Consider the following 60,948-nt stretch of genomic DNA (forward strand, 5'->3'; position numbering starts at 1 on the left):
AGCCCAGCGGGATGGAAAGGGGATGAAATTCAATAGCACAAAAGGCACAGGCAGGCACATGGGGAGCGACGGCAAGGCTTTGGAAAGAGAGCTGGGAGCTCACGTGCTGGGACGGTGGGAGCTGGGTGTCACAGCCCATCGTAGGGGTGCAGGGACACCTGTTTGGGCGAGCCAGGCTGCGGGGCACATGGGCCAAGCCATGCCACAGCCTGGGGACCCCGAAGTTTGTTGAAGTGCCATTGGAGCGCTTGCCCAGCCGTAGGGGCAGCCAGGGCACCCAGGTGGCTGGAGCTGTACGAGGCCAGCTCACCCCTGGCAGGCAGGAAAGTTCAGCCCTGCCCAAGCCACAGATGCTCCTGTTCCAGCTTTCCTGGCAAGCCGGCTGGAAGGACTGTCCCCCCCTTTTTGCAGGTTGTGCCTCTGGGGCTGCTCCACACGTGGCATGGCCGTAGGTGTGGGTCAGTGCCCCCAGACTGTGGATGCTCAGCCGGAGGAGGTAACTCGCCCCCACCTCCCAACCCTGCCCAGAGCCCCATGGGACTATCAAAAGCCTAAAAACCGGGAGTGGGCATGGGGCACTGCAGGCTGGGCTCCTTCCCCCTTCCCACAGCCCCCACCGTCCATCCCCAGAGAGCTACCAACCACCTGGACCACGTGCCGGGGCAGGAGCTGGGCAGCGAGGGCTTCACCCACCGGCACGGCCACCACGGGCTGCTGGTCCACCAGCCCTTCTCCCGGCCCACCGACAGCACCACCACGAGGGACACCTACCGCCCACCGCACAGGGCCCTGCTGCTGGGGCGAGGTGAGGCTGAGCCCCCACTGAGCCCTGTGCCCCCCGAAAAGGCAGCGAGAGGATCATAGCTGTCGGGCTGACGGCACCTTCCCCCCCACAGGGCAGCGGGAGGCCATGCTGGAGTCCATGCTCTACCAGAAATACAGGCAAGCCTGTGCCCCTGAGTGCCACCCACCCCTGGACCCACACCTCAGAGGAGGGGACCCTGCTGCGGGTGCCTGCCCGGGGTGGGGGGGACCCCAGAGCTGAGGGGTGCGGCGTCTGCTCTGCCAGCAGGAAGGAGATGCTGGAGGAGATCCGTCCCCCCCGAATGCCCATGGAGTCGGTCTCCACCACGCACCGGGACTACCGCGCCGAGGGCTGCCTGTTCACGCCTCTGCCCACCACCCAGGTACGGGCAGGGCACAGCCCCCCCCCCCCCCCGCAGCTTGCAGCAGCCCCCAGGGAGCCTGCAAGGCTCCCGTGTCCCCCCATGGCATGCCGTCCCCCCTGCCCACTGTCACACTGCTTCCACCCGCAGCCCCACAACTACTGCACGGAGCAGCCCTGCAGCTTCTGGCTGGAGCAAGCCCGCAGCCTGCCTGTAAGCCCCCCGGCACCCTGCCCTGCCAGCACCCAGGGGGCTCAGCTGCTGACGGGGACATCTCCACTTCCCTCCCCTCCAGGGTGTCACCAGCATCCGCAGCGGGGACAGTCCCTTTCGGAGGAACGCAGCCTTCTCTACTCCCATCACCGAGTACCTAGAGCAGCCCTGGCCCTATGCCCCCCTGAGCGGCCGGCTCCGGCCCCACAAGCAATAAAGAGCAGTGGCCACAGGTGGTCCCAGCATCCTTGCCACCCCAGGGTTGTCCTCAGGCTGGGTACTTGGAGTGGGAGCACCATGTCCCTGGCATCCCCATCCCCATGGGCCCATGCAGCGCAAGCGGGGGGACAACCTCCAGCCCCTCTGCAAGTCACTGCTGCCCCGAAATGTGCTACAGCCCCAAGCCTCCCTCCTTGGGCACAGAGGGAGAGCCCGTGGCACAGCCCCATCCCCTGGGACGTGCCTTCTCCTGGCGCCCGCGGCGGGTGACACGTGGCCCCGTCCCCAGGCACAGGTGGGTTCCAGTAAGAGGTGGTGGCAGCGCAGCCAGAGCATGAGGTCAGAGGAACACACTGCAGCCCTCACGCCAAAGCAAACCCCGCCGCGGCCGCCCTGCCTTCCCAGCACCGCCCTGAGCCCTCGCCAGCCACCGCTGCAGCCACCCCGCACCGGATCCCCGTGCCCACACCCCCACCCACGCAGCAGCCGGACCCCCGGGGTACGATGCTCTCTGGCAGCCGTCCCCAGCCCAGGCTGAGCTCAACATTGGGGTCCCCCCTGGTCCCCCACCCCGCTTGGCACTCCAGGGCAGAGCGAAGCAGAGGTTGGGAGACAGCGGGATTTGGGGAAGTTTGTATTTCAACAAAATAGTTTGCAGCGACTCCTATATTTACACCTGGGGAGGGGGGGGAGGTATTTACATGACCCAGTGGGGCTATATACAGGGGAGGGGGAGACTGGGGAGGGGGGGAGCCGCGGCATTGAAGCCTGCCCTGGCCAAGGGGTCAGTCCCGGCAGGAGCCCCCATTTCCCGGCCCCTGGGGAGGGGGTGACATGGGCACAACTTCTGCCAGGGGGCCAGGTACTGAAAAGAGACGGCGAAGTGCCCTGCGGGGCAGCCAGGCCCCGGGAGCGGCTCAGAGCCAGCTGAGCCACGGGGGAGAGGGCAGGGGTGGCACGACCCCCGAGGGTGGGGGGATACGGGGTTCCCCCCCGGGCTGGATTGGGGCTGGTTCCCCCCCCTCCAGCAGAGGCTGCGGGGGGAGGCGGGCTTTGCTGGTGCCGATGGAAGGGGGCATGCGGTGCTGTGGCCGCTGCCCCCACCCCATGCCTGAGCCCTGCTGAAGCAGGGGGGGCTGCGGTGATGGGGGGGTCCCAGTGCACCCCAGGGGGGCCAGGCGCTGGGAAGCATGATGGCCCCATTGGGGTTGGGGGCTCCGCCACTGCCGCCGGGCTCAGATGACTTTGGGGTCTTTCCTCTCGCCCAGCAGCCAGTAGGTCCGCATCTTCCCCTTGCCCTGGGGGGCGGAGGGGGGCGGTGAGACCCTCCCCGCCCCTGGCGCTGCTGCCTGGGTGCTGTCCCCAGCACCAAGGGGGACAAGGGGTCCCAGCCCCAACCCACCCACCCATCACATGCCCCTGCAGCCGGAAGGGCTGGCCCCCCACCAGGGTCCCCGCACCCTCACCTTCATCTCCACGTCCCCGCGCAGCTCCAGCTCGAAGCAGCCAAACTCATCCAGGACTTCCTTGGTGGTGGACGAGACGTGGATCTTCAGGGCTGGGTGGCACAGAGGGGCAAAAGGGACACGGCTGGGTGTGGGAGCTGGGCACGACCCATGGCACTGGACCCCAGCTGCCAGCCCCATGGCTTACCCTGGCCGTTGGACTCCATGCGGGATGCGGTGTTCACCGTGTCCCCAAAGAGGCAGTACCGTGGCATCTTCAGACCCACGACTCCAGCACACACGGGACCTGGGGGCACAGAGATGCCCGTGGCTGCTGCAGGGCGGGTGGGCGAGCATCCCCCAGCCACGGTGCCGGCCGGCGCAGGGGCTCACCAGTGTGTACGCCGATGCGCAGGCGGAGCTGGTCATTGGGCCGGTGCCGGATCTTGAAGGTTTTGACGGCCTCGAGCAGGGCCAGGGCCATGCGGACAATCTCGCGGGCGTGCAGCTTCCCATTGCGCACCGGCAGCCCCGACACCACCATGTAGGCATCCCCAATGGTCTCCACCTGCGGGGTCAGGGGGAGCAGGTACACCCCGGGCTCCTCGCTGCCCGCCTCACCTCGGGGGGCTGTGCTTGCTCACCCCGCCCTCACCTTGTAGACGTCAAAGTTGTCGATGATGGCATCGAAGCAAGTGTAGAGATCGTTCAGCAGCGTCACAACCTGGATGGAGCAAGGGTGCGTGTGGGGCTGGGAGCGGCCATCTCCCCCCAGCCCCAGGGATGGCACTGCCAGGGTATGAGCCCCCCCGCCAGCCCCGCAAGGGGACTGCCCCCCAAGCCCTGCTCTCACCTGCATGGGCGTGCTCTCCGCTGAGAGGGCGGTGAAGCCCACGATGTCGCTGAAGTAGATGGTGACGCTGTCGAAAGCCTCAGCCCGCACTGTCTCCCCACGCTTCAGCTGCTCCGCCACGGAGCTGGCAAGGACAGGAGGGATGGTGGTGGGCCCCCACCCCAAACCCCCTGTTCCCCTTGCCCTACATCAGCTAGGACAGCTGGCAAGGGACCCCGTGCTTGTATGGCAGCAGGTGCACGCTGACCCCATGCCAACCCCCAGACCCACACGCTCCCTTCTCTCCCTCTCTCACTGGGGCAGGATCTGGTAGAGGAGGTTCTCCGCCTTGCGCTTCTCCTCCAGGTAGGCCTGTGTCCGCTCCTCCACCAGCTTCTCCAGGTTGTTGGCGTACTGCTCCATGCGCGACAGCAGGTTGTCCAGGATGCTGGTGCTGCCCTCCCTGCCAGGGTGCAGGCAGCTGGCACCGCGGGACGAGGTACCCCCCAACCACCGCCCCCATGGCTGTCCCCGCTCCCGCCCAGGGCCACCTTCCCTGCTTGCCAGCCACCCACTTGTTGAATCTACGGATGAACATCTTGATCTGGCTGAAGTCAGGGCGCTCGGCCGGCTCCTGTGCCCAGCAGCGCTCCATCAGCACTGCCAGCTCCTCGCTGTGCACCCCGATGTCGATGGAGGGGCGGAAGAAGGGCTTCTGGCTGTTGCGCACCTTCTGCACGATCTCTGCCAGGGAGTGGCCGACGGTGACCACCGGACCTCCCTGGCGGGGACAGGACCACCCCACGCCTGCCCCCCACCCTCACCTTTGGGGCTCAGGTCCATGCCCTCGATGTAGAAGGGGCCGTTGCGCAGGGCGACCTCCTGCACGATGATGCCGAAGCTGTAGACATCGGCTTTTTGCATGCCCGGGGTGGGCAGGTGTCCCTTCTGCAGCAGCTCCGGGGCTGTCCACAGCTTCTCTGGTGGGACACGGCCATGGGGTGGTGAGACAGGGCCACCCTGTCCCCCTGGTCCCCAGCAGTGGGCACTCACTGGCATAGAGGGCGTGCGTGTCCTCGCTGTCGCAGGAGGAGCGGAAGCTGGCCAGCCCATAGTCGGTGATCTTCAGCACGAAGCGGCTGTCCACCACGCAGTTGGATGACTTGAGACTGCCGTGGTGGCCGATGATGCTGTTGTGCAGGAAAGCCATTCCCTGGGACAGACGGACAGAGTGAAGCTGGCATCCCTCAGGCACCTCCCCCAGCCCCTTTGTGTCCCTCGCTTGGGTACCTTGACGATGTCGTTGATGAGGGAGTAGCGAAACATCCAGTCCAGGTTGATGCTCTCATTCTCCAGGACGTCCTGGGGCAGCACATTTGAGCAGACCCCGCCAAGCAGCCGGGGGACGATGGCACCAGCACCAGCCTCAAGGAGCACCCAGCTGCGGGGGGCTCCATGGCATCCCACCCCCTTCCCTCCACTGGCCTCTGACACCCGCTTGGGCAGCTCTGCTGCAAATCTTGTGGAGCTTGGGTCAACCAACATCTACAGCCCCATCCTCAACACCCAGCCCAGCTGGGTCAGCTGGAGTGTCTAAGTGCCTCCCCCGGTGCCCCCAAGCCCCCCTACCTGCAGGCTGCCCCGCGGGCAGTACTCGGTGATGATGCAGATGTTGGGGGGGTCGATGCACGCCCCGATGAAGCGGGTCAGGTGGTTGAACTGGATGTCCCGCATCTGGAGGTGGAAGCGGAGCACAGATGGTGCTGAGGTCGGTGGCGGGGACACGCTGCTGCTCCCACCAGCCCCCTCCGCTGCCATGACTGGCCCCTGCATCCCCAGACAGGGTGCCCACCCCGGCTCAGACCCCAAACCTACGTGTTTCAGCTCGAAAAGCACCTGCCGCGTCAGCTCGATGCGCTTCTTGTTGATGTGCTTGATGGCCACCACGTTGCCCTGGGGTGCCAGGGAGGAGGAAGAGGTCAGTGCCCACTGGGCAGATTTGGGGAGGGGAGGAAGGTGCCAGCACCCCGTAGGGTGGGGGGGCAGCCAAGGGGGAGCAAACCAACAGGGTTGGGGGGTTTCAGGGTGAGGGCTCAGCTCCCCACCTGCCGCACTGACCTTGAAGTGGCCGGTGTTGGCGAAGATCTGGTACTTGCCATGGGTGGTCATCAGGGAGCCATAGCTGGAGCCACGCTGCAGGGAAGGAGGGGGTTAGGGATGGGGATCCCAGGGTGGGGGGTGACAGGCACCAAGGGACCAGGGCAGGGACACCCAGGGGTGTGCAGGGGACGGTGCAGGATGAGCTCTGAAGGGTCAGGACAAGCTCTGCATGCTCTGTAGGGAGGGTGAAGCCTATAGGGTGAGGTATGGTGTGCTGCAGGGGACGTATGGGGATGGATAAGGTGTGGTTGTGTAGGGGATGCAGGGCCACGTAGGGGCTGGACAAGGTATGGTGCTCTATAGGGGATTCAGGGCTGTGTAGGGGATGGATCAAGCATGCCTCTGCAGGGACACTCTGCACTTCAGGACATGGTTTAGTCTAGTCTACCCTTGATTGGCTTAGAGTAGACTTGGTAGTGTAGGTTAATGGTTGGACTGGATGATCTTAAAGGTCTTTTCCAACCTAAACGATTCTATGATTCTATGATTCTATGAATGGAGGGTCATGCAGGGGATGGATGAAGTGTGGCTCTGCAGGGGATGGAGAGCTCTGTAGGGAGGGAGGGCTGTGTAGGGATAGATGCAGTGGGGCTGTGGCTCTGTGGGGGATGAATGCAGTGGGGCTGTGACTCTGCAGGGGATGGATGCAGTGGGGTTGTGGCTCTGTAGGGGACAGAGGGCCGTGCAGGGGGTCAGCAAGGGAGGAGTGTGTGCAGGGAGGGAGGGCAGTGCAGGGGCAGGGGCAGGGGCAGGGGCAGGGGCAGGAGGAGGGTGGTGCCCAGGCACTGGCAGCTCTCACCAGGGACAGGGTGAGCCGGCTGCCCGCTGCCTTGTGGTACCGCTCGGGGCTCCCAAATTGCAGCTCGTCCCAGCGGATCCTCCAGAGCATGCTGGCAAGCTCCTTCTCCAGCATCAGCTTCCTGGGGGGCACACTGGGGTCAGCCACCCATAGCCCCCCAAGCCCTGCCCACCCCCCTGACAGGCTGAGGGGTGCCTGGTGCCCAGGCAGAGGTTCCTCAGCCCTGACTGACCTGAAAATGAGGAAGCTGGAAATGCCAAACATGACAAAGGTGAGGCCAGTGCCCAAAGCTACGATGGCCAGCATGGAGAGGGGGGCTGCAGGCAGGAGCGGGTGTCAGCGTGGCCTGGCTGGCCATGGGTACCAGGTTTCCATGCACCCACAAGGAAGGGTGCTGGGGGCCAAGGGATGTGGGGACCCAGAACACCCACTTTTATCGCAGGAGGGGTCATCCACATCGAAGATGCAGGGTGGGTTGTCCAAGGGGGGGGCCCCTTTCACCCAGGGGATGGGTCGTCCCAGCCAGTGGATCTGCTTCTCCACACCCGAGTAGTGTCCCACCACCTACGGCAGAGAGAGCTGAGGCCCCCCCCCAGCCCCCAGCATCCCGTCCCCCAGCCCCAGCTGCCGGCAGGATCCCGGTGCCGGCCCCCACCTCATACTGCCCGCTCTCGGGGTCAGCCATGGCCCACAGGTTGAAGTCGGTGTCCCGGTCGTTGTTGTTGTCCATGCTCACCAGCCCCGTCACCCCTGCGGGACAAAAGACCCAGGTGGGACGGGGACCAGGTCCCACTGCGCCCATGGCACCCCGGCTGCCCCCACCTTATCCTTACCCTGGAACTTGCGGTCCCGCATCTTCTCGATGATGTGGGTGGCGTTTTTCTTGGAGCCGCCCTCCCGCAGGGTCTCATTCAGCACCATGGCGTACAGCAGCATCCCGTCATAGAAACACCCCGCCACCAGGTTCATCTGCCGGGGGGGACCTCAGCACACCTGTAGCCACGCACACGGGGGTACCCCAGCCACAAGACCCCCACACCGGGGCCACGCACCCACCCACAGCCCCGTAACCCCACGCCGGAGCCATGCACCCACCCTGTGGGGATGGCACTGCCCGTGGCTGTGGCCACCAGGGATGGCCCCTCCGGCACTGCCCATGGCCGTGTCCCACCCTCTGCACCCTGGTGAGGTGCCACAGCCCCATGGGGAGGGTCTCCACCGCCCCATCACGCAGGGTGACTCGCTCACCAGGGAGTAGTTGAGCTGCACCCCAAATTTCTGCTTGGCTCGCAGGATGAGCTGGGTTTGGAAGTGCTGGTACTCGGGGTTTTGGGGCTCGTAGTAGGTGATCACCAGCACCATCTGCAACCAAGCACAGCACCCCGCTTCATGCACCAGGGTCGGGCTGGGGAGGTCCCCGTCCCCGTCCCCAGGCAGGCGGGCGCAGCTCACCTGGAAAGCCTCGCGCAGCCCCGAGTCCTGGCCTGGGCTCTGCTGCCAAGGTTTGAAGGGGTCGCGGGCAGAGTCACCCCGCAGGCTCTCCCCGAAGACGTCCAGGTAGAAGAAGACGTAGTCGCCGTTGGTGAGGTTCTCCCGGTGCGCCAGCTGCATGATCTGCCGCAGCATCTCCGGCGGCCCGCAGAGATACACCACTGCCGGCAAGACGCAGGGCGTCAGGGGGATGGTGCCAACCCCAGGGCACCCTGCTCGGGCACAGGGTGGGATGCTTTCCCTTGGGGTGACGGGGCAAAGCAAGCCTGGGGGCAGGCTCAGTGGCTGCGGGGAGGAGGGAGCGGACAGATCGGGCTCTGCTCAGCTCACCACCTTCCCGTGCCACGTGCCCCATGGCCACAGAGCCCACTCAGCCCCATCGCCCTCACTGGCCCTGACCCACTCTTGCCCCATCAGCCACCTTAGGCTGAAGGGAGGAAGGAGAATAGGGGAACCCTTGCTCCAAAATATGAGACAGACACCCCACGCACCCCATTCCAGCACCCATGCACACCCTGCTCCAGCAAAAGCCACCCAGGGAATGTTGCCCCCGGCATCAGCTCCCCGGCAGCTCCCCGCCAGCCCCAGCCAGAGGACCAGGGCGGGACGGGAGAGGCATCGGGAGCGATGCGCCGGAGGCCCCTGGGGAACAGACAAACCCATGTTTGGGTTCACAGCCGGCCGGCCGTGCGGCAGGAATGTGCAGGTTCCCGGATTCCAGCACCTTCGGCGGCCGCCGACGCTAATTGGAAACAGAGCATCTCGCTGGTGCGTCCCACGCGGCAAGGGGGTGCCCGGGCCCCGGCCGGCCGCCCCGCGTGCCCCCTCCCACTTCTGGGGGCTCAGCCAGCCCCGATGGGATGCCCACCCGGGTGCTGCGTGGGGGTGGCGTGGGGCTGGCAAAGGGCACCGCGGGCCGTGGCGGCACGCGCCCGAGAGCGTCCGAAACCCCCCCGAGCAGGGGCCCTCCCTGCCCTTGCTGAGGATCCTGCCACTGTCTCCTCCCTCCCCCCGGAAAACCAGGGCCCCCGCTCCAGCCATCCTGGCTGGGAACTCGGGATTGAGCAACGGAGGAGGCGGTGGCGGCGGGTGCTGGAGGAATGTCACGCTCGGGCGCTGGCCCCGGCGCGCAGCCCTTCTGCGTGGGGCCCGGCGCCCCGGCGGGATCCAGAGCACGGGGAGGGCTGGGGACAGCAAGGAAGCCCTGCGCCCTGGGATGGGGTCCCTGCTGCTGGAGGGCACCCGGCCACGCAGGCGGCAGGGCTGACAGGGTCACCCGTGGGGGCAGCGAGGCCACCCATGGGTGGGAGAAGAAACCCAGCACAGACACCTTGGGCACGGCGACGTGGGGAGCTGCTCCTGGGCACAGGGGAGAGGGAAATCGCAGCAGCTTGGGCTGTGCATGAGCAAAAGCACGTTCCAGGGTCTGAAATGGTTTCCCTCCGAGTGCTGCAATACCTCAAATAAACACCCTTGGCTTCCCCACTTCGCTAGTCCACGGGAAGAAATGTACCGTCCCCAGATTTCTCAGCCAGGATGGGCAGCTCAGCATCTCCCTGGCATGCAGAGGCTGAGGGTCCCCCCATGGGGACACAGCATGGGCTCCTCTCCATCCCATCGCAGGCACCAGGAAAAGGCAGCCTGCAGCACCACACGGGCTGGGGAGCCACAGCAGCTGGTGGCAGATGGTGGGACACCCCGGGCAGCTGGCCCCCGCGGCGGCGGCAGCCAAAGCCTGCCTCGTCAAAGGCCACCGAGCGAGGGGATCGATGGCGCCTGCACGGCTCCCCGGGGACAGGTTGCAGGGGCTGCGCAGAAGTGAAGGGTCAACGCTCGGGGCTCTCCGTGACGCTGGCAGCTGCCTCCAGCTGGCAGCCTCCTGCCTGGCCAGCAGCACCCCTGGCCTCCTCACGCACTCCCCCGGGGGTCGGCAAATGGCCAAAGGCAGCCTCAGCGTCACCGAGGACAAGGGGAATGGTGTCCTGCGAGGGTGGGGTGCATGCAGCCCCCAGGCATTTATTTAGGGCATGTCCATGATGCAGAAGGCAGAGCGCGCAGTCCCAGGGGACGGGGAGGATCCCGAGTGTGCAGATGGGGTGGCGGGACAGTGCCCGACCCCCCCGTGATTGAAGATAACCCTAAGGCAAGGGCAAATCCCGGTTTCAGGCAGCAAATTCCTGCAAATCCCAGTTTTGAGCAGCCCCACCAGCACAGGGCACTGCAGCGCTGAGACCCCTGCCCCAGCCAAGCAGCCGTCCCATGCCCAGGGGGATTGCAGAGGGGAGGACCAAATGCACTCCCCTCCTGGCAGCAGCACCCAGCCATCTCCCCAGGCAGGGGACCTGGGCTTTGCAGACAGATGCTCTGGTAATTCCCTCAACCACAGCTCTAATTATATCAGCGCTTTTGCAAGTGGCAGGAGAGACGTGGGCCCCTGCACGTCGCCCAGGCACCGGTGAGAGGGGCAACGGGAAGTGTGAGGTGGCCATACATGGGACAGGACGATGCACCCACATCCCCCCATGCCCGCTCTTTAGAGCCACGAATGTGGGGCATTGGCAGCTTCAGGGGCACACGGTGGGGCAGGGAAGCGGCTTTCCCTGGGAAAGGTTTACCAAACTCCTGCCCACCACCTGGGAGAAGGAAGGTGGTGCCAAGAGGGATGACACGTGGTGACATTGCAGGGCATGGACATGGATGTGGCTGTGGCCGAAGCTCCTGCTGCCTTCTCCGTTCCATGCCACGCAGGGGTGGGCACTCCTGGGAGAGCCTTGCAGCCCACAGCCCCGGGTTAGGAAAGCACCTAACATCAGCATCGCAGCCCTGAGCACCCATCCCCATGGGGACCAAGCACTCAGCCCCCCACCCTGCCCCCATCTCTGGGCTGTGGCCAGAGGGGCCCAGACCCCCCGGCATCCCGGCTTGGAGGGCCCCAGGGTCTCTGCCCACGCCTGGCCTCCTCCCCTGGCAGCCACGACTCCCTGCCTGCATCAGGAGGTATCAATTCCCATCGGGGTGATTTATGGCACCAAGCCGGAAACGTTGATGGGAATCGCTGATTTTAGCCTTTTTCCCTGCACGGTCCTTTGCCCCTGTCCCATGTGAAGATCCACACCCTGCAGCTGGTGACGGTGCACCAGGGAGCCTCCATGCCAGCCCCTTGGTCAAGCAAACGAGAAGGGCAGCCACAAGCTACTCAGCTCCCGCAGCCCACCATGGGGTGCCCAGCCCCATGGACCCAGTCCCACCAGCCTCAGCCCCAGGGGAACCCAGCCCAGCACCCCAAAGCACTCTGGCCACACGCCCCCAGCCCCAGTCCCGCACAGCCTCGGCCATGTCTCCTGCTGGCCCATCTGGCTCCACTCATCCCGGCTCAATGTCCTTCTTAATGACACAGCATCTCACGATCCATTAAGAAGCATTGCAGAGTGGCTGGCTCCGGGATCGATATACCCCGCTCATCAATAATGAAAGAGCATCAGGCTGCCCTTGCTCTCCAGCTGCCTCCGTAAGCCCCTCCATTTCCTCCTGCTCCCAGTATAGCCGCTCTCCTGGGGTGCTCACAAGGCACCAAATTGATTTATCCCTCCATCGGCAGGGTGGGGCCGTCCCCAGCCCCATTCCCGGGGCGCAGGGGGAATGGGCACAGCCCGGGGCACCCCGGTGCCAGGCTGGGGGTGGTCTGCCCGAGCATGGCACGGCCACCTCGGCGTGTGGGCACCAAGCTGCTCTGGGCACGTAACCACAGACGGCGTTGTCCTTCAGACGGCCACGTCCACACCATCACCTTCAGCCTCCGAGGAGGTGGCTGGGTCCCGCCTGCCCCCAGGGACGCCCTGATCCTGCTAACACAGAGGGTAGGGTGGCCCCAGCGCCCCTCAAAACACGCGTCCCACCAAGGTGAGGGTCTGCGCTGGCTCTCCCCTGGCACAGGGTGAGGGGCTGGGGAGCAGGGAGGGGGACATTGTGGCCCCCCACCCTGCCCTGGATGCCCCCCCACTGCCACTGGGGTGGCCTAGGGGTCTCGGGTCCTGTGCACACACCTCCCTGTGCAGGTCCCCCTGCTACCCCAGCCCCACCGCGACAAAATGTGCCCACCCCTCGCTGCGCCCTACGTACAACCCGCTTTCCTCACCCCTCTCTGTGCCCCACACGGGTCCCACTGTGCCCCTGGCCTCTTGCCATGCCCCACACGGGTTTCACTCTGCCCACCCCTTGCTGCACCCCACATGGGTCCCACCATGTCCTTGGCCCCTTTGCTGTGCCCCACACGAATTCCATCGTGTCCTCGGCCCCTCACTGCACCCCACACAGGTCCCGTTGTGTCCTCAGACCCTCACGGTGCCCCACAAAGGTGCCACTGTCTCCTTGGCCTGTTGCTGTGCCTCACATGGATCCCACTGTGTCCCCGTCCCTTTGCTGTGCCCCACACGGATCTCACTGCCCTCTTAGCCCCTTGCTGTGCCCTACACAGATCGCAGTTGCCCCCTAACCCTTTGCTGTGGGTTGGGGGGGATCCCATCCCATCCCCATCTGGGGATGGGTCCCACTGCCCCCCTGACCCTTTGCTGTGCCCCACAGGGGTCCCACTGTGCTCCCAGTCCCTCATTGTATCCTACACGGGTCCCATTGCGTCCCCATCCCTTTGCTGCACCCCAGATGGGTCCCACTGCACCCTCAACCCCTTGCTGTACCCTGCGTGCGCTCCACAGCACCCCCGCCCCTTCACTGCACCCCAGACGGGTCCCACCGCGCCCCTCTCCCCCCCCACCGCGCCCCACACGGATCGCACCGCATCCTCCACCCCCCCGCTGCGCCCCACGGAGAATTTTGCCTCCTCCCCTCCCCGAGCCCCGCGCGGTTCCCCCGCGGGGAGCCCTCTCCACTCGCCCCCCCTCCCCGCTCCCCTCCCCGGGCGCTCAGCCCTGTCCCGCGCAGGGTCCCTCCACGCACCCCCCCCCCCCCACGCCGCGCCGCCCCACGCACCGCGCCCGTTGGCCTTGATGAAGTGCACGGCCGTGTCGGGGCCGCCCTCGTCGGGGGAGTAGATGTGATGCCGCACGGTGAGGTTGCTGCCGTCCTGCAGCTCCTGGTAGACACCCTCGACGGTGAAGTAGTAGGGTCGGTCGTCGGTCTTGCGGTCCACGTAGAGGAGGACGGCGCGGGCGCTCCAGTTGAAGTGGGCGTGGAGGTGGGAGACGAAGGCACCCAGTTTGGGGGCCGAGGGCCCGGTGCGCACCGTCGTGCTGTAGTGCTCCCGTTTGCGGCTGAAGCCGGCCGCCACCGCCCCGCCGGTGATGAGCGGCAGCCGCCAGTGCGAGGCGAAGCGCCCCACGGACGCGGCGGGGTAGACGCAGCCCGGCCCGAAAAGGACGTCGGGGTCGTGGTAGAGCTTCAGGTCGACGGCGTTGAGCGGTGCCACGTACTCGGAGCAAGCGCCCTCCAGCTCCGAGCTCATGAACTCGACGCGCACCGAGAAGGGCCGCGGCAAAAGCGGCGGCTCGCCCCGCTCCAGCGCTTCCAGCGCCAGGCTCAGCGCCGGCCCCACTCGCGGCCAAGCCCACGCGTAGCTCACGTTGCGCTCCGGCAGCACCACCGCCACCGTCAAGTTGGCGACCGCCCCGTCGGGGGTCGCCGCCCGCCGCCCCCCTCCCGCCGCCGCCGCCGCCGCCGCCGGTACCGGCAGCGCCGCCGGCAGCAGCAGCGGCAGCAGCAGCAGCAGCAGCAGCGGCAGCCGCGGAGCCATGGGCCGCGCTGGCTCCTCCGCCCCGGCCGCCGCCCGCGGCTCCTGCGCCCCGCCGCGCCCCCCCCCCCCCCCCCCGCCTGCGCCCTCCCCCGGCGGCACCGCCCCGGGCCGGCCAGCGCCCTCTGCCGCCGCCCGCCCCGACGGCACGGGGATGGGCGGCACCGCGGGGCGGGGGGGGCTTGGGGGGGGCTGGGGAAGGCGAGAGACGGGCCCGCAGAGGGGCTCGCCCGTCTGGGTGTCGCCCGTGGAGGGGCGGGGGAAGGGCCCCGGGGTGCTGGGTGCGGGGGTCCCGGAAGGGGGGGCGTCTCCAGGTCTGGCGGCCCAGGGTGGGCAGGGGTTGGGGAGGGGTGCGTGGGTTCCGGGGGGGGGGGGGTCCCAGCGGGAGGGGGAGTCCGGGTTTGGGGTGTCCGCGGTGGGGGGAGCACGGGGAGGAAGGGTACCTCGGTTCTCGAGGGGTACAGTGAGGAGGGGCTGGGAGGGGGCATCCAGGTTCGGGGTGTCCCCAGTGAGGGGGTACGCAGAGAGGAAGGGGTACCTCTGTTCTGGGGGGGTCCAGTGAGGAAGGGTTGGGAGGGGGTATCGGGGTTCGGGGTGTCCCCAGTGTGGGGGAGGGAGCAAGGGGTACCTCGGTTCTCAGGGGGTCCAGTGAGGAAGGGGTTGGGAGGGGGCATCCGGGTTTGGGGAGGAAGGGGTATCTCAGTGCTGGGGGGGTCCAGTGAGGGAGGATTGGGAGGGGGCGTCAGGGTTTGGAGTGTCCGCAGTGTGGGGGGTGGAGAGGAAGGGGTACCTCGGTTCTAGGGGGGTCCAGTGAGGAAAGGTTGGGAGGGGGCATCCGGGTTCGGGGCTGCCTCACTGGCTGGGGACTGAGGAGGGGGCACCCCATCCTGAGGGTCTCCCCCAAGGGTTGGGGAAGGCCCCGGGCATTGGGGTGCGAGCTGGGGGGGGGGGTGATGGGGCTTTGGCAAAGGGGGGCCCTGGAGAGGGGTGTCCCCACTGTGGGGGGGTGAGGAGGCACACGGCTGTGGGGTGCGGCCAGCTGAGAGCAGAGGAGACATCCCATGCCCTGGGTGTGGGTATCCCCACTGGGGACAGGGGAGGAGGTTGGGAAGGTCCCTGGGGATTTGGGGTGCGGGGGGGGGGGGGCAACTGGGGAGCCGGGTCCTGAGAAGCAGGATGCCCTGCGGATCCAGATGTCCCTGACACCCAGGATGTCCCCCCAGCAGTGGAGGGTGCAAGTGGGGAGCCGTGCCACGGGGGTCTGGTGTCCCTGCTGTCCGTCCCTGCTTGACACACGGCCTGGCTGTGGGGGCAAGAGGAGGGGGCTGAGGGCAGGGGGTGCCGGGGGGGCTGGAGGCAGCAGGCATGTCACCACTGCAGGTTTTAAGGCTCCAACCCCTGTGCTGTGGGACACAGGCCGGTGAGGTGGGGGGTAAGGGGGTGGGGGGGCTGCGAGGGGAGCAGAGGGGCTGGGACCCACGCCTTGGAGTGCAGGGGAGCGCTCAGGGGGGGCAAAGGCTGGCTATGGGGCAGGGGGCTCTGCGCAACCCCTGCAGGACGCCATGGGGCTGGGATAACCCAAGTAGATAACCCCGGTCCCCCCAGGAATTTGGGGAAGGACCCGAGGGGATGCCAGCCCCGGCTGCCATGGGGGGCTGCCACAGCTCAGGGGGACACAGAGGTGCCCTGTGTTTGCGGGGGGGGGGGGCCTCGGTGGGGCAGGGGGGGCTCGGCGGGGGCAGCGTGCCTGTGGTGCATTCCTCGCATTCCCAGCCTGCTGCCTGCTCCCGTCGGGCGGGGAGGGGGGGGATGTGGGGGGGCGTGGGTGTGTGTTGGCAGCCCCTGCCCCACGGCTCAAAGCCATGGGGGGTGGTATGAGTGTGTGGGGTACAGGGGGGAGTGCGGGGGGAGGATGGTGGCTGTACAGGGACCCCACGGGTCCTGCTGGTACCCTGCAAGGTCCTGCGGGGATCAGATGAGTGAGGGATGCTGCGCTGAGCGGTGGGCAGGGGGTCCTGGTCCCCTCCTGGGATTTGGGGCAGGCCACCAGAGCTGCCTGTGCAGACCCATGAGCGTGGCACCCTCGGGTGTCCCGGCACGGGTCCCTCCGCAGCTGGAGCTGCCGGGAATCACAGCCCCCCTCGCGGTCCCTGCCGGTGCCACTGCAGGTGTCCCCGCCACAAGTGACACGTCCTTCCCGTCACCACGGCGTCATGGAGCTCGGCTCACCCAGCCTGGCACAACCTGAGCTGGGTGGATTGGGTTGCCGGCTATAAATACCCCGGTCTGGTCACGGCATTGGAGCCAACAGCAGTGCCTGAGCTGAAGGACGGTGCTGCCACAGGATGGTGAAATCCAACCAGCAGCGAATACAGGCGAGAAGGGAGAAGCTGGGAAGGTCTGGAAGAGCTTCCCCATGGGGCATGAGGCTGGGCATGGTGATGGTCCCACCCAGGACCACAGCCTCCACAAAATCACCCCTGCTGCTGGGGGTTCACGGGGCACCGATGGTGCCCGGTCCTGTGGCCCCTGTGTACCCTCATGCCGGACAGCCCAGCCCTGGGGCTTGTGTCCTGAGCCACGGTGGCATCTCCAAGCCTTGGGCTGGGCTCACTTCATGGCAGGGGCCAGGGTGCAGCATGGGGTGAAGGAGCTGGCAGCACCCTGGGTGGGAAAAGCCTTCTCCGACCTGTGTCCTCCCCTGCCTGCAGCGGGCAGGGAGCAGGCAGTGGGTCATTGTCGGGGAGGTGGTGATGCTCTCGCAGAAGCTGCCGTGGGCAGGATGCAGCCAGCGGAGGCACAACCCTGGCAAATTAAAAAAAAAAAAAAAGAAAAAGAGTTGTGGGGGGGTCAAAAAGCAGAGGGGGTGTAGAGGGAGCATGGGAGCAGCCTGGGTGGACTCGCTGCAGGTGGGATGGGGTGTGTGGGGTGCCCGGCACCCCGTGTTTGCGTGTGCATGCCAGCAGAGGGGGCCCAGTCACTGCCGCCTGTGCACCGTGCACCATGCACCATACACCCCGACAACCATGCACCGTACACCCCAACAACCATGCACCATACATCCCGTCAAACGGGGACACCGGTTACAACCTACCGGCTGTGCCTGCCGCCGCTCCGGCACCCAGGCAGCTGGAGGGCACATGGGGCCGCTGGCCTGGCTCTGCGTCCCTTCTGTCATCAGGGTGTCCCCCCACGAGTGCACATGGGGGAGAGGAGCCAAGGTGGGGATGGTGTCTTGTGGGGCTTGGTACACTTGCTGTCCCCCAGCCTGCTCCCTGGGGCATGTGGGGCTGGGGCTCACCACGCTTTAGGGTTTCTGTAACCCCATCTCACCTTCCCTGTCCCTTGGTCTCATACCAAGTTTTAGTCTTTCTGTGCTTGGCATCCCAGGTCTTGGAGCTGACAAGTTTTCTTTCCACGTGGCTGTGCCCAGCACCCTGATCCTGGTGGTTTGTGGTGGTCCATGGCAGTCTGCGGCAGTCTGTGGTGGTCCATGAAAGTCCATGGTGGTCTGTGGTGGTCCATGGTAGTCTATGGTCTTCCATGGTGGTCCATGACAATCTATGATGTCCATGATGGTCTGTGACAGTTTGTGGTGGTCCACGATGGTCTGTGGCAGTCCACGGAGGTCCATGATGGTCTATGGTGAACTGTGGTGGTCCATGATAGTCCATGGTTGTCCATGGTGGACTGTGGTAGTCCATGGCAGTCCATGGCAGCCCGTGGTAGTCCGTGGTGGTCCTCACACTGCACCCAGAGCATGGTGGGCACCAAGGGCACAGCCGTGCCTGCCTGTCCTGGGGAGCTCATGCCCATGAGGTTCCCAGCTTGTTGTCCAGGTTCCCATCAGGTGAAACCAAGCCCCAGGTCCCCGAAGCTGATGATTGTTTAATTGCTAAAAAATGTTTTTCCACCTCCTGTAGCACAGCAACATGAGCTAGCGGGCTGCAGGGCCCTGCCAAGCACCTTCGTCTCTTCACTGAGAGAAGGGCCCGAAACCTGTCATCCTCTGGAGGTGGCTGTAAAGAGCGCTGCAGGCACGACAAGCGGGTGCCTGCGGCACGGTCAGCTCTTCCAGGGCCACGCAGAAGAGCCATGCGGGCACTGCTGTGCCGGGACATGCATGTCACTGCGGCATCCCTGGTGCTGCAGGAGCCCAGCACCTCCAAAGGCCACCCCATCCCAAATGGGAGAGGAACATCTCCAGCTTGGGGAGGCTTTGGCCAGGTGGGCATGAGACACACGGGGACAGGTGCAGGCGTGCAAGGTGACCTTTGCACATATGGGCTTCCTGTGCTCCTGCTGTCCGGGAAACCTGAAGGGCTCCTTGTCTGGGTTTGAGGTTTGTGTGCCAACAGCAGAAAAAATGGAGCAGAGGCAAATGTTTTGAAGGGAAAAATGTGGCTAATGCAGCAGCTATGTTATTCCTCCCAGTTCAGGGCAGGGGCTGTCCCAGTGTGTCCATGGGTTCAGCCTTCTGCGCCCGTGCCCCTCTGTGCCCCAGACCCACGGCAGGGCCCTATGACTGTCCTTGTGGGGCACCAGGACAGGACATGTCACCCACGTCCCCGCTCAGGCGGACACTGCCCATGCTGAGCTGAGGGCACCAGCTGTGTTTTTCCCCTCCATCTGCTCCAGGACCCCAGGCTGCATACGAGGGATCCTGGACCCATGCCCAGGTGGTCTCTTCCACCATGAAGCCACCAGCCACCCATGGATTTTCCTGTAGGGTGTCCCTAAAGCAGGGCAGCACCCCAGGGTGCTCCTGTGGGTGCCAGCCAACAGCCTGTGATGCACCAGGGTGATGTGGGGTGCAGGGGAGGCTTATGGCTGGAGCAGCAGATCTGTCTTTCTGATCCCAGAGAGAGGCCAGAGAAGATCCACAGGATCCATCCAGGACCCAGAAAGCCCCAGTGTCTCCTCGGGCTCTCCCTGTCCCTGCATTCCACTGAAGCATGGTGTCCATGACAGGTCTGGGGGTCCCCAGGGGCTCCCCAGCACGTCCCGGAGCAGTTACGTGTCGGAGCTGGTGGCATGGCACTGCTGCAGCAGAGTCCTCTCCATTGGGGAGCTGCCCTGGACGGCTTCTCTATCGTGGGGTGCCTGGACCGCTGACCTCCCCGGAGGGTCCCCGGGCCTGATAGGCGTGTGGCACTTTTTTGGCTAGCACAGCTCCTGCGTGGCCCAGGAATGATCTCCCAGGGTTATTTCTGACTCACAGGACAGGAAACGTTTCGGGGTTTAAGCTGAGCTGAATAATGTGCTCATTTCCTTGTGCCGACTACAAAGCACCTGCTCCAGGGGATTTATGGAGTGCCGGCCTCTCGCACTCGCTGCGCGGCTGCCTGCCCGGATGTTTGTATTTTCCCGGGATGGCCAGCAAGTGCCAAGGTCTGTTTCCCTAAACACACCGTGCCCTCCCGGCACGTTTCCCTCAAGGGGAGCCCAGGCAGAGCCATGAGCAGCAGCGCACCTAGGGCGCTGGGGTACCTGAGGTGCCAGGGTGCTGGGGTGCCAGGGTGGGTGCCAGCACGCTGCCAGGGCTGAGAGCAGCAGGGACGCGTGTCTAACCCACTGGTGCCAAAACGTGGCCTGGCACAGAGCAGCCACAGCTGGGATAAACAGCCAGGGAGAGTGCCAAAGGATGATGGAGAGGGATGGAGCATGGGGGCAAGCAAGGGGGGATGAGACCATGTGAAAGAGGGCAAGGGAGCCCAAGGGAGCGGGCGTGGGGCTTCCCGGGCCACGGAGCCCTGCCTGCCACCCAGCCTGGGGTGGGCAGAGCCCATCCCACAGCTGGGGACCCACAGACGCCATCCCATTAGGGACCCCATCCCATGGCCGGGAACCCACAGACACCATCTGACCGGGGCTTGTAGAGCCCCTGCAAAACACTGTGCCCAGCCCATGGGGTGGAAATGGCTCTCCCCTGTCAGGAGGGCTGGGGAGTGAGTGCTGAGGCCGTGGACACCCATGGGACACAGCGGGCATGCCAGCATGCCTCCGAGCCCACGCTCCTCCAGCAGCCCCGAGCTCCATCCAGCAGGCAGCCAGCCCCCAGAGTAAGGTGACATCAAGGTTTTCATGATGTCCCCTCCGCTTTCGTGACGTCCCCTCCACTTTCATGATGTGCCCCACTTTGTCCCCTTTCTGGAGGAACAGCCTCATTGTGTTAGTCCTGGTGGGGTTGTCTCTGATCCCACCTGTAGTTCCAGCCTCTGGGAGCTATCCCGTCTGGCTTACCAGCTGTGGGAGGAAGGATGGAGTGAGCCGGCCGTGGTTCCCTGGGTAGCCCTTTGTCCCCTCCTGTCCCTCTTCCTGGCTCCTGGTTGCCCAGCTCTCTCTGACCCCCCCTGCTCACCTCTTCCTGGGGGCCGCCTGCTCCGGTGAGCATTGAGTGTTCAGGTGGGTGGACACAGACCAGAGCTGGCATCTGCCTGCATGCTGCCTGCACCCTGCCCTGTCGCCCTGGGGGCTCTGTGGCTTGAAGCATCCTCAAGGCGCTGGGCAAGGAGAGGGGCTCACATCCCACAGGCACCCCAGTGCCCAAGGCAGCATCAGGATCCAGCTGGGGCAGCTCGGCCCAGCGATAAGTTGGGGTTGTTTTTTTTTTTTCTGTTTAGAGAGAAAATAAAGCGCTTGTGGGGAGCAGGAGCCAAGCTCCCCAGTGCCTAAAACAGCAATCACAGCACTTCCTCGGATTTATGGTGTTTGCTTTCACAATGCCAGCCGGGATCCTGTTTGCTTCCTGCTCTGCAGCTGCAGTCCCAGCTGAAGGCTCAGGAGATTCAGGTTTTATAACGCTTCTGGATCCTGCTGATGGCAACTTGTCCAGCATCGTTTATTACCCTCCTGCAGGGCTGGGGTGGGCTGTTGTCACCCCATCCCAGCACTCACCAACTTGGGTGCTCACCCCTGCCTGTCCACAGGGTCCCATCCTCTGGCACCGGGGGCTTGAACAGCAGCTCTGTGGAGGGGAGCACCCAACCTTTGCTGGGAGAGGAGGCCAGCGATGCTGTGCCCTCAGTGGGTTGCAGCACCCAGCTCTTCTCAGGCGCAGCTACAATCCGAAAGCCAAGCCAGGCTGACTCTTGCCAGGGGGATGCTGAGACATGGATGTGACCTTCTGCAGGGTCCCACAATGCTCAAGGATGGTGACTGCTCCTCACCGGCACGCCTGGACATGCAGTCAGTCCCTGCTATTGGCCTCTGCCTGATAAATCAAAGTGACTGAATTTACAGTGAGGCAATTCTTCCATCCCCTACATCCCCCAGGTCTCAGTTGTCCCCTTGAGAGATGAGCAGCAAAACTGGCTGCTCCCTTTCACTCTCCGGGGCAAAACCTCCTCTGGGATGCATTGGCTAGTGCAGCTGGAGAAGGTCTCACCTCCTCCAGCCACAGCATCCCTTGGGTACCCAAGCTGAAGCTCTCAAGCACTGAGTCCAACTCCAGCTGCTGCTTTCCAATCTACAAGCCCCTTCCTGTACAAGCTGGACCAAAATGCTCTGGACCACCCACAGGGGTGTGTGCTGGGGCCAGGTGGGTGCCCAGGGATGCAAAAGTGGGGGAAGGAGAGCAGCCAGGAGGGGGAAGAATGGGACTGACAGGTTATGGGGGACCACCAGCCACATTGCCCAATGCACAGCCACAGCGTGCAGGGTGTTTTGCTGCCCAGGTCCCTCTGCAATGTGCCAAGGGTTGTCCTGACCCCCTTGCCTCCTCATCTGCATTTACCCAGTGAACCACTTTGCTGAAATACCCAAAGGCCACGAGCGGACTGGTAGCCTTAACCTTTTCTTTGGGAAACCAGAATGGCTACAGAAATCCCAGGAATGCCTCTCCATATCCCCGATGGAGCAGGGACAGTGCCCCTCCACACAGCCAAGAGATGCTCTCGCCCCAGATTTTCAGTGCCCTTCTAGAAGCCTGGGCAAATCATGTGGGCCTCCAAATGAAACCCACCACTTTTGTTTAACATTTGCTGTACTCGGTGATGAAATGATGATGGATTATTTCGTTGTGGTTACCAGCGTGCCAGACTTCTTTTTCCAAACACACAATAGGAATATTCATTTACTGCTCTGACTACGAAAGCTTTTATCCTCCTTATATAGTAACAACTCTGCACCAAAGGGCAATTTTCATTTGTCACTGATACACTTCACCATCCTGGCTCACAGCCCCATGGTTGGCAGGTTATTAATGGGTGCCCAGAGCTTCTCTGATTTATTATCAGCCTTTTCCAACTTATCCCACCCGTGCTGCCATCCAGCCACCCCACCCAGAGGGGCACAGCATCATTCAGGGCACTATGAGAGGGCTGGGGCAACTCTCTGAGGGGGAGAGGGGATGCAAATCCGGGGCTGCTACCTCAGAGGTGAGCACATGAGATGCAGGACAGGGATGCAACGGGATGGTGAGGGGGCCAGGAGCAGCAGCGTGAAGGGACTATGCTTTCAGATCTGAAGGTGGCAAATCCAAAGCGGATAAAAGGAAGCGTGTTTTTTTTTCACTCCATGCTTAATTAGGCTGCCACAGGAAAACACTCAGGCCAAAATTTAGCAGGATTCAAGGAGGGATTGGGCATTTATGGGGATAACAAAAATATCCAGCTATAATAGCGGATGCCAACACAAATTCTGGAAGGGATATTAAGCCTCACGCGTCAGGGTGTAAACCTATCCCAAACTCTCAGAAAGTAGGGAGCTTAATGCAGGGGCAGATGATCCACATACGCTACCGCTACCGCTGCCGCTGCCACCGCCGCCTCGCTGGCCGAGCCACTGGCTGGACCTTCCCCGGAGCCCTGTTTCCTGCTGCTGGCAGCGCCTCTGAAGAAGGCTGCAAATTTCTCTTGGCAATTCAGCCCTCTGCTTGTAGCTCCCCGGGGCCGTGTGGCTCCCAGGGCTCTGACCCCCTCCACCTCACCCATCCCCTTGCTTTGCCTGCTGATAACAGCCTTATCACTTCAACCCAGAGGCAGCCCCTCTGGGTAAGGGTCTGTGCAGACCACAGGCACATCCCTGGGTGGTATGGCATCTTCCCATGGCTTCTTGCTTCCAGTGAAGCCCCTTGTTTCCCTCGCAGGTCACTTGTTGCCCAAACACACCTTTGCCTCCTGATTTCATCCCTCCTGTTCCCTGTTTCTGCTGGGGCCAGTCTCCAGCCTCTGAAAGGGGCTGCTCAGCTCCAGCATCTTGTGGGTGCTGCACATACACGGGCACAGCCCTGTTCTCTTGGGCACTGCTCAGATGAGCCCTGGGTCATGGGTGCATGGTGCAGAGGGTGCATGGTGCAGATGCATGCTCTGCACAAGGGTGCAGAGCCTTCCTCGCCCACTCCGCACCAGTGGCAATCACTGTACTGCCGACTTTTGGGCAAAAAAACCCACTGTCACCCCCAGTCCATGCGTGGCCACAAGCCTGGCATGGCCGTAGCCGAGGCTGTGGTGAAACTGTCATGCTGTGGTACCCAGGAGCTGGGCGCGAGCATCTCCTTCTCCGTCTCCGCTGGGGATGCTGCCAATTGCATCCCACACTGGTTGTTAACAGGACTCCTATGCCACTCCAGTCCCTGTGAGATGGGATGCTCCCAAAACCTTGGCTGCTGTGAAGGATCAGAGATGGCTCAGCATGACCAGAGGGGAGCCTGGAGCTCTCCTGCTCAGGGGCCAGGGTCTCCCGCACTCACCGCTTGCGTGCTCACCACACTGCCGAGGGCAACCCCGCCGGGGTCCCTTGGATCTCCCCTCGCTGTGGAGCCTTGCACCCACAGGGGCTTCCAACTGGAGACATTTCTGGAGGGCATGAATCAGCTTTTCACAGCTTGTTAAAAATCTTGATCCTACCTCTTGTTTTCATGCCTTTCAAATCAGGAAATGAGTTTTACAACTTTTCCAGTGGGGCACAGCTGGTGGCCAGGGTCGTAAAGCTGAACTTTATAAATATCTCTTGTTGGGATCAGGGGAAGAGCATTAAAAAGGCAGAGAGAGAGAGAGAGAGAGAGAGAGAGAAGGGAAAGGAGCAAAGGCATTAGAGAAGCAAGGCAACCTCAGCGAAGAAGCCCAGCTCAACGCCAGCCATGGCCATGCGACCGCAGAAGATGGGATGGGCTTGGGGCAGGCTTTGCCTGCTGCTCTCCCTCCTCCTCCAGCTGCCGGGCTCCCAGGCCAAATGCTACTTCCAGGCTAAAGGTAAGCAGGGAGGTGAGCCGGGAAGATGCTGATGGGAAGAGGAGGCCTCAGCTTTTCCCCGGGGCGGCAGGGCTCTGCCCTGCGTGCCTGTGAAGCGTGTGCGGAGCTCAGGAGCACGATCGTGGGCCAGTGATGAGTGGAAGGAGCAGTCTATAAACCACAGAACAGCTCCCCAGGGCTCTGGCTGAGAAACAGCTCGCTGGGCCATGAAGAGCTCCTGGCAGGAGCCCGGCTGGGACCGAGCGTGCAGCACTAGGAGCAAAGGGAGGAGGGCTGCCCATCTTTCCTCTGCTGCCTCCTTCCAGGGCTGCAGAGATGCTCAGACCCCAAGGGGCACTGGATATGCCCTCTCCAGGGAAGCATGAGCCACTTGCCTCCCCGCCAGGCCCCTGGGGCAGTGGGGAGAGCCACAGGGCATGGCCAGGAGAGGATGGATGGGAGCATCACCCTTGGCAGATGCCTGGGCATCCCATACCTGCAGGGTGGCGGAGAGACCACCAGGTATCTTCTGTACCATGGGGCGGATGGGAGGTCATGAAGTGCCCCCCTATTCCCTCTTTGAGGGTGGAGTGGTGCCAAGGAGGCTCCCATGCTCCCCAGCGCAGGCCCATGTGTGCTCATCGCCGCTGTTTCCTTTGCAGCTCCCTGCGAGTACGAGGGGAAGCAGTTCTCCCTCGGGGAGTCGTGGCTGAGCACCAACTGCCTGCTCTGCACCTGCCTGCACCCCATCGGTGTGGGCTGCTGTGAGATGTGAGTGAGGGGCTGAGGGGTGCCGGGGGTGGGCTACCGCTGGCAACGCTGCCCCGCCACCGCACCTCTGCGCCCGCCGCGGGGAGGAGGTCGTGTGAGTCTGGTGGCTGCAAATGCAACGGAGCAAATGTCAGAGCCCCGGGGGGCTGCGGGGTGCCAGGCCCTGGGGGGACAAGGGGCAGAGGTGGGCAGGAGCCCACCGGGGTGCTGAGGGCGGTGGGGTGAGTCAAGCAGACAAAAGCGGGGGCCAGGGGTGTCTCGGCACAGCGAGATGCCAGCAGCTGTGGCCCAGCCTGCCTGAGCTGGCCTGGGAGACACCCCGGCCGGGGGGCTGGCAGCAGAGGAAGCCACCCGGCCCTGCCAGCAGCCCCCTGACACGGACCAGGGGGACCTGACGATGCTGTGCCCTCTCCTGCAGCACCCAGCATCCCATCGACTTTCCCGACTGGTGCGAGGCCCACTATGACTCGCAGACCTGCCAGATCTCGGTGGTGCAGAAGGCCAACCCCAGCCTGCCCTGCGTGAAGAGCATGGAGCACGAGTGGGGCTCGGCCGGCACCCCCGAGCCGCTGAGCAACAAGGTGCTGGGCACGGGGCTGAGCAGATAGAGGCTCGGCAGCACCCTGTGCCCCCCCGGCATCATCTTCCCTCCTCCAGAGCACACCTCCCGCATGCTCCAGACCTGCCCCATCCCGTAGAGACGTCACTGCCGCCACCTTTGCCACCTTCGAGGGAAACCACTATCCACACACTATGGTTCTGAGCTAACATTTACACCCTAGCGCTGCCATGGTACGGCTTTGCTTCCACCTTCAGCTTCCTGAACCAAACTGGGGCCCCCTCCCCGCAAGACGCCCTGCGCACCATGGGAAGGCAGATCCTACGGGATCTCTTCCCAGGTGGGCAGGAAACCTCCAGCTACTAAAGAAAGGGGTACGGGACCAAATTAGCCTGCATCGCAGCATTCTTGTACTCCTGCATCCAACCTCAAGCTAAGCAGCTCCCTCCTCCCTCCGAGACCCCCGTTCCCCTGCACGGCAGCCGCTGGGAGCTCACTGGGGAGCACCACGGCCCTTCGTGCAGGACCTGTGCACCCCGCCAGCCCCTTCTCTGCCCTGGAGCGCGAGGGGTACAACCCACCTCTGGAACCACTAATGCCCCTGCTCCTGCAGCTCCCGTGGCCGGAGGGGATCCCCGGCACTGCAGGCCAGCCCTGGGCAACACTGCAACGGAGCCAGCCCAGGATGGGCAACAGCGCTGGGGGAACCACTAAAAGATGTCCCCAGGGGAGGTCCCCATCCCAGCTGCAGGGGAGCGAGGAAGGGAGCCGGGTGCCCTGCCAGGTTCAGGGAGCTGAAGCAACGTGCCAGGGTGGAGCTGGCTGCCCTGGCAGCCTGCCCCAGCTGGTGCCATGCCTGTGTTGCGCAGAGCCTTGTGTAGATGTTTCTGTTCTTGCAATAAAGATATTAAACAAAGAGGAGGTCTCCAGCCTGTGACTGTCGTGCAAGGTGGGCTGCGTCCGCTACCGGGAACAGTGTAGGAATAAGGCGCTTGGAAAGGCCGAGTTCTGCACATTTGGATATTTATTAGATTTCCATGCAAACAGGAAAACTCTTTGAAAGGTTTGGTAGAAACGGAGAGCTGGCTGTTGAGCAGGGAGACCTCCATCCCAGCTCCTGAACGCACGGCACGCATTCGCTCCAGCTCCCAAGGATCCCGAGACCAGCAGGATGCCTTTGCGCCCAGAAGCGTGGGCAGAGAACAGCCCCGGTGCTCATCGCTTCTGTTTTGGATCATCACCGTCGTGCTGCCACAGCACGGGGCTGCATCCACGACACCAGCGTGTGCTGGCAGCGCGGGGCCGGCCTGCCGGGACCTGCCTCCTCCGGGCGAGAGCTATCAGGCGCGCCGGGCTGCACGCACGAGGCAGCCCTCAGGAGAGGCAGGACGCGTGCCAGGGCAGGAGAGCAGGCTCCCAGCCAGCCCAGCCGGCCGGCGCGCCTCACCTGGACGCCAGACCTCTGCTCGTGGGGTCTCTCTGTAAGGGGGACGGCCTTCAGCCAAGGCTGGTATGGGGCTTCACTGGAAGAGCTCCCCTCTCCTTTCCCTGGGCTGGGCCTTTCCCTCTTGGAAGCCCCTCATGGGGTAAAGGCACATCAGGCAGTTCCCTGGGATGGCAGATTTCTTTTTGGTGAGTGCTGGGACTGGCACCTTCACCCAGGCAGGAAGGGTCCAGCTCCCAGCTGAGGGCTGCAGCACAAGACACCACAGCAAGCGCAGCACTCCTCCACCTGCAGCCAGGACAGACTTGCCCGGTGCTCACCTGGGCGTCGTAGATGAACCCAAGGGGACGTTGGGATGCGTGCCCCGCAGCATGCCGGCGATGGTCCCGGTCCTGCCCGCCATTCCCACCAGCAGCACAGGCCTGCAGCACCGCAGGCTCCTACCAGCTCTCCCCACTTCAGATGGTGATGGAGTTAGTGCTGGAGAACTGAGATACGTAGGAAGCCAGGATGGGGTTGGTGGGAAGGACTTTGATGGGCAAGTCCCAGCTGAAAGTGTCCACTTCCATCTGCTCCACCCCAGTCCAGGTGATGGCCTCCGACTGGCTCCCACGAACCAGGCAAGTCCCCGCCGACTCCCCGGAGGTCACAAACTCAAAGTGCAGCCTCCACTTCAGGGACACTGTGGGCAAGAGGAGGATCAGCAGCCAGCACCACAAGGGATGGGGACAGCAGCTCTCTCAGCGCTGGCTGTCCTGGCAAGGGGATGCGCAAATAAGCCCACTCACGCAGGCCAGCTTGCTCCCGCAGGACACAGCCCTGCGGAGCAAGGGCAGGGCTGGGGACATCAAAGTCCTCCTGCGGAGACAAGCGGGGGCAGGTCCAGTGGCCACTAACCGATGTTGGTGGTGAATCCCGGGGTAGAGCTGAGCGGGATGGGCAGGCTGAAGCTGCTCTGGGCCGTGTGCAGGCAGGCCTCCTGATGGCGGGCGTGCGTGCTGAAGGAGACGGGCTGCCCCCGCCGCCGCTGGAACTCCTCCTGGATGCTCTCCTCCGTCTGCAGGCTCACCGAGAACTGCAGGGCAATTGGCAGGGTGCTGGCTCTCATAACCTCACACAGCCCTGTCGCAAAGCCCTGAGGCCTCCGTTTCCCAAACAAGCTCAGAACTGGAGACCTTCCCCATCTCACACCCCAAGGGGACCTCAGCTGGGTCCCACTAGAAACCCTCACTAGAAACCCCCACAGCAGCCCAGTGCCATCCCGATCCTTTCTTTCTCTCCCCCACCCCAAACCCCTGCCCCTCCCCACAGTGGCCCCGAAGCCAGCACTGACCTGCAGACATGGGATGTCTCCTTCTGAGAAGTTAAAGGTCCCAATGACATCCTCTCCGATCTTATATATGGTCTTAAAGATGCAGAACGTCCCCACCTTCCCACGAGTGTTGCTGATGTTATACAGGTCTGTGGAGCAAGAATAGGCGGGGAAAGGGTTGCAGCAGGACAAGGCTCTGCTCCATACAGTGCTCTTGGTTAATCACAGAGCCCAGCAGACCCCACGCCTGCTGCTTGGTTGTGAGGGACAGGCCCTTTGGGAAACGGCTGGAGTGAGCAAGAGCAAACCACACGCTGGCTGCGATATGCTGGGGAGAGGGGTCTCTCTGGCTGAATTAGGAGGAGCCTGAGACTGGTAGGGAGGAACCCATGGGAAACTCTGACCCAAGAGGGCCCTGATGGAGCTGCTCCACAGCCCCAGTCAGAGCCTTGCTTCGCCAGCGAGAGATTTTTGCATCGAGCCCTGGGCTGTCCTTCACACCCAGGTTAGGACAGCAGGTTCAAGCAGGGGATATGACCTACGCAGGCTGCGTCGGGAAGTGGCCACCATGAGCAGTTCTGTCACCAGGTCCGCCAGGCGAGAGTCTTTCTTCAAGCCCTCCTCCTCCTCTAGGAAGGGGTTCGAGGGCGCAACGGCCTCATCCTGTGGGAACTGGTAATCCTTGAGGCCTGGGGAGAAGGTGAGAGCGTCAGCGGGGCAGGGTGCAGCCAGGCCTGTGTCTGCAGGGAGGGCAGCGCGTGGCCTTACCATGCAGCACGAGGACACGGAAGGGAACGCGCAGGAGCTTGATGGGGGAGTTGACACGCTGGCAGCCGATGGTCAGCTTGTACACGTACTTCACCGACTGTCCCCGGAAAGAGGGAGGGCCATCTATGGGCAGTGTCTCACAGTATGAATCTGCAAGGCGTGCAGAAGAGATTGCTTTCCAAGGCCAAAAGGAAGCTCCTGGAGCTGTCGCTCACAGGCTCCCTGCACCAAGCATCAGGAACAGCAGTGGGGCTGAACTAGGGACAGGGCCTGGTGCTTTCTGCCGTTTCCTCTTTCCCACAGCAGGCCAAGTACATCCCCAGCTTCCCTGCACCAGCACACTGCTCCTCACATCACATGCGCCGTCAACCAGGCATTGCTTCCAGCACATACAACCACACACACAAACTCTGCCTCAAAAGAATGTGAAAGATGTAAAATCCAGGAACACAAACACAAGAGAGCTAAACTTACTCATCACGAGTTCAACCTGAATTTGCCTCTGCGTACTTCCTTTGCATGCCACTTTCACGATGCAGTCACACACTGCAGTTTCCTCAGGGCTCTGCCCCATGCGGCAGAGAGGTGCCGATCAATACCTCATGCCTCTTTTGATATTCACTTCACACAAACCCCAAATTCAGCAACAAAAATTAGTTTCTTCCTGTGTTTTTCCCTGAAGCACTGGGTCTAAATGGCCAAGAAACAATTAGGAGACCTCACAACAACCTGTATCCCCCTTGACAGACTGATGACTTAGACCAGAAAGCCTCTGACTCCAAGACCTCTGAGATGCCAGAACCTGGCTTTACACCACATTCAGCCCTCTAGAAGCCCCTTGGCCACCACACAAACCCCAACGCTTCTCAACACAGCATGAACACTTCTGCAGCTTTCCCAAACTGCACACTGTATAATAAGAAAGGCGCAAACCATGAACTGTGGAAAGTCTCCACCTCTCTGGCTTGCCCACCATGACGCAGATACACCCTGCCAGAGGAAGGGCAGCATCCTGCTGTGAAACCACAGATCCTTCCCCATGTCTGGCACATTCTAAACACTGAGGCTTAGATTAAAAGCTAGGGTTACATCTTAAATATCACTTCTAGATTTAAAATAACAGAACTGGAAGGAAGAAAAAAGCCCTTGCTAGTGTGTAGCACCCACAGGCTGTCACACCTTAAAACACAAGGCTGTCCTGTTGGACCAGGTTGCAGATAAAGCTGAGAACTCTCCTGACAGGGAGGAAAATCAGGTATTTCCAAGGAAGGAAGCAGACTGCTATAACCCCCTGTACTAGGCTTAACAAGAGTGCCCAGTGAGGATAATCTGAGCAGAGACCACTGCTGTCCGAGGAGGATGGGCGATTTGCTACCTGGCACAGGAATGCCAAGACTCGGGAAGTCCCAGCTTCCGTGCACATCCCAGAAGGAAGCACATTCCTGGTGCTGTGGATGCCTTCCTTACCCACCCGCTGTAAGCTCTGGCTGGGCTCCCGGCCCGTGTCCAGGCTGCTTCCATTTCCTCCCCTCTCTGTGATCTACCAAATATTTAAAGGTATTACAAAACTGGAGAGGAGGCAAAAACAGCCACAGAAATGACTTGAGGGCTTGAGAAAATGTTTTATGGTGACAAATTTAAAAGAGCTCAGTCTGGGCAGTGTGTCAAAGGGATGGGAGGTGAGTCAACTTCAACATATAGGCATCATAACAAGGGGAAGACATTGGGGAATGAGCTGATCAGCAACTGAAAACAAGGCCTTTTATCAAGAGACAGCCTGACACAACCTCAGCTACATGAGCCAGCTCTGGCTACAGTTTAATAACACAGTACTTTACTGAAGCAGAATTAAGATTTCTTGGGGGTTTTTTTTGCCTTTCCAAACTGTGCAGCAAAACTCAAAACTTCTGAAAAACAGGAAATGAAGAATTAAGATACACACCCACACAGCCTTAACTCTGCCTCCACAGAGCTGGCAGGAGCCCCCAGGAATGATCTGCAAGCATGCCAGCTTGCAGTCTCGTGTGAGAGGAGCAGCACCGCAGGCTGATGGGATCGGTCTGAGCAGCCTGGCAGAGCCGGGGCTGTGACATGGGGGTTTCAGTGCTAAAAAGCCCAGTGTCTCATACAGTGGCACCGCGCATGACACATGCAATGGATGTGTGCATCACACAGCCAAGGGGAAAGGCTGTAACATACGGCCAAGGAACCTCAAAGTGTAGAAGGGTTTGTGTCCTTCCTGTGGAACTGCATCCAAGCACAAGGCAGATGCAGGCTGCTTGCGCCAGTGTCACCCAGTGGCAGAGCGGACACACGCACAATACAATGTCACTGGGAAGGACAGGCTGTCGCTAGCTTAGCTGGGGCCGAACAGCTTCTGCTTGCAAAGCTAGTGCACAAGGAAATCCTCCCAATCCATCCCAGCCACCTGGAGATTGGACTGTAGTCACTGATCTGCTCTCCCAGAGACTGCCGAGCCTGCCTGAGACACTCCAGGAAAAGGGGTTTCCCCCTGCTCCCAGGGAATGGATGCTCCAGCTCCACACCTGCCAGCAGCGAGGTGCGCAGGACAATCCAGGTGAGCCTCAGGCCAGCTGAGATTTCTGCTGGTCCTCCTCCTCCCTGGCACAGCCACTTTCGGAAAGTCCAGGGGACCTTGGCTCCAATGTGGCATTTCCCCCACATGCTGCTGTAGAACAGTAAGTGAATAACTAAACGTACTCAGATGATAGGCTTTTCAGTTTAGGAAACACAGCCCCAGACAGCACTGCCCCACCCCACTAACCACCTAGGCAAGCCAGGTTGGTTTCACCCTGCCTGCCTTTCCCTCCAGTCAGGCCCCTCCAAGCCTGGAAAGGCAGGAGATCCCAGCTTCAAAACCAGCATGGCACAGCCCATGGCTCCCTTGGTCTCACTTGTAGCTCTGCTCTCACCTCCCCAGAGCTCAATGCTCCAGCGGAACCCCCTCCACCACAGGCACTGCCTCTCTGCTCCCTTTGTGCTGTGAATTGCGAGCTCTCCGTCAACCGTTCCCAGCAGATCCCCAGGACAACCCGAGGAAGCTGTCCACGCACAGGCTGCAACGCCTAACGTTACGCTGCCGCTGGGCCACAGACCGCTGGAATGCAAGGGAGATCCGACACAAACTGACAGGCTGGGTCACGCAGCCACCGACCAAGAGACAACAGCACATACATGTATTTTCACAGCTGTCTACTCAGGTAGAAGCTGCCTGGAACAACAAAAATGAGTTGCTGCAAATTCCTTGTGAAAAGGATGAAAATGTCTCTGAACAGCAAAAGGGGAAGTACTGATGGAGGAGAGCTTAAAGGGGACCCACTGGAAGGACACTGTTTGAGGGCTTTGGAGACATGGAGAGCTTTGAGCAGAAAAGATGAGAAGTGCTCACTTTTACAGCAGGAAAACTGTAACAGGCAGAAAAGACTCTGTGATCTCCAGGACAGCCACAACCTGAAGAGGAAGCACGGACCTTCAGAGGATGCCAGCCTAAATCCCAGGAATACTCCAGTGTGGCTGAAGAAATGAAGTCAAGGAAATGCAGGTGTGTTTAACCGTTCCTTCAGCTGCAGCCAGGTATTTCAAAACGTTTTATGCCTCGCAGCTACACAACGGACCTGCGGCAAAGGACACGGGCCAGGGGCAGGACTGAGGGACAGCCTGCAGTACGCAGCCCTCATACAGTGGAGAACAGACTCTGGACGATGCAGCAGTTCCTTAGCACTCATGCTCCCACCAAAGCACCTCGCCTTCTGCAAACACCAGGGTCTCCCACTTGCAACGCTCAGGTCTGCAAAGCCAGGTTGGAGAGCAGGGCTCTCCAGAGGCGGGCCCTCTGAGTGGGGGAAGAGAAGACAGGACTCACAGGACTTTGACTCCCCGGGATCCAGTCGTAAGTCACAGAATAGAATCTTTGGTGGAGTGGACAGGATACACTGACCCCGCTCTCCTGGAAGAGAAGAAGAAACATGTGGATGCTGCCCAGCCTTGGGGCCCAGGCCGAGGGGGGCACTCACCACTCCCAGGCCAGCCGGGCCTTATCCTCACGGGGAGGAACGGGGAGGAGAAAGGGTCGAGGAGCAAGCATCTCATGCCCTGGTCAGATCATGAGGTGTTCCCAGAACAGCTGGACAGGCAACCCTCACATTTTGCTCCAAGCTAGCACCACTCTGATCTCGGTATTAACAAGGTCCTGCAGCAGCCATTGCCAGGGAATCACACAACAAAAGTGACACGGACTTCCCGCTCGCTTCTACGTGTGCTGCCCTCAAGACACACATTATAGTCCACTTGATTCCTGCTCACTGTGCACTCACCGTCCCTACCCGGGGTTACAGGAGTAGCACTCACCTCTGTTGGGGACGAAGACTGTCTCGTTCTCTGCCTGCACGTCATGCTTGCTGCCATCAGAGGGAGGAAGTGCTACCCGGTTCTCACTGGCGTGAAACTGGCAGTGGATCTGGGCGCTGGCCCACGCCAGCATCTCACTAAGAGCAAAAAAGAGCAACACTCGTGTCTATGCTTTAAACCTGGATTACACCAAGCCTGAAGTGACATGCAGAGCAGCACTCCGAGGCACCTCTGGGGATAACACAGCCATCAGGGAACTGGGCACACTCAAAAGCAACAAATGTCTGCAGCCTGGGTTCAGCTGCCCCTGCCCACGGCACCTGGCTGCCCCATGCTCGACACTCCTCAGGGCAGGCAGGGCACAGCCGTGCTCCCTCCCCACAGTACCATCCCACTCAAGAATATCCACTTCCGCCTGTGTCAGACCAGAGAAGGACACTTCTGGGTCCTTCATAAGGATGTATTTTCTCCTCATGATGCAAGGGATTTGCTGACGGCTACAGGGGAGACGAAGGTGCCATTTTGCCCCCTCTCTGTACAGCCACAAGAATTGGTTGCATCCAGCATGAAAAACATAGTTTGGACTCTGCTACAACTTCAGCCACTCCACAGGGCGTTTCCCACGGCACTTCCCAACTAACACCTTTCAGTTTCCAAAACACTCATCTATTTTTATTTCAATAGCTGACTCGTTACTTTAGCCAGCGTATGGTTCCTCTGGTGTTTTCTAACGTCATGATCCGAATAGTAAGCACTGACACCGGAGTTTTAGGTGGCACAGGGATTTTTTGCGGCACACGGGTATCTCTCGATGTGACACATCAGCGCAGTTAAAAGTCTAGATGAACCAGAGAAAAAGGCACGCTGCATTCATTTCAGCTGACTAATAATGTGCTATTTGATCTCTTCTATGTGCTGGCTGCCTTTACCTAAACATGCGTTGCTTACTCTACCCAGTTACATCTAACCCCACAATTGTAATTCTGTATCTTCAAAAGTACCAGCATGGCTTTTCTGTAAGAGCTGCCGTTAAGATCTTCTGTCATAAGGTATCTGCTATACGGAAACACAGAAATGCTCTTGCTTAAGAGATGATGCTTACTGATTTTATGCAAGCTTAGCATGATTACAGTACTTTCAAACACAGTATCTTGGATTCTTTTTTCCCCATTTATTTTCAGTATTGCCCAGCAATATGCCACTGGATTGTTTTCCTTTTTTTAACCAGACATCCAAACAAAATCTGCATATGCCTTCCTACCAGCAGACCTGGCTTGTCCGGCTGGCAGGGTGCAGAAGGCTCCTGCACTGGTGCTGAGGTCACTTCCCTCCCTGATCTCCCCCTACAGCTCCTGTAGCCCACAGGGGCCGCGCTCCACACAGGCTTTGGACAGAAGAGCTTTGTTTCTTGTATGTCTCGCACACACAATCAAATTAACTTTCTGCCATTCACTTACTGTCCTTCAGTTCTGTCCCTATGCTTGAAATGTGTGCCTCTCAGTTCCTCCACCTGTGCCGCAGCTTTTGCTAGCCCTGAAAGCTTCTAGTCCCCAACAGGTCTATCTGCCTGTTTCAGTGACTGTGCTTTGATCTGGCTCCTGCCTTTACGCAACCCACAGCTTCAATTTCCAAACCACCAATCTATTTGGTGTTGCCACTCGTATGACTTAGCCAGGTCTCGTCAGTTTGGTCACCTGCTTTTTTATTTTAAAAACTTTCCTTTTTCCACAATGCAGTTTTCTACGGACTATGACGCACCTGAAGTTCCCAGATGAAGCTCCCATTAACTGTGCTGGGAACCTCCAAAGCTGCTCCACCTGGTACCTTTGCAGTCCCACATTTCAGAACTGGGAAAAACAGCACTGTCGCTGCACAAGACAAAACTCTGGAAAGCTAGACGCTTTGCTGCTGCTGAGACTGCAAGCACTGGAAGTGGGTCCACCAAAACAATCACGTGTGAAATGTGTACTGGTGATGAAAAGATGCAGAACCTGACAGGGCTGGAAACAGAAACTTCCCAGGAAGGGCTCAAGATGAGAAAGCACTCTCCACCCCCTGGAGAATCCGATAAGGCTGCACACTCAGCGGACATGGAGGCTTTGGGTGACTACTTATGATGCGGAGTCACCCCCTGTGAGCCAATAAAGGAAGCTCCCATCTTCTCACATTTCCTCAACACCTATTTCGGGCATAGTAATAATAAGGCGAGATGCAGTGCTCAAAGGCTGGGCCACAGAAAATGCTGCCACAGAAATCTGCCTCTTTCTGACTCTAGGCAGTGCTCGCCCCTTTGCCTGCCAGTTCTGGAGGCAGGGATCACATTGATACGTCAGCGCACTGCTGGACAGAGAGGGCTCCTTCCATAAACATAGGAAATAACAACATCATCTGGATGTTGCCCTGTGAGAGTGTCACCCTGGTGTAACTAGATATCCTGCTTTGACAGCCAGTTTGGCTTCATGTTCTGCCAGTAACCCTGTTGCCAAGTGCTCACCTGAGGGGCAGTTAAGAGCATCTCTAACAGCATACTTTTTTTTCTCGTCTCTTTCTTGGGGGCAGAAAACCAGAATAATTATCTCAGTTTCAGCCCTGAAATAGCAATGGCGCAAAGCACCCTTAAGGGAGTACCTCGGGCAGGAAAGTCAGCAGTGGCTGAGCTGGCACCATTGCCCCACAACCCAGCCATGACTACATCTGGCTGCTCAGGAGGGAGGAAGGGCCACTCCCTCTGGAGGGACCCAGACAGCTCTGCCACTTGGAGGCTTCACGCACAGAAGGGCCCACCGGCATGGGCTGCCGTACCTGCTGGCGGAGGTAGACGAGGCCGATAACGGGTTGGTGAAAGTGATCACACACTCCAGCACCTCCCCGGCCAGGAAGACGGGCCCGCGGCCCAGCTTGGCCAACACCTCAATCATGGCTTGGACAGCCCTGCTGCACACCTGCCAGAAAAAAAAAAAAAGAAAACAATACTGGGCATGGAGAGAGGGCTGGGCACCGTAACAGAGGGGGAATGGCAACAGCCAGGCCTCCACATGCACATGGGGAGGTCGGGGAGAGCCCCAGCTCTAGGCACAGCACACAGACATGGAGGTCAGGGACAGCCCTGGCCTTGCACACACGCACAGAGTGCAGGGGAAACACGCGCAGCCCTGGCCATACACACACATGCACCCCGCCACCTCCCTCAGCCCCACACAGCCGTAGGGGGGCTCAGGGCATACCGCGGGGGGCGAGGGACAGCCCTGCCACCCCACCCCAGCCCGCTCAGGGGCGGCCCCGACCGCAAACACACAAACATGAAGGCCCACCAGAGGGGACAGGGACACAGGACTGCACGCCCGCCGCCCCAGGCCGCCCCAGCCCCACTCACCGCCCCGCGCAGGCCCCGCTCGCCGCCCCGCTCCACTCCGGGCCCAGCTTCCCCTCAGCCGCCTCAGCGGCTCTCCCGACCTGCTCGGCGGGGCTCGGGGCCCGCTCGGCAGCGCTCGGGCACTCTCCTCGGGCAGCGCTCGGGCACTCTCGGGCGCCGCTCGGCAGCGCTCGGGAACTCTCGGGCGCCGCTCGGCAGCGCTCGGGAACTCTCGGGCGCCGCTCGGCAGCGCTCGGGCAGCGCTCGGGAACTCTCGGGCGCCGCTCGGCAGCGCTCGGGCAGCGCTCGGGAAGTCTCGGGCTCTGCTCGGGCAGCGCTCGGGAAGTCTCGGGCGCCGCTCGGCAGCGCTCGGTCGGGCGCCCTCGGGATCGCAGGTCGCGCCGCCGGCGGCGGGGCGGGCCCGGGTTTCCGGACGCGCTCGGCGGCGCGCGGGGCGCCGTGCCCCGGGGGCGCGGGCGGGGCGGGGCGGGGCGGGGCGGGGCGGGGCGGCGCGCGCGGTGAAGAGGGCGCGCGCGGGGCGGGGGGCGGCGATGGCGGCGGCGGCGGCGGGGCCGCTGGTGCGGCGGTACGAGGGGGCGGCCCCGGGCCGCGGCGTGGCGGCGGCCGGCTGGCGGGTCTGCCTGGCCCACCGCTTCGAGGAGCCGCGGCAGCCCTACGGTGCCGCCGACGTGCCGCTCCGCGACGTCCTGCGGCACATCGGCCTCGCCCTGCGGTACGGGGGAGCGGGGAGGCACCGGGGGCGGCGGGGGGCAGGGGGTGTCCGCGGCGGGGGGGCGGGAGCGCCGCGCCGCCGTCGAGCCCCTCGGCGCTGCGGGCTGCTCGGCCCGGGGAGGCGGCGGCGGCGGCGATGCCCCGGTGCGGGGAGGGCAGAGTCCGGCGGATCGCGGGAGGGCCCCGGGCTGGAGGGAGCCGCTCCCCGCCCGCTCCCCGCTGCCGGCACCCACCCGCCCGCCTGGCGCCGGAAGCGCTGGTGCGGACTGGCCGAAGCTGGCTTAGGGGCAGCACCCAGCGCTCGGGCTCCCCAAAACCGCGCAGGAGCTGGGAGGGCTTGGGGCGTCGCTCCTGGGGGGGGGGGGACGACACACACACACCCCCATCTCCCACCTCGAGGGTTGCTGCTGGCGCCCGTCACCGCTGCATCGTCCCTGGCCAGCGGCAGGTGCTCGGCCCCTTGCATAAGGCACCTCTTGGCAGATGGAGATCAAACTCGAAGTTAATTGGGAGGATTTTTGAAATGCCGTGCGCTATAGCAGCTTTTGGAACAGCGACTTCTCCTGACTTTGTGTTAGGGTGAGCTGGTAGTAACCAGGAAAAACGTGTGTGGGAAGCAACAGTGTTATTTTAACCTTTAAAACTGCTGCCCGGGTGTTGGTGGTGTTTGTGTACCCATTAGGCTGAACGTTGAAACCTATGACTGCATGATTTAGTTCCTTGTGCTTGCTTTATATCTCCTGCCTCCATTTTCTGAGCCTTTTCCTGCTCGATGTCCTTGGAGGTTGCTGCTTGCAGAGCTCGTTCCTGCAGAGCCTGATGAAGGGGCAGATAGCTGACCGCTTCAGGGTGCGTGGCATGCCGGTCTGACCTGAGACATCCCCGGCACGAGCCTGGGCATCAGGGAAGGGAGAGCATGGGTTGTGTGCAGGAGATAAAGGCTGCTGGAAAAGCCGCTGTGGCAGGTTAGGGATGAGCTGAGCATGTGGGAAAGCGTGAAGTTCTGGTGGGGTGAGCGGGGAGGCGAGGTGATCGCCTCCATGCCAGCTTGGAGAGGCCACTCCTGGCCTGTTCTCGTTGGTGTCTCAGAATGGAAGTGGCTTGCATCGGTCCTAGAAAAAGCTTTTAAGGACTTTTCAGCAGGAAGCTAATAGCCAAACAAACCACGGTGTCTTCCCCCTGTACACATTTAGGAAGTAATTTGGTTGTCATATCAAAATACTTGGGCAGGGCAAAGCTTCATTGCAAAGAGACTCCAGCAGAGGAGAGCAGAGGAGAGGAAGGGCCAGAGTGGCGAGAAATACCTGCTTGGGTTTGAATTAAAACCTGAGGGCAGCGGTGTTGACTGGCGAAGGGCAGCTAATGCAGGGAGGTAAGGATGTGTGGGAGGCTGCGTGCTCCTGGCTTTGGAGGGCACCCGCACGTCTGCCTGACAGAGGCAGCCAGCTGATGGAAACTGGGGTGCTGGTGCTGCGAGAGGAGCCTGGAGCTCGGTGCCACGGCATAGCGCGTGGATCTGAACCTCTGGAGCCCTGCATGTTGGCCTGCCCTCTCCTAAATGACCTGTGATGAGCAGCAGTCCCTCTCTTAGGGACACCCGTACCAGGAGCGCTCTCAAAATCTGTCGTGGCTTGGTGCATCAAGTGCAAAGTCACCTGGTGCAGCTGCTCGTACCTCCCTAGATGGCTGGGAGTGCTTTGGGATTGCTGCACATCTTCAGCCGATGAAGCCTAGGACCTGCAGAGGAGCCACCGTGTCCTGGGTTGATGTTGTGTCGTGTTGAGTTCAGCCTCTGGCTGATGGGCGTCCTCTCCTGCAGCCCCAGCCCCTGCTGCAGGTGGCACGGCTGGGGGTGTTGACAGTCCTGGGGTGGGATTTTTGTTAATCGGGGCAATTCCTTCGTGGGCACACCCACAGCTGCAAATATGTCTGTGGTGGGTGCTGGGGCTGGCAGGGCAGGAGAAGAGGTGTAGACAGGTTTCCGTAGAGGTGGCTGGTGTGCCCTGGGAGGGCGTCACGGCACGAATCCAGAATGGCTGGGTGGTGTCTGGACAGGTTTTAGTTTTGCTGGGAACTCTAAAGGAAAGCAATGCCCTCCGGCCCTGGCAGGGCTTTATGGTGCTGCAGAACATGAAGACTTTCTCCTGGTTATTCTGCAGCCCTGGGAGAGCTCTTAGTAGCCAGCAATTGGGCATTGACCACCTTCTCTTGGCCTGTACCATGTAGGGAGAAGCTGGCAGGGGAAGAGTTTGCTATTGAGATGGCAAAACAGTTCGGGCAGTGGCCAGCTGTAAATCCCAAACCTTTTCCACTGCATGCTCCTGGAAAAACTGCTTTTTGAATTCCCTCCATCACCTCCTTTCCAAGGAGCCAGCATGCACTGCCATGCCATGCTGCAGCTGCTCTGCCTGGGCACCTTATTTCCCATCACCAGAAACCTGCTGGGGAGGTTGATTCCCTGATGCTACGTTTAAAAAAAAAAAAAAAAATTTCCTTGAGAGAGAGAGCATGCTGCCAAAATCTTGCACTGGCAGTGTAAAGCCGGGACTGTCTCAGCTGGGAGAAGAGCAGCTGCAGCAGATGTAGCTTGAAGATAGCGGCAGGCCCTGCCTGATTCAGGGCGGTCGTGCAGGACAGGCCGGTTCTTGTGGTGCCCCAGACCTCTGCAGGCAAAATGTCCTTAAATAGTCAAACATGAAGGTGAGTACATAGGAATGGAGAGCGGGCTGCAATCAGGTCCTGTGAGACTGCAGCCTGGAAGATCGCACCCTGAGAGGGATTTGGGGACCTTAGATGTTGGTGAAAAAGGTGAACATCCAGAGACCGTGCAGCTGAAAAGGCAAGTGTGAGGTTTTTTGCTGTGGAGGAGCGTGTAGGAGCAGGAGGTGTAGGAGCCTCTCCCCCTTGCTGCCCCTGTCCCTGTGAAGCTGGGGGTACATGTCCCAGCAGATCAGTGCTCACCCATTGCCCATCACCTGGGCCCTGCACCCTGCAAGCCATTGGAGCGGGACAGGAGGTGTGCTCCTGGCTGGGGTGGCTTTCTCCTCTCGGCAGTATGGCATCGGTGTCTGCAGGTAGCTCAGGGACATTGCCCACTGTGGGGGCTCCTGTGCCCCACCTGGCACCCAGGGCCGTGGAGCCACCGGTTGGGTCTTGCCTGTCTGTTTGTTGGGGGAAGTTGAGCAGCTGCTTCTGGTCTCGTAGCTGGTTTCCGTATGCTAATTGTCTCTGTATGGAAGATTTAACTTGGGGCGGTTCATTAGCAAAAGCCAGTCCTTTACGAGTGCTGACTCAGAGCCCAGCCCCACCCCTCTTGCCCGGAGTGGTGCCAGCACACCCAGGTGGAGGTGTGCCCCTGTTTGGATGTCTCTTGATCCCCAGGCCTTTGGGTGAGAAATTATCTGATGGGCAGTGCCTGGCTGCACAGCTGATGTGCAAGCAGAGGTGAGTCCCCAGGATCCTGCCGGTTGCAGACAGCAAGCGTCACCTCTTCCAGGGCAAGGCTGCCCCATGCCATCTGCCCCCAGAGATGGATGTGGCAGGACTGTGTGTGACAATGGGGATGTGGAAGAGCAAGGCTCACATCCTCGGAGCAGCTTATAGCTTCCCTGGGCTTGTGCCTCCACTCTCAGACCTGTAGCAGGACATGCCCTACCAGGCATGGAGTTGGTGGTGGTGGTCCTTGTGTGGTCCTCCGTGGGCATCTGGGAAAGCCTCCTGCCCCTACAGGAGCTGGGAGCCCTGCTCTCCGGTATTGGAGCACTCTCATTTTGTGCTGTGCCCTTGCAGGCAGCCCTGAGCTGCCTGCGCTCTGCCCGCTGACCGATAGGCACTGCAGATGGATGGCAGGGGCTGCCACCCCACGCGCCCTGGGACACAGGTTCCCGTCGTACATCCCTGCAAGAGGGGCAGCTGGAACACGTGCTGGTCGCATCCTGCCCAGTGATGCTGAAGGGATGGTGATGCCTACTTCCATCTTCTTTCACACCTCTCTTTCCCTTGTAGATACTTCAGGTGGTGGTACAAGAAGACCCGCATAGAGAAGAAACCTGCCTTCATTGACCTCTTGTGTGCCGTTCCTCTGCAGCAGATCTATGGTCAGCCTCCAGTTTGGGCGCTGGGGTGGTGCAACAGTGTGCTGGGTGGGCAGGGATTCACATGGGGCCATCAAGGTGCCTAGAGAGGGGGAGTGGGTCAAGGAGCTTCTGGGGTGCGGGCAGTGCCAAGGGGCCTCTAGGTGAGGGTGAGGACCCACAGGGAGGGTCCTTGGGCCGGACCCTGCCACAGGGGAATGGGGATGCTAATTTCGGGTGTCTTTGCCAGGGTGCCCGCTGGGCGGGATCGGGGGAGGCACCATCACCCGTGGCTGGCGGGGCGAGTTCTGCCGCTGGCAGCTGAACCCTGGCATTTATCACTACGAAACGGTCATTGCCGACCAGGTAGGTGCGGCGGGGTCTGTGAGGGCTGCAAGTGGCACTGCAGCAGCCTGGGCGGTTGGGGCCTCTGCTCTTGGGCTCATCTCATCCCTTCCATGTTCTCCTCTCCTCCCCAGTTCACGGTGTGCTTGCGTTGCAAGGGGCAGACAGTTTACCAGCAGGTCCTGTCTGTGGAGAGACCCAGCACTCTGCAGGGCTGGAACTGGGGCTACTGTGGCCACTACGCCTTCTACCATGCCCTCTACCCCCGTGCCTGGATGGTCTACGACCTCCCGGGGCAAAACGTGGTGCTCACTTGCCGTCAGGTCTCTCCTGTCATCCCGCATGACTATAAGGTAAGGAGGTGACGGCACCGTGCTGGTTGCAGCCTGTCCCATGGGAGCGCCGGGCCACACCGTGCTGCAGTAGCCAGGCTGGTGTGGAGCAGGCAGGCAGAGCTGCCTGCGTGGTGGGGGGGAAAGGATTGGTGCAGCAGAGATAAGGCTGTCCTGTGAGATGCTGTCAGGACAGGCCCTTGGGATGCACTGAGCTCAGCCACCCATTTGGGTAGCCAGAGGCTTGGAGCTGGTGAGTTTTTGACCCCTGTGTGTCCAGGGATGCTGCAGTAGAGGAGTTCCTTGTCCTTCCTGTCCAGCTCAGCATTGCCTGAAGACAACCAGGCTTGCCACCTTGTTAATGTTCTTTCCCAGTGTGGTCTCTTCTGTCCTAAGACCCTGTCTCCAGCTGCCAGGTGTGTAGCAGCGGGACCCTGGAAGGCTTTGCCCCTCCTGGGGCAGTTGGTGCTGGAAGGGTTGTCCCTTTTTCTTTGTGCTTTGCTCTGGCAGCTGCTCCTTTCCCCTCTGACCTGTGCTTTGACTCTTTGTACTGCTTGTTCCCTGCCTTTCGTTTTGTCCTGTGACCATCCCAGCTCCCATCCACCTGGAGTGGCAGGTCCAGAGCTGTGGCCTTCCTGCCCGGAGGATCCGGTGGTAGTGTTTTGGGAATTCCTCAGCCTGTACTTGTGGGTTGGTTTGTTGGCTGGGTGTTCCTGAGAGTGCTTTAGCTGGCTTTTGCCTGCCATCACCAAAGGAAGAGCTCTTATTAGCTGGGCTTTCCCAGCATTTCCCCATGTCTCCACTCAGCAATGCTCACAGGCAGGAGGAACCTCTGCAGCAATGCGGAAGCTTGGGATGGCAGCAAGGGATGCCTTGCCACTCCCGCATGCTGCTCCTGCTCGCTCCCAGCCCTGGGTGAGGGTGGCAGGCTGCACTGCTGACACGCCTGACCTTACTCTTACCCCAGCAAAGCACGTGAGCCTGTATCAACCTGTTGAGCGGATGGGTGGTGAGACACCCATCTGAGCCGTAAACACTGCTTTTTGGAGCACCAGCCCTATATGCAGCATTGTCTGTCTCTGCCAGGACTCCAGCCTGCCGGTGGGAGTGTTCATCTGGGAGGTGGAGAATGGGAGGGATGAGGACGTGGACGTCTCCATCATGTTCAGCCTGCAGAATGGCATGGGAACGAAGGAAGACATGAGCGGAGGGCACTGGAATGAGCCCTTCGCCTTCGAGAAGGAGGGTGAGCGGGTTGCTGGAGTCCTGTTGCACCACTGCACACGCGTGAACCCCTTCACCTTCGCCATCTCTGCCCGGGAGAAGGTAAAGGGCTGGCACCGGTGGTGTGGCTCCTGCTGGGGGGGTTGTACGGCCCTGCTAGGTGTGGGGGGGCTGCTTCCGAGGCAGCTGGTGAAGGATGGGTGTGCGATGGATTGGGGTCAGCACTGGTCCTCGGTGCTTGCCTGACCGCTGGAGCGGGATGTGACTTCCTTGAGGGCACCCTCTTTGGGGGTGGGTGCCAGGAGAGAAGCTGTGGGTGAAGCTTGCAGGGCAGCAGGTGACTAGGTTTGGAGTCAGCATTGCTGGGCAGGTGTGTGGGGAGTGACTGTGGGGTCCCAGGGTTGTTGGGGGTGGACCTGCATCTGCTGCTCAAAAGTACCAGCCCCTGGTGATGCTCTTCCCTTCCCCAGGCTGGCACAGAAGTCACCCACCTCACGGCATTCAATCCTGCAGGATCGGGTAGAGAGGTGTGGCAGGACCTCTTGCAGGATGGCAGGCTGGATTCCCCCGCCGGTGAGTCCCTCCGTCCTCCGTGGGACAGCTGGAGGGGGAGCAGGGGTAATGGGTGGCCACACTGGGCACAGGGCACCCAAGGAAGGGTGGGTTTCCCTTTCTCCAGCCACCTCGGTGCTGTCGCAAAAAGCTCTCGGTGGTGCTGTGGCTCATTCCCAGCTTTAGGCTGTATCCGAGTTTCCCATTGCTTGTCACGCTGTCCTCGTTGTGGTTCTCCAAAAGCTGTTCACACCACTTTGAGGCTGTTCTCGGCTATATTAATTGCACATGCCAGTATCTTGTTAGACTGTGTAGGGTTGCACACTGAATTGAGATTTTTGCTGAGTAGCCAGAGTGATACCCAGCCGCATTCCCTGAGTTCCCATTGCCAGATCTGCAAACTGGGCCCTGTTGAATTTGTTCTAGTGGGCAGTCTGCTAGCAGTCCTTGGGGTTTGGTGCTGCCATCCCTTGCTGTCCTCTTGTTACTGCATCAGTTCCCTGAAGGTCTCTGGTATTTCCGTGGTACTTCAGACATCTGAGGATGATGCAGCTCCCTTGGCAGAAGCCTTGAGGCAGGGTGGTGTGTCCCAGCCCTTGCTGGTAACCTCTTACTGCAATAAAAGGTGACTGTTTGCCTAATGTCCCTACCAGCTTTTGAGCAGGGATAATGCTGACAAACTAGTGATGCTGGCACTGGGCCTTTGCAAGATTTCTTGAAGCTTAAATTACATAAACAAAGCGTTTACATAAATAGTTCCGGAAAACTAAGTTTCCTGCCTGGATGCACTCAGAGCTCTCCAGGCTATAGGGATGTGGTTTTCCTTTGTGCGTGCCAGGCATTATCGTAGTCAGGATCTGTGCTTCTGTTAAAATTGTTGCTTTAATGAGTTTACCTGGTACACATGTCAGAACCAGCATATAATTATCCAGCCACCTCAGGGCTTTTCTTAAATATGGGTGCAGTTCAAGCACCCTGCAAAAAGCTGGAAATTATGACTGTCACTAGAAAGTCAGTGTCTCTGAGTGCAGCGCAGTTACAAAGTCATGGGATGCTCTGTCTCTTCCACTCATGCCTGGTGGCTTTTCCTGCCTGATTTGTTCTTCTGCTTTGATGACTTTTTTGTCTTCCTAACCCCTCCACCCATGGCAGGTATTTTTTTCCTGCTTGCAAAAAGCAGTTACTCACGTGCGGTAATGTCATCCCTTAAAACCCTGGGGATGTACCCTCCAGGTTGGGCTGGGGCATGCCCAAATAATCTCCTCCCCCTCGGGGTGCATGGGAGCATCAGTCACACCCCCCCGGCCCGGGCTTCTTTGGTCAGTTGTGAATTATTGGGTGGTGTGGTTTGTTTTTTTCCCCCCCCCCACCCCCGGCAGGTAAAAGCAGTCTGACGGAGAAGGGGGAGGTGACGGCAGCAGCAGTGTGTGCCAGCTGCAGGGTGCCTGCCCAGGGTCACAGGACGCTGGAGCTGGCCCTGGCTTGGGACATGCCCCGTGTTCACTTTGGCTCCAAGGAGAAGCTGCACCACAGGTGGGTGGGTTATCTCCGGTGGGGCTCGGCTCATGTCCCCAAAGCCCCCTTTCTTGGCATGAAGGCCAGCTGGGGAGCCTGGTGCCACCCCTGTGGCCGCGGCCCTGCCAGCTCACGGAGGGGACCCTCTCCCCAGCCCCTGCTCCTCAACACCCCTGCACTGGCAGTTGCGTTATTCTGCTGTTCATTATAGCCCAGCCCCTCTCCCGTGACCGGGTGGGCTTCCCAGCCTGAGCCTGCAGCGTACTCACCAAACCCCTGCTCGGCAGGCGGTACACCCGTTTTTTTGGCAGCGGAGGCGATGCCGCTCCTGCCCTGTCGCATCACGCACTGACACACTATGAAGAGTGGGAGAGGAAGATCGAAGCGTGGCAGAACCCCATCCTAGAGAACAGGTAGGGTAGATGGGAGCACCTTCCCGGTGGCCTCCTGGGGCTGGTCAGAGCAGGAGCATCACCACCTCAGCTGCTGTGGTTGACTTTCCCTCTTGCCCGCAGCCAGCTGCCTTCCTGGTACAAGTCGGCCCTCTTCAATGAGCTGTACTTCATGACGGATGGGGGGACCATCTGGGTGGAGCTGCCCCCGGACTCCTGTGCCGAGGACCTGCAGGGGCCAGTGGGGGCTGGCCTCTCCCACCTCCTCCCTGTCCTCCGGGAGTATGGAAGGTTTGCTTATTTGGAAGGTAACTTGCAGGGACGTGATGGATGGTCCCAACTCAACCCCTCCCTGTTGCTGTCATCAGTTGTTTTTAACCTGCTGTGGGGATGCTTTTCACACGCTGATGGGTAGGGAGCAGCGCTGTTCCCAGCAAAACCCCTTGCAGGACCAAGCCCTGTAGGATATGGCATGAGGTCTTCTCCAGACCCCTGGGTGCTATATGTAGAGAATAAAACCCACTGTGCTGGGAAAGAGCCCACCCTCCTGGGCCACATGGGAGGGAGGGCGTGCCCCTCCTTTCCCCTCCCTGTGGCAGGTCTCCTATCCCTCACTGTCTCCCCGGTCCTTCCAGGCCAGGAGTACCGGATGTACAACACCTACGATGTCCACTTCTACGCCTCCTTTGCTCTCGTCATGCTGTGGCCCAAGCTGCAGATCAGCCTGCAGTATGACATTGGTGAGTGACCCAGGAGACCCTGGCTTGATGCCTGCTGATGTCTTCACCTAGGAAAGAGACGACAGATTTGGGACAGCGTCTGCCATAGCAATCTGTGCCGTGGAGCCAGCATCCCCCTCCAGCTCTTCTACTGGGCCCAGGACTTGCAAACCCCCAATGTTGCTGCCTCTCAGCATCTCTCTGCCCAGCACTGGGATGCTTCTTACCTTCTTACCAGTCTTCTTACCGCACTGGGTGTACACAGCTGGCTCTGCCTGCCTTGGGGGAGTTCCTGGTCTTACCAGCTCTCCCTGTGCTCCTTGCAGAAGAGAAGCATGGAGCTGTTTGCAGACCCTGATGCTTTGGGTGGGCTTGGACACTGCTCAGTGGTGGCCCAACCAGTGGTGGAGCAACAGCCCTTTGCTGGGCTGTGGAAGGGCAGAGCCCACTGGGGTTCCCTCCCAGCCCTGGGTGCTGCCACCACCTTACTTAAAGGAGGTGGTGACAGTTGCATGTCCCCTGCTGAGGGGAGACTGGGAGCAGCCTGGTGTCCCCTCAGCCCTTTGCAGAGGACTGTGATCTTGCAGCCGGAGCCCCAAAGGGCAGCCTGGCATGCTGCTGCCAGCAGCCCTGCCTCTGCCTGTGTTTGGAGCTTGCTGTGCCTGCCACCTCTCTGATATCTCTTGCTCTGTGTCCTCTCCAGCTGTCACAGTGGTGAATGAGGATGTCCAGCCCCGGCAGTACTTGATGTGTGGCCAGACAGCCCAGGTGAAGCTGAAAAATGTGGTGCCGCATGACATTGGGGACCCAGGTGAGGGCTCTGGCTGGGTCTGGTGGGGGGCTGAGGAGGTGCGGGACTGCTCACACAATTTTCTCACGGTAGTTAACTCTCAAGCTGTGAGAAGGAAGTATGGTGCATGGAATACACTATTTGTTTTCTGGGAATGAAAAGCTTGGATGGTTTGGGGTGGTGATGAAGACCATGCTGCATGGAGCTTGTACAAGGGAGGCGGAGGGAAGCTGAGCAGTAGTGGGAAGGCTGCTCTCACTAGAGATGGCACAGGGTGCAACATGTTATTTTGGTGCTGTTTGATCACAACACCCTTGGGACCTTGCTCCTGGGTAAGAGAGGGGATGTTTGTTGCTTGCTGCCCTGCTGCATCCGCTCTGTCCTTGCCTAGGTGATGAGCCATGGCAGCGTGTCAATGCCTACCTGATGCATGACACGGCTGACTGGAAGGACCTCAACCTGAAGTTTGTGCTGCAGGTGTACCGCGACTACTACCTGACACACGACTCCCTGTATTTGCGGGACATGTGGCCAGTCTGCCAGGTACTGGGAGGAGATCAGACCATAGGGCATCCCGCCCTTCTTGCTTCCCTTGGGAGCCATGTGACATCCCAAGAGGATGGATGCTCCCAAGCAGAGCATGAGGGGCAGCCAGGATGCAGGGGCTGCGTGACCATCTCCTGCTTCTCCTGCAGGCTGTGATGGAGTCAGAGTTGAAGTTTGATACGGATAACGATGGGCTCATTGAAAATGGTGGCTTTGCTGACCAGACATACGATGCGTGGGTGGTAAATGGAGCCAGGTGAGCAACAGAGGCAGGTGGAGGTTGGAGATGGGGAGCATGGGGTAGGGAGGTAGCTCAGAGCTGGGACAGTGGTCCCCATCTCTTGTGGGAGCTCCACGCAACTTGTAGGGTGTCCCATGTTGCCGACACTGCTCTCCTTTTGCTCTGGCAGCGCATACTGCGGCGGGCTGTGGCTGGCAGCCGTCTGCATGATGTGCAAGATGGCAGAGGTGCTTGGGGATGCAGAGATCCAGCAGAAATACAAGGACATCCTGAGCAAGGGCAAGGAGGCGTTTGAGAGGATGCTCTGGAATGGTGGGTGCTCGCTGGTGGGGAGCAACACTCGGCTAGCCATGTGTCCCTTGGGAGGGGGATGGCTCCTCCGTGGGTCATGGAGCCTTGCAGAGGGTGGGGGAAGGAGGGGACAAGCAGAGGGGAAGGAGCAGGTACCAGGGAGGGAACAGAAAATGTAATGGTGGTTTGGGAAAGGAAAGAGAGGCAAGCCTTCTAGAAAAAGCTGACTTGCTTCTGCCTTGTGGTCTGGAGTGCTGGGACAGCACACATGAGTGGGGGTCATAAACTATGGATTTAAAACTGCTTCCTGCCTTTTTTCCAGGAAAATACTACAACTATGACAGCAGTGGGAGTGACACTTCCAGCAGCATCATGTCAGACCAGTGTGCCGGGCAGTGGTTTATCGGGGCTTGTGGTCTGGACCAAGGGGAGTTTGAGGTAGGAGAAGGGGCAGCCTGATGGAGGGTGGGGTGAGACGGGACCTACACCTGGAGGAGAGCAGTAGGGCTGGCACAAGGCATGGGCTAAGTGTTAGGGGCTGGTGCAGGGGCTCCAGCCTGCTTCCCTGCAGCAGTGTGTGCTCAGGTGAAGGCTGTTGGATGCACATGAGTGCAACCTGCCTTAAACCAAAATGTCATGGAGAGGCCGTGCAGCAGCGGTGTGTAACCGCCCTCAGCTCTGGCACACTTGAAGATCCCATTTGGCAAGGCGCTATTCATTTCAGAATGGGAGAAAAAAGTGTATGAAGCTTTCCACATGTTATTTGCTGCCCATTTTAAAGTCCTAAATGAATATCCAAGGGAGCTAAGGCTTATTTGGGGCTCTAAAGTCTGTTGCCCTTCAGTTGCAAGAGAAGAATTGGCTGAAGACTCCTTGTCTAATGAGATGGTAAGAGCAGCTGCTGGTGGTGCAATACCTGGAACAGAGCTGGGAAGCGGAGAGCCATTGTATGGATTATTTATGACCCACAGACAATTGTCAGACCAAAGCTCTCTGTGGTGCTGATGGACAGGCAAACACTTTGGGTGACTGGAGGGAGGAATGACTCGTGGCTGTGCGAGGGTGGTGGACCATTTCACTATCTGTTGGTACCAGAGGGGAGCTTCAAGTGACCTTTCCCGAGAGCCACTTGTGCTGAGTGCTGTGGGATTTAACAAGAAATGGGCACTTGGTTGTGCCCTCCTGCATTTATCCCAGTGTGGGTCCCTAGAGCATGGGGGCTGGGGCTGGGGCTGCAGGCAGGATCTGGCCCAGACCTCATGCAGTAAAACCCAAACATCCCTTTTGGAGGGAAACAGTAAACCTGGTACAGTCCAAAAATCTTGCTTGCCTTGAGCTTTTGTTGCTGAAGGTGGCACTCTTTGCTGGCTGCTGAGCTTTGAGCTCAGTGGAGATGGGAGTGGTGAACTGATTAGATTGGATATTAGGAAATACTTCTTCACGGAAAGGGTAGTCAAGCGTTGGAACAGGCTGTCCAGAGAGGTGGTGGAGTCACCATCCCTGGAGGCATTCAAAACATGGGTAGACGTGGCACTTTGGGACATGGTTTAGTCTAGTCTATCCTTAATTGGTTTAGTGTGGACTTGGTAATGTTAGGTTAATGGTTGGACTGGATGATCTTAAAGGTCTTTTCCAACCTAAATGATTCTATGATTCTCTCTTCTGTTACCATGACCATTGAAGTTTTTTCCCCATGTATTTTGATCCCTTGCCTGGCTGGCAGCATTCCTGTTTGTAACCTCATTAACTCACTGCTGCTGTATGCACAGGTCAGTAATGAAATACAAAATAGGAAAAGCCTGTGACCTCAGTTCTGAATAAACTGTGCCCCAAAATCTTCTGCCAGAGATGACCACTTCATGCCCACCCCTCTGCTGACTCCTGCTCCCTAACAGCGGTTGGGCTTATCTCCAGAGCCACACTAGGAAAAATGACTGTCAGGTGCTTGGCTTTAGTGTAGATGAAAGAGATCTGCTGCCTTTCCTTTGAGCCTACCAAAGCTGTCTGGTTGGGCTGCCCAGCCTACCTGGGCAAGCTCCTGTCTGGTGTCATCGCATCTCCTGCTTCCCCTGGCTTTGGTGGCACCAGGCTGGCAAAAAAGGTCTGGAGCTGCCTGGCTCTTCTCTTTCTTGCAAGTAGATGTCATGGTTGCTCCGTGACATTGCTCCTGATCTTGGTCACCCTGCCAAGTTCTTGTTACGGCTTTCTCATCATCAGGTGGGCGTGAGATGGAGATGAGCCAGCCCTTCCCTTCATCAACCCCAACATCACTGAGTCTTGAGCTTTTTTTCTCTCACCGCAGCTGTGACTTTTGCTGCACTGACACCTCCTAGTTTTATTGCCAATAATGAAAGTGGTGCAAAAGCTGTATTTACTTTCAGCTTTGCACAGAGGCTTTTCACTTAATGCAGTGCTCACTGCATTGCTGCTCCGCAGCTTTTTGTTTGGCTGGCAGGTGTTTTCATGCTCAGGTGGGGTTGGTTGGGTTTTTTTTGTTTGTGGGGCTTTTTATTTTTTTCTTCTCTTTTGGCAAGAGCTTACTCAGCATGGTACTTCAGTGTGTTCTCGTAACTGTTTTGAGCTCTTGGCCTTGTTTGTTGAATAACTTCTTTTTTTTTTTCCTCTGCCTTCCTGGAGGAGGAAGGTATTTAACTCCTGATAATCTCCTGAAATGGCTGTTTATCCAGTCAGCACTATTGACCTTCTGTGAGTCTTTAACTTCCGCTTGAGATAAGTTTCAAATCTCTCCTACCACATGCAGAAAACCATCAGGCACCTCATTCTGACCTCTTCATCCCCAGGCTGCTCCATCTCTCACCTCAAACTCCCTGTGGTCCAGGCCACAAACTCTTGCACTACCACCCAATTACAGAATTGGAAGGATTAAAGGCCTTTTGAAATGACTCAAAACTAAGCCCTGTTTTTGTTTTTCCCCTGAGCTGAAGCTGAATTTTCTTTTTTCTTTCCCCTTCTCAAGATTCCCAGCATTTACCCAAACAAACCTACCAGTATCCACAACATTCACTTTGCAGCTGCAAGATGAATTCTGATGTCATCAGACTGGCTTTGCCATAATGTTCCCCTTTGGCAGGACGATACTTCCAGCCTCACTGGTCCCAGACAACCCTTTGGCCGCTTCTGGCCAGCATCCCATCTCTTGTAGGCATTGCAATGCCTCTTGTAGCTGGTGTGGATGGGCTGAGAGAACAGCACAGTGGTTTTACCAGGAGAAAGTCTGGGCCCCAAATACTTGTTAGCCTGAGAAATGAGCAGTGGTGAACACAAACCAAGATGAGGATGGTGTGGTTGCCCAGGTGTCCAAAGTAAACTCCCAAGAGATGGCACGGGGGGGTGGGGTGGGGTTGGCCAGTGACTGAAGGCGAGAGGCTGTTTATGGAGACATGCTAGTTGGATGACTTGTCGGCCTCCCTAGGAGGAAGGCGGAATGAAGTTCCTATTTTCTGTTGAGCAACTGTGCTTTTTTTGTTTGTTTTTGTCTTTTCAAGGAAAGACACTTTACTTCCTTGTGTTATTTTCCTGAGGTGGCTATTACCCAGTGAGCAGTGTTGACCTCTTCCTAATGGAAAACTTAACTCTGTTCCTGGAGACCCAGCCTGAGGGCTCTCTGTGAGTGCTGAGCCCAAAGCCCTGTCTCTCTCTATGCAGGTCTTCCCCAAGAGCCATGTTGTCAGTGCGCTCAAGACCATCTTTGAGAAGAATGTCATGAGCTTTGCTGGTGGCACCATGGGAGCAGTGAATGGCATGAGACCTGATGGAGTGCCCGACACCTCCAGCGTGCAGTCCAATGAAGTGTGGATCGGCGTGGTCTATGCCTTGGCTGCCACCATGATCCAGGAGGTGAGTGGTGATGCTGCATCCCTCAGCACGTGCCATCTCCTTGCACTCTGTGCATGGGCTGATGGTTGTGTTCCCTGTGCTGCAGGGGCTGGTGGAGGAAGGCTTTCATACGGCGGAGGGCTGCTACCGGATGGTTTGGGAACGGCTGGGCATGGCTTTCCAGACACCAGAGGCCTATCGGGAGAAGAAAGTCTACCGCTCGCTGGCTTACATGCGGCCCCTTAGCATCTGGAGCATGCAGCTGGCCTTGGAGCGCAGAGCTGGCCGAGCACCTGCGCAGCCCCCCCAGGTTCCCATCCACCCTTGAGCATGGTGGCACTGAGCAGGGCAGCGGGTGCACTGGGGGGCCGGGGGGGCCTCAGCTGGCGGGTAGGGACCCTTCCCTCCCACTCCTTGATAATGCTCACATTGCTGTTTTCCTTCCCTACCTCCACTACACGCCCTTCACCTCAAGGGCCTTCCAGCCACCGATGCTGAGCACGAGGGGGGACCAGAGGTGCGGGTGATGTCTCCTCGGAAAGAAGAGGGGTGGGATAAGGAGGCTCTGCTCGAGTCTCTGCCTCCCCTTCCCCATTGCTCAGGGCTCTGACAGCCTGCAGGACCCCCAGCCGTCCTCCACCAGAGCTGGTACCTTGCCCAGAAGCACAGGAGACCTCACTCCTGCAGTCAGTGGGCTGGGTAAGGTGGGAGCTGGCCTGCAGCGCAAAAAGAAGGAGAAAAAAAAAAAAAAAAAAAAAAGTGTGGGTGTGTGTGAGGACATTGGACTGGTGCTGTAGTTGTGCCTCTGTTGTGTGACACTGCGAACACGGATGGGCTCTGCCCCAAGCCACCAGCCCCGGGAGAGCCTGCGGCAGATACAATCCCCAGGGTAGCCCCAGCTCCCTCGCCCGTGACAATCGGAGCCCAAGCAGCAGGTCCTGGTCTGGTACCACGGCACACCTCCCTGCTGGCGCCGGGGGCGGGCAGCAGAGCATGTTTTAGAGGATCAATCATTTTAAGTTCTTAATAAATTTGTCTGGCCGTCTCTCCTTCTTGCGTGTCTTCTCTGCCATGGGGGCAAGCTGGAGGAGGGAGCCCCTGTTGGTCCCCCTTCCTGGGCTGCTGGGGAGGCAGGGGGGCAAGCCCTAATTGCAGGCTGGCTCTTGTGGGGTTTTGCTAATGAGAGCAAGATGTGCCTTCCCCTCTGCCCACCTCCTCCTGCCCCCCACATGTGATGGCAGGAGAGCCCTGCCCCTTGCTCTGTCTGCTGTCTCTAAGGCAGGGGAAGGCACGGAGCCTAGCTTTCCTCCTGAAAATGCCTCTGTGGGGAGCAGCGGTGCCCAATCGTGTCCCCTCCCGCCCAGGGCTGGGCACCTTGCTTCCTTTTCCTCCTTTCTCTGCCAGCACAGCATTTGAAGGCTGCACCTGGCTGATCTTGAGGGGGGTGGGAGGGGGCCTTGCCCCCAGGTTTGGCTACACCATCTTTCTGTCCACTTTAAAGCTCTTTGCACCAAAGCCTTCCCTGAATCCTTAGGGGCTGTCAGGGCTGGGGTGGGAAGTCCTTTCCCCCTCTGACTGTCACCCCCCTAGCCCTTGCCTGCCCTGGGAGCTGGGGCAGGCAGGGCATCGCCATGGTGGCCCGGTGTTACCAGTGGGTGATAAATGGCCTTTTCTTCGCTCCCCAGGGGAGTGTTCCTGCATCCGCCTGGGCAGAGGAATAATGTTATCCGGGAAGGGCAGGCTGTCCCGGATGCGGCCCCCCTGGGCCAGCCGGTGTTGTCCTCCCATGGCAGAGGCCACAACCAATGGAGAGGGACCGAGATTCTCTCCCTTAGGGTCACCGCGGCGAGGCTGGAGGGAGATGGGTGTGCTAGGACACTGGCACGGATCACCTGGGCTGCCTGCCTCCATTTGTCTTGTGTTGGCAGCCACCGGGGACGGTTACGTCCTGATCCAGCTGGCACGGGACAAAAGCAGGTACCAAAGCCAGCACAGCTTCTGACCAGGCTGGGTTTTATTATTGCGACCCGCCAGCATTGCTCCTTAACCCCAGGTGACAGGTTGTCCGCAGACTTTCTTTCAAAGGTTGGGGCATTTAGCCTGTATCAAGGGATATTTCTGCGCTTTCCTCCTCTTTTGACTGCATCACCTCAATAAAACTTGTATCTGATGATAGGCTCAGCTTTCAGCAGCTTCTGCGTGGGCATGGCTGCGGGCTGGGAGGACAATCCTTGGTTACAGACGTGATTTTTCTCTAACAATTGCCTGTTCTACTATTTTTCAAGGCTGACTCAATCCCAGCTTAAGCAGCAAGTCTAATTAATTATTCATTAACCCTTTCTTCTTATTATTCATTAACCCTTTCTCGACCCCTGACATGCATGGGTTTAAACCACAGCCCTGCCAACTTTTAACTTCTTCAGCACTTTCTGCTTTGGACTTCTTCCCCACCTGCCCATTCCCCCTTGTCCCCTCCCTGCTGCACTAGGGCTCAGGCATGGCATCTCAGGATTTAGCCATGGTAATGATTGCCAGACCCGAGCCGCTTCGCTGGCTGCCCTTTGGAGGGTGCAAACCCTGTGGAGATACCCCAGCTCTTGGCTTGTTTTATTTTTGACTTGGCTGAGACTGGTCAAGAAATCTACCTCCTTGAGCAGTGAGCTGATCCCCGCACCTGCAAGATACACCACTGTGATAGGGATTGTTAAATACAGGAAAAATAAAGGTTATGGGTAGATAGCACCAATATTGTTAGTGTGATGCTAAAATAAACCTACAGCTGTAAATGAGCTGTGAGTTGCCAGCAGCAGCGGTGCCAGCATGGAGACCTTGTGTTACCCATCCCCGTGCCCACCCTTGGCCACGGGGTCCCTTGTGTGAACCAGGGTGATGCAAGGGGATGTTGGCAAGGCAGTGATGGTGAGGGGGTGATGGCTGCCCCTCCTGCCCCCTGCAACCTTCCCAGAACAACTGTGCTCATAACCACAAACCTCGGCCACACTCCAGGCAGCGCCTGCCTGCCGAAAAAACAGCCAAAGCAAACAGCAGCTGCGTGGGAAAACATACCTTGTCATGCAGTTAAGTTCTAAGACAGAGGGAAGCAAACACTGAGGCAGAAATTTCCTGCAGGCAGCCAGCTTTCTGGCTGGGAACTGTTAGGGGCAGAGGTGTGAGAGGGCTGTGGGTCTCCTGCAGAGAGAAGAGAGGGGTGCTGAGATGCAAGCGGCAGAAATGCAATGCTCCCCAGCCTTGGTAATGATGGATTTTACTGTCAGAGAGAAACAGGGGCTCAAATGTGAGCCTAAAGGGAAAGCAAAATTTGGGAAGTATTTCTGAGATGTTGCAAAGAGTTTCCTTGCTTCCATTGTAAGAAAAGGAGCATTTTCTGGTGAATAGGGCTCCATCAGCTCTTGCTGTGATGACTGGGGGAATTAAAACACACATATTTTAGGAGACTGCCTTGAAAGTCATTGAGGAATAGGTGAGGAAATCTGGTGTGAACCGAGCCACTTCAGCCTGCCTGGCCAGCAACAGCTATAATGTAAGGGGAATTGTATAAATATGTACTTAAAGTTATTTAAGAATCCCTGTGTAAATACAAAAAGCAATAAAATGCGACATCCAAGATATTTGGGGAATGTTTGTTTTTCATAAACAAAATAATTTCCTTTCAACAAAAGCCAGTTTGTAAAAACAGCAGCAAACCTTCACGCCAGACCGAGGCAAGGGTAGACTGGGTGCTTTGTAGCCTGATCTGTGGCTGCTTCAGTACTGGGTGGGAATAAAGCAAAGCCCTGAAAGGAGCCTGGTGCTGGGTGGGTTTGCATGAGGATGCCTGGTGAGGAGGAGCAGGGTGAGGCCATGTGCTGTGGCTAATCCTGGGGTGCATTTGGGTTAAGGCTGCTTGGCACCCCTATGTACCCCTACGCACCCCGGGCACGGCAGTGGGGTGGCAAATAGGTGGCAGGAGGGACAACAGCCCCTGAGAGGGGTTTTCCCCTGGCTAAGCATCCATCCTGGCAGTCACTGACTGCAGGAGCCAAGGCTTCCCCACAAGGTGCCAGGGAAGCATGAGCAAGAAGGGACAGTTTCAGCAGGCACTTCTGCAACCACCCTCTGTAACGGCTGGAAACTGAAAATTTGGAAACACCCAGATTGCACAACACTTTGGCTGGAGCTGCCACCCGCAGCCCTGGCAGCAATAAAAAGGCAAGAGAGCAGGAGCGTTGGCAGAGCCCTGCAAGGACCACATCCCCGGCTACACCAGCTGTCTGTCCACTGGAGAGATGGTGCAAATGACTCTCTTCCTCCTGGTGCTCAGCCTGGCCCTGGTGGCTCCCAGCATATCTGCAAGAAAGGTAACGGCAGGGCTGGGATGCACGGGGCAGGGTGGGCAGGGGGGCTGTGGCTCTGGGGGCTGCCCGCTTCTGCCACCCTGCCTGTGCCCAGTCTGGGCTGTGGCACCAACTCTGAGTCCCCTCCACTCCAGTGCACGCTGACCGGGCGCTGGGTCAACGACCTGGGCTCCAACATGACCATCATGGCTGTGAACGAAAAAGGTGACTTCGACGGCTCCTACTACACGGCTGTGACAGCCACTATGAACAAGATCCAAGAGTCACCGCTGCAGGGGTCCCAGCACCATACGAATGAGGAGAGCCAACCCACCTTCGGCTTCACCGTCCACTGGAGCTTTTCAGGTGCTTCTCCTTTCCCAGTCTCCCTGCGGTGTCCCCAGAGCTCTCCTGCCCTCCCTGTGTTGTCCTTGATGCTATTCTGCCCTCCCCTGCAGTGTCCTTTGCGATCCCCTGCCTTCTCCTGCGGTGTCCCCAGTGCTCTCCCGTCCCCTGTGGTGTCCCTGGTGCTCCCCTGTCCTTGATCCTGGAGCTCCTTGGCTGGCGTCACCTCCCAGTCCCAGGGCGCAGAGGATGCGCTGGGGGCTGAAGCCCGTTGCTGTCCACCCATCTCCCTGTGAGACTCCCAGCCCTCTGACCCCTCCTGCCTGCTTTTCCCATCACCGCTGTCCCCAGAGGGCAGGGACAGCCTGGGTCTACTGTCCCCTGTGCTGGGGCAGGCTGCAGGGCCACGGTTTGGCACTGACCTGCCACCCCGGCCACACGCACCTCCACTTCCCACCCTGTCCCGGCAGACTCCATCACCGTCTTCACGGGCCAGTGCTTTGTGGACGAGCATGGAAGGGAGATTTTGAAGACCATGTGGCTCCTGCGGTCACACGTGGACAACATCAACCACGACTGGAAAGCCACCAGGTGAGCCCTCTGTCCCTGCCCCCGTGGGTCCCCTTCACATCCGCACCCCACGGTGCGCAGCGCCCGGCAGAGCTGCTGCCAGTGTGGGGGTGACCAAGGATGGGGTCCTCATGCATGGCCTCCCTGGGGGTCCCGCCACGGTGCAAACACTGCTGGGGGGGTGGGATGGGGCTGGGTGGGCGTTCGGCACTGGGAGAGTGCATTGACAAGAGGAAACGGGCTTAAGCTGCACCAGGGGAGGTTTAGGTTGGAAATTAGGAAAAATTTCTTTACAGAAAGGGTGGTCAAGCATTGGAACAGGCTGCCCAGAGAGGTGGTGGAGTCACCATCCCTGGAAGTGTTCAAAAAACGGGTAGCACTTCAAAAAAACGTTTCAAAAAAACGGTGGCACTTCGGGACATGGTTTAGTCTAGTCTACCCTTGATTGGCTTAGAGTAGACTTGGTAGTGTGGGTTAATGGTTGGACTGGATGATCTTAAAGGTCTTTTCCAACCTAAACGATTCTATGATTCTATGATTTGCCCTGTGCAAGGGTGCATTTCCCACCCTTACGTCTCCTCCTTCTGCATCTCCGCAGGGTTGGCATAAACATCTTCAAGCGCCTACAGCAGAAGCAGCAGGAGTGAGGGTCACAGCGCGGCAGTTCCCAGGCCAGCAGCAGCACCGCGGGTGCAGACCCCCCCCTCTCCTGCCCATCACCTGCTTCTCCCAATAAAGCTTTGCTGCAAACACCCACCTGGCTCCTGTTGTGTTGTGGTTCAGCGCCCACGTTCTCCCATCCCCCCCAGTTATCCCATGGCCTCTCCTTTCCCCAAAGCCCAGTGTATGTCCCCTGCTGTGACACCCCCCCCCCCCTATGGCTCGGGCTCCTCCATCGCAGCCCCCACCGCCCCACCGAGCTCCCTCGGGACCCCCGCCTTGCCCGAGGGAGCAGGACCCCGCTCAGTCTGGCGTGGTGGCTGGTGGCTCGTCTCCCACCAGGGTGGCCCTTGGCAGGAGGCCCAGCGTGGGCGGCCGCTGCCCGGCTGCAGCCCCCTCCGCCATAAAAGGGGCCGAGCGGGCGCAGGGCAGCAGCGTAGGCAGAGCCCGGGCACCACGCACGGCTGCCACCGCCGCCGCTGCCGCCATGGGGACCCTCAGCTGCTGCCTCCTGCTCGCCCTGGCCCTACTCGGCCCCCGCGCTGCTGCTGCCAGAAAGGTAAGGGCAGCCTGGGGGCAGCGCCCGGCCGGGGGGCTGCCCACTCCTGCTGTGCCATGCCACGCCATGCCGTGCTGTCCCCCGGGGTGACTGGGTGAGGGGCTGCATGCCTTGGCTGTGCTGCGCCGTGCCATGCTGTGCCGTGCCATCCCCGAGGTGCAGCGCGAACGGCCAAGGGGCTGCCTGCTCTTGCTGTGCCATCCTGTGCTGCCTGGTGCCACGCTGTGCTGTGCCGCGCTGTGCTTTGCCACAGCGAGTTGTGCCGTGCCGTGCTGGGCAGTGCCGTGCTGTGCCACCCCTGGGGGCACAGTGTGCATGGCTGAGGGGGTTGCATGCTTTCACCGTGCCATGCCGTGCTGTGCCGAGCCATCCCAGCGCACAGCGTTTGTGTCCGAGGGGCTGCATGCTCTTGCTGTGCCCTGCTGAGCTATGCCATCTTGTGCCATCCCAGGGTGCAGCGTGCATGACAGAGGGGGCTGCCAGCTCTGGCTGTGCTGTCACCAGGGGTCGTCTTGGTCACCTACCCGTGGTAGGGGGGTAGGTGGGCTATGTCCAGGGGGTATGTCCATATGGGGTAGGTCCATGCCACCATGGGACCCAGCACCCCCAGTTCCGCACTAGTGTGCCCTGCCACGGGAGGGAGAGGTGCTGGCGCAGGCGGTGCCCGTGCCACCGGTCCCAGCTGCGGTGCAGAGGGGCTGTGCCAACCCTAGACATGTGGGGCACGCGTCCCACTGCCCAGGCAAGCTGGAGGGGGGGCCGTGGCTCAGCAATTCCCAAGGCACCGGCAAAACCCCCGGTCCCCAGTGTGATCTGCAGGGCCTGTGGAGAAACGAGCTGGGCTCCAACATGACCCTCTCCGCCCTGAACGCGGCCGGGACCTTCTCGGGCTCCTACCACACCGCCGTGGCAGTAACCAACAAGCAGATCCTGGTGTCACCCCTTCAAGGGGCCCAGCAGCACCCCGGTGACAAGGGGCAGCCCACCTTCGGCTTCACCGTGCAGTGGCAGTTCTCAGGTACAGCAGTGCCTGGCACAGCATCCTGGGGCAGCCAGCGATCCCCTGCCCGTGCTGGGAGCGGGATGCTCCCCGGCTGGTCCCACATACCCTGCATGGCACCCAAAGAAACCCTGTCTGTGGCCACACACCGGTCACACGCACTCGCCCCTGCCATGGGACGTGGTGGGGGAGGGCTCTCTGTCTGGGGTGGGTGGCAAGGGTGTCTGTCTATCTGGGAGAGGTGGCGGGAGCGTCCATCTGTCTGTCCAAGGGACATGGCAGGTGTTAGTGCCCATCTATCTGTCCAGGCCGTGTGGAAGCCACCCATCTGGGCAATGTGGCAGGGAGGTCCATCTCTCTGTCCAGGGCATGTGGCGGGGGGCATCTGTCTGTCTGTCTGCCAGGATCAGGTGGCTGAGGTTCCCCTGTCTGGAGGCGCAGGCTCTGAGCCCCTTCTGCCCCACTTGAACCCCACCAGACTCCACCACCGCCTTTGTCGGCCAGTGCTTCGTGGACCGCCGCGGGAAGGAGACGCTGGAGACCATGTGGCTCCTGCGGGAAGAGGTCCCATCCCGCAGGGATGCCTGGAAAGCCACCAGGTGAGCCCTGAGCCTGCCCTCCTGCCCTGCAGCCCTGCCTCCTCTCCTGCTGACACAGCTTCCCCGCAGGGTCGGCACCTCCACCTTCACCCGTGTCAAGTGATGGGGACAGGGACTGGAGCTGCCTGCACCCTGCTGTCATGCCTGCATCCCCGAGGCTCCCTGCTGCCCTGGTCCTGGGCTGGGTTCCTGCCTGCTCCCAGCATCCTGGCTGGGAAAGACACACTCGCCCTGCCCTGCTTCCTCCCAGTGCCTCCCAGTGCTTCCCAGCAGCCTGCTGGCTGGGCCCCCCCTTCCCAAAGTTTGCTACCCCCACACATGGAGCCAAATAAACCTTTCTCCACCTGGCAGAGAGCTGTGCCCCGTGTGTCCCTAGGGTGCAAGAAGCCACTCTGTGGCTGTGGGCAGGGTAAGGTCAGGGGCGGGTGGTGGCTTGGGGAGAGCAGGGTGGTGTTTTGGGGGGCGGGTAGGGACTGGG

At 60.0% G+C, this 60,948-nt stretch overlaps 6 protein-coding genes across 6 annotated transcripts; 4 read left to right on the top strand and 2 right to left on the bottom strand.

The window, feature by feature from the left end:
* Positions 1-2,833: 2,833 nt before the first annotated feature.
* Positions 2,834-14,071, bottom strand: NPR2 (natriuretic peptide receptor 2). The gene is made up of 22 exons (XM_075726270.1): positions 13,312-14,071; positions 8,287-8,486; positions 8,083-8,196; positions 7,668-7,803; positions 7,490-7,584; positions 7,266-7,398; positions 7,067-7,151; positions 6,835-6,955; positions 5,994-6,068; positions 5,751-5,828; positions 5,505-5,609; positions 5,166-5,237; positions 4,929-5,088; positions 4,700-4,855; positions 4,451-4,619; positions 4,192-4,338; positions 3,897-4,020; positions 3,699-3,767; positions 3,437-3,611; positions 3,252-3,350; positions 3,065-3,156; positions 2,834-2,896 (listed from the first exon to the last, which is right to left on the bottom strand). The coding sequence occupies exons 1-22, from the start codon at positions 14,069-14,071 to the stop codon at positions 2,834-2,836; spliced, it is 3,228 nt and encodes a 1,075-aa protein (XP_075582385.1).
* A 10,078-nt stretch (positions 14,072-24,149) lies between these two features.
* Positions 24,150-25,619, top strand: LOC104035277 (prostate-associated microseminoprotein). The gene is made up of 3 exons (XM_075727089.1): positions 24,150-24,261; positions 24,903-25,011; positions 25,430-25,619. Exons 1-3 carry the CDS (start codon positions 24,150-24,152, stop codon positions 25,617-25,619), a joined length of 411 nt encoding a protein of 136 aa, XP_075583204.1.
* A 1,779-nt stretch (positions 25,620-27,398) lies between these two features.
* Positions 27,399-36,380, bottom strand: RGP1 (RGP1 partner of RAB6A GEF complex). The gene is made up of 8 exons (XM_075726244.1): positions 36,265-36,380; positions 33,463-33,599; positions 32,978-33,061; positions 29,095-29,244; positions 28,869-29,015; positions 28,348-28,475; positions 27,912-28,089; positions 27,399-27,696 (listed from the first exon to the last, which is right to left on the bottom strand). Exons 1-8 carry the CDS (start codon positions 36,378-36,380, stop codon positions 27,473-27,475), a joined length of 1,164 nt encoding a protein of 387 aa, XP_075582359.1. The 3' UTR covers positions 27,399-27,472.
* A 985-nt stretch (positions 36,381-37,365) lies between these two features.
* On the top strand, positions 37,366-52,731 carry GBA2 (glucosylceramidase beta 2). The gene is made up of 17 exons (XM_075726245.1): positions 37,366-37,547; positions 41,552-41,643; positions 41,870-41,985; positions 42,099-42,317; positions 43,383-43,622; positions 43,991-44,093; positions 45,452-45,605; positions 45,875-46,000; positions 46,103-46,287; positions 46,615-46,719; positions 47,402-47,509; positions 47,880-48,031; positions 48,184-48,290; positions 48,445-48,587; positions 48,889-49,004; positions 52,233-52,424; positions 52,510-52,731. Exons 1-17 carry the CDS (start codon positions 37,366-37,368, stop codon positions 52,729-52,731), a joined length of 2,562 nt encoding a protein of 853 aa, XP_075582360.1.
* A 3,937-nt stretch (positions 52,732-56,668) lies between these two features.
* LOC104026151 (avidin) lies at positions 56,669-58,299 on the top strand. The gene is made up of 4 exons (XM_009490257.2): positions 56,669-56,761; positions 56,893-57,103; positions 57,553-57,673; positions 58,251-58,299. Exons 1-4 carry the CDS (start codon positions 56,690-56,692, stop codon positions 58,297-58,299), a joined length of 453 nt encoding a protein of 150 aa, XP_009488532.1. The 5' UTR covers positions 56,669-56,689.
* A 500-nt stretch (positions 58,300-58,799) lies between these two features.
* LOC142596695 (avidin-like) lies at positions 58,800-60,573 on the top strand. Its single transcript, XM_075726892.1, has 4 exons — positions 58,800-58,871; positions 59,679-59,889; positions 60,350-60,470; positions 60,540-60,573. The coding sequence occupies exons 1-4, from the start codon at positions 58,800-58,802 to the stop codon at positions 60,571-60,573; spliced, it is 438 nt and encodes a 145-aa protein (XP_075583007.1).
* The last annotated feature ends 375 nt before the right edge of the window (positions 60,574-60,948 follow it).

This window comes from Pelecanus crispus, chromosome Z, assembly GCF_030463565.1.
Source record: "Pelecanus crispus isolate bPelCri1 chromosome Z, bPelCri1.pri, whole genome shotgun sequence".
Taxonomy (NCBI): domain Eukaryota; kingdom Metazoa; phylum Chordata; class Aves; order Pelecaniformes; family Pelecanidae; genus Pelecanus; species Pelecanus crispus.

Excerpts from the sequence above, each read along its gene's own strand:
- LOC104026151 (XM_009490257.2), top strand. The coding sequence starts at position 56,690 with ATGGTGCAAATGACTCTCTTCCTCCTGGTGCTCAGCCTGGCCCTGGTG. Across the intron at positions 57,104-57,552 it reads CGTCCACTGGAGCTTTTCAG|ACTCCATCACCGTCTTCACG; the intron begins GTGCTTCTCCTT and ends CTGTCCCGGCAG. Across the intron at positions 57,674-58,250 it reads CACGACTGGAAAGCCACCAG|GGTTGGCATAAACATCTTCA; the intron begins GTGAGCCCTCTG and ends GCATCTCCGCAG.
- LOC142596695 (XM_075726892.1), top strand. The coding sequence starts at position 58,800 with ATGGGGACCCTCAGCTGCTGCCTCCTGCTCGCCCTGGCCCTACTCGGC. Across the intron at positions 58,872-59,678 it reads GCGCTGCTGCTGCCAGAAAG|TGTGATCTGCAGGGCCTGTG; the intron begins GTAAGGGCAGCC and ends CCCGGTCCCCAG. Across the intron at positions 60,471-60,539 it reads GATGCCTGGAAAGCCACCAG|GGTCGGCACCTCCACCTTCA; the intron begins GTGAGCCCTGAG and ends GCTTCCCCGCAG.
- RGP1 (XM_075726244.1), bottom strand. The coding sequence starts at position 36,380 with ATGATTGAGGTGTTGGCCAAGCTGGGCCGCGGGCCCGTCTTCCTGGCC. Across the intron at positions 29,245-32,977 it reads TCCCGGGGAGTCAAAGTCCT|ATTCATACTGTGAGACACTG; the intron begins GTGAGTCCTGTC and ends CACGCCTTGCAG. Across the intron at positions 29,016-29,094 it reads CCGTGTCCTCGTGCTGCATG|GCCTCAAGGATTACCAGTTC; the intron begins GTAAGGCCACGC and ends CCTTCTCCCCAG.
- NPR2 (XM_075726270.1), bottom strand. The coding sequence starts at position 14,071 with ATGGCTCCGCGGCTGCCGCTGCTGCTGCTGCTGCTGCTGCCGCTGCTG. Across the intron at positions 5,829-5,993 it reads CCAACACCGGCCACTTCAAG|GGCAACGTGGTGGCCATCAA; the intron begins GTCAGTGCGGCA and ends CTGGCACCCCAG. Across the intron at positions 2,897-3,064 it reads GCGGGGACGTGGAGATGAAG|GGCAAGGGGAAGATGCGGAC; the intron begins GTGAGGGTGCGG and ends TCCGCCCCCCAG.
- LOC104035277 (XM_075727089.1), top strand. The coding sequence starts at position 24,150 with ATGGCCATGCGACCGCAGAAGATGGGATGGGCTTGGGGCAGGCTTTGC. Across the intron at positions 24,262-24,902 it reads ATGCTACTTCCAGGCTAAAG|CTCCCTGCGAGTACGAGGGG; the intron begins GTAAGCAGGGAG and ends TTTCCTTTGCAG. Across the intron at positions 25,012-25,429 it reads GGTGTGGGCTGCTGTGAGAT|CACCCAGCATCCCATCGACT; the intron begins GTGAGTGAGGGG and ends CCTCTCCTGCAG.
- GBA2 (XM_075726245.1), top strand. The coding sequence starts at position 37,366 with ATGGCGGCGGCGGCGGCGGGGCCGCTGGTGCGGCGGTACGAGGGGGCG. Across the intron at positions 42,318-43,382 it reads TCATCCCGCATGACTATAAG|GACTCCAGCCTGCCGGTGGG; the intron begins GTAAGGAGGTGA and ends TGTCTCTGCCAG. Across the intron at positions 47,510-47,879 it reads GCATGACATTGGGGACCCAG|GTGATGAGCCATGGCAGCGT; the intron begins GTGAGGGCTCTG and ends GTCCTTGCCTAG.